General features: G+C 39.2%; 3 protein-coding genes and 1 long non-coding RNA gene across 4 annotated transcripts; 2 read left to right on the top strand and 2 right to left on the bottom strand.

The window, feature by feature from the left end:
• Positions 1-5,890: 5,890 nt before the first annotated feature.
• LOC104234278 (uncharacterized) lies at positions 5,891-9,083 on the bottom strand. Its single transcript, XR_712923.2, has 4 exons — positions 7,505-9,083; positions 7,291-7,419; positions 6,821-7,206; positions 5,891-6,755 (listed from the first exon to the last, which is right to left on the bottom strand). It is a non-coding gene; the product is annotated as an uncharacterized lncRNA (long non-coding RNA).
• A 14,873-nt stretch (positions 9,084-23,956) lies between these two features.
• LOC104234274 (calcium-transporting ATPase 9, plasma membrane-type) lies at positions 23,957-39,769 on the top strand. Its single transcript, XM_070171259.1, has 33 exons — positions 23,957-24,699; positions 25,102-25,218; positions 25,301-25,340; positions 26,216-26,331; positions 26,434-26,565; positions 26,649-26,738; positions 27,515-27,584; positions 28,593-28,663; positions 28,763-28,846; positions 28,929-29,006; positions 29,088-29,197; positions 29,884-29,905; positions 29,973-30,076; positions 30,160-30,268; positions 31,225-31,280; positions 31,381-31,423; positions 31,535-31,618; positions 31,726-31,863; positions 32,258-32,323; positions 32,405-32,506; positions 33,433-33,543; positions 33,743-33,910; positions 34,317-34,376; positions 34,810-34,974; positions 35,078-35,194; positions 36,150-36,248; positions 37,481-37,618; positions 37,857-37,957; positions 38,682-38,727; positions 38,851-38,985; positions 39,198-39,305; positions 39,396-39,487; positions 39,571-39,769. The coding sequence occupies exons 1-33, from the start codon at positions 24,541-24,543 to the stop codon at positions 39,674-39,676; spliced, it is 3,237 nt and encodes a 1,078-aa protein (XP_070027360.1). The 5' UTR covers positions 23,957-24,540; the 3' UTR covers positions 39,677-39,769.
• An 871-nt stretch (positions 39,770-40,640) lies between these two features.
• Positions 40,641-43,269, bottom strand: LOC104234273 (protein MANNAN SYNTHESIS-RELATED 1-like). The gene is made up of 6 exons (XM_009787811.2): positions 42,986-43,269; positions 42,347-42,446; positions 42,203-42,273; positions 42,013-42,098; positions 41,328-41,898; positions 40,641-41,218 (listed from the first exon to the last, which is right to left on the bottom strand). The coding sequence occupies exons 1-6, from the start codon at positions 43,088-43,090 to the stop codon at positions 40,940-40,942; spliced, it is 1,212 nt and encodes a 403-aa protein (XP_009786113.1). The 5' UTR covers positions 43,091-43,269; the 3' UTR covers positions 40,641-40,939.
• A 2,388-nt stretch (positions 43,270-45,657) lies between these two features.
• On the top strand, positions 45,658-46,569 carry LOC104234280 (uncharacterized). Its single transcript, XM_009787815.1, has 2 exons — positions 45,658-46,269; positions 46,312-46,569. Exons 1-2 carry the CDS (start codon positions 45,658-45,660, stop codon positions 46,567-46,569), a joined length of 870 nt encoding a protein of 289 aa, XP_009786117.1.
• The last annotated feature ends 25,520 nt before the right edge of the window (positions 46,570-72,089 follow it).

Consider the following 72,089-nt stretch of genomic DNA (forward strand, 5'->3'; position numbering starts at 1 on the left):
TATCGGTCTGCAGAGGTCGAGGTCATCTAGTATCTTTGATATGTCCGATGGCTGATATGATGGCGGATGCATCAATGTTGAAGTTATATTCTGACAATCGCGGTGCTTTATTAGGCCCGGTATCCCTGTCGAAACCACTCTTGCTCATGAGTCCCCGTAAACGTTGACCTCGATCATTTCTCCTCTCATTCCGTGCAGAGTTTTGCCCAGATCCGCTGCCTCTACGATCTCCATTATACGATTAATATCAATCTCTATTTAACCTTGGTTCTCGGTCGATATCCCTCTTGATCCTATCTACGGGTTTGATAGGATAAATGGACCCAGAAGGAGCCCCCAGTTGATCATCTTCGACCCTGATCTTTGACTGATACCGATTGTGCACTGTGTACGGTGAAATCGGGGGGGGGGGTCCAACTTCTCATTATCAAAGCACCTCAGAAGATCATCTCTAAGTCTCGAGAGGTTATGGTTGAGTCTCCTCCCTCGAGGCTCGTCGACACTCGGTCTTAGGATAATGTTGACCACGCTCACGGTAGAAACAGGATTTCCTAAGGCACGTGGCTAGGACTGACAGAGCCTAGAGAGCTACTCTAAGACCCGAGTCAGGGTGTCATCTAGCTGTCATATCTCCGTATCTAACTAATTAATGCTTGTTGTACTATGATGGGATTTCCCTCCTATATAAAGGGGATCCCTATCACTTTGTAAGGGTTAGTTGCTCCGGCTGCTCCATAAGAAATATAAAAGAACATTCTTTTTGCTCTCTCATACACTTTTTTGATATTATTGCTTTCATTTATTGTCTTCATATTTGTTCATCATTTATTGCCTATCATTGGCCGTAAAGAGCCTCCATTGATTCTATTATAACTGTTAGTCACATAGCAACTATCTTCGATAGCTCGTAATCGAGCTCCGGGATCGACCTCGAGGCCCCGAATAACTGACCTATTGGTTCGATTATGGCTCTCTCCTTAACTTTATTTCGTTTCTAGATCGCAGACGCTTAGCACCAACTGCTTAACAAACTAGCATAAAAATAGATTACATATTTTTAGAATCCCATAAACAAATTTAATTGTTATTACCATTTTCACGGTAAACAGTTTGGAGCCCACCATGTGGCTAAAAATAATAGTGATTATTTTCTTGCTAGTTTTGTCACTCAACGCAAGTTATCTTTCACGCTTTTTCTTGTCCAAGATCTTCGATTTCAGGTCAATATGTCTAACTTAGTAAATGGAGGCAAAAACAACAATCTCGATGACCACGGGGAGAACGGTGTAGATGTTTCGGGTGTTGGCATGCTACCACAAAACCCTGGGAATGTGCCTGAACCAATCCCCGTAGACGCGATCTCACGCGACGCCCAACGCATCGATATAAGCTCGCATAGCGACAGGCGCGTGCGTCAGGGAGATCCATAAGAAGCTCAGAAAACCCAGACTAGGGAAGAACGTGAGGTTAGCCTTCACGTTATTTTTGAAATGTTGCAGGCACAACAGCTACCTATTGCTCAGCTGCAAAGTCACTAGAAAACTCCTAGCACGGTAGCATCGGGGACAGCTCCCCCAGTTGAATAGGTACCGAAGAGATCAAGCAATAACGGGTCGATGACCAATACCGCCATCGTAAAAATGCTCGAGGACCTCACCAAGAAGATCGAGTCGGGCGAGAAGATGATAGAAGCCAATGATAAAAAAGGTCGAAACCTACAACTTCAGGGTCGACCAAATTCCGGGCGCACCCCAGGTCCTGAAAGGCGTGGACTCGAGGAAGTTCATACAAAGGCCGTTCCCAGAGGAAGCAGCCCCGAAACCCATCCCAAAGAAATTCAGAATGCCAGAACTCCCAAAGTACAATGGGACCTCGGACCCCAATGAACACGTTACTGCCTACACTTGTGCAGTGACGGGCAATAATATAAGGGATGACGAGATCGAGTCCGTCTTGCTAAAGAAGTTCGGGGAAACACTCTCGAAGGGGGCCATGAAGTGGTATCACAACCTAGCTCCTAACTTCATAGATTCATTTACCATGTTAGCAGACTTCTTCATAAAAGCACATGCCAGTGCCATCAAAGTTGCAACGAGGAAATCCGACGTGTTCAAAATCAAGCAGAGAGAGAACGAAATGCTGCGAAAATTTGTATCTCACTTCCAAATGGAACGGATGGAGCTACTACCAGTCTTCGACGACTGGGCAGTGCAGGCTTTCACTCAAGATCTGAACGAACAAAGCTCGGCGACTTCAAAATAGTTGAAACAGAATTTGATCGAATATCTCGCTGTGACCTGGTCGGACGTCCACAACCGATACCAGTCGAAGATTAGGGCCGAAGATGACCAGCTGGGAGCCCTCTCGAGCTTAGTATATCCAAGAAAGTTTTCGACGAAGGAACCAAAGCCGAACAAAGAAAGGTACCAGCCATACACCGAAGATAGGAGGAACGCCCCGAGGCGCAATCCACCTCGCAATGATCGAAGGATAGACCGAGGACAAGATCGAAGGATAGACCCATCAACAGAGCCAAATACGATAGGAACACGGGGCCAACGGGGTCACCTCACTTATTAGAATACAAATTCAACGTCAATGTATCAGACATTGTGTTCGACATCAGTAAAATCAGAGACGCCAGGTGGCCTAGGCCTGTACAATCGGACCCTTCACAAAGGAATCATAACTTAGTGTGCGAGTTTCACAACACGTACGGCCACTGAACTGAGGATTGCCACCAACTCCGAGAGGAGGTAGCTCGACTACTTAACAAAGGTCACCTCTGGGAATTCCTCAGCGACCGAGCCAAAAACTAGTTCCGAGAAAGAGAGGCGGGCAAAAAGAACGAAGCAAATGAGCCACAACATGTAATCCACATGATCTTAGGAGGCGTCGATGCCCTGCAGGAACCCGTAATGAGAATGAAAAAAATATCCAACACCAGAGAAAAGCGAACTCGGGGATATATTCCTGAGGATGCCCTCACGTTCAGCGAAGAGGACACCGAGACCTTGTCTCAACCTCACAATGATGCACTGGTAATCTCTTTCCTTGTAAATTCTTTTCAAATAAAATGTGTACTCGTGAATCCAGGTAGCTCGGCCTACATTATCAGGTCAAAGGTGATAGAGCAACTCGGACTCGTGCCCTCCACCCGAGTCCTCAACGAATTCAACATGGCAAGTGAAACAACAAAAGGATAAATCACCCTCCCAGTCACTGTGGCCGGCACGACCCAAAACGCCAAATTCCATGTCATCAAAGAAGACATTAGGTACAACGCCTTGTTCGGACGGCGGTGGATACACTGCTTGAGAGCAGTACCATCCACTCTTCATCAAATGATGAAATTTCCAACAAAGGATGGAATTAAAACAGTCTATGGGGAACAACATGCGGCAAGAGAAATGTTCGCAGTGCACGACGTGGCACCGGTATCAATACCTCCGCTCGCAAAAGAGCCAAAGGGTAATCAAGACACACCTTCGATTAAACCCGATCGAACAAAGTAAAGGACTGTACCGTGTCCTCATCTCGAGTAATTAGGACATATCGGTCCTCGAAACATCGTCGGCACATCCCACACTAAGGTATAACCATCTCCCTTTTTATTTCATATTTCAAACAAACCCTTATGCAGGCGCCCAATCGAAGCAGTCAGAGTGCTAAGCCAGCTCGAAGACCTTAAGGTTTTAAAGCATCTATTGCGCTCTTTTCCTTTGACCGAGTTTTTATCCCAAAAAGGGTTTTATCAGCGAGGTTTTTAACGAGGCAATATCTTCATGCTAAGGGAGACTCAACAAGTATTCGAGGCTTCTTTTGCAATCAACCTCGAACACTGGGGGGCATCCCCCCGGAAGGTCATCCGCTCAAGAAAGCGAAGAAATGCCAAATGGGGTCCCAATAGGAAAATAATGTACCAGGATAAACAGTCGAATGAACCGTGTCCGTATGCCGGGCCCCCGACGGCGAATACATGTACAATTGTACCAAATAATTGAAGAATATCTTTTATCAAAGTATCTCACACTCCAAAAGAAGCTCGGGCAAAAACGACTTCTCTGCCAGAAACATCCCGAAGACTCGGGGACTAACGTCAACAATTCAACGCCTGAATGACCTCCGAGTCGGGACTCATAAATCATAAACCCTCGGATGAGGCAACATGAAAATCAAAAAACATCTCCAATGCCAAAAGTACCCCGAATACTCGGGGACTGGCATCAAAATCTCAAAAAACGCACGACCTTAGGGTCGGAATCTCCAAAATCGTAAGCCCTCGACGAGGCAATGCAAATTCTGCAAATAATGGCTCCTAAGTCAAGAAATCACTCGATGACTCGGGGATTGCCGTCAAGCGTCATCTCCATCGACTTAGCAAAACCCGAGGCCGTAAGACCTCGAGCGGGCAGACTCGATCTCGTAAAACCTACATAAGGCAACAACTATATCTGTAAGACCTCAACGACATGAAAAACCTGTAAGACCTTAACGGCATGTAAAAACTGTAAGACCTAAACGGCATGCAAAAACTGTAAGACCTCAACGGCATGTAAAACCTGTAAGACCTCAGCGGCATGTAAAACCTGTAAGACCTCAACGGCATGAAGAACCTGTAAGACCTCAACGACATGTAAAAATTGTAAGACCTCAATAGCATGTAAAAATTGTAAGACCTCACTAAAGGCATAGACCTGATCCCAAAGTTCCAGCTATATATCGAACTTGTAAGACCCCTAAAAAGGCATACCCTCGATATAGATGCCAAAACTACTTCACTCGGGACTCAAAGGCTTCAGCCAAACACAAAAGACTCTAGTCATATGGTTGTACCAGCCGAACTAACGTGACTCGGGGATGCCCGACCGTCGCTACAAGACTTAAGAGCCATTGTCGCTAGCCCACACAGGCCTTCAATTACTCCGAATCTAATTCGAAAAGAACTGGTTAAATAGGCTACCCTCGGCATAGGCAAAAGAGCTTCGACCACGTTGGCTCCAGACCACAGGCTTTGAGCTACTCAGCCTCCGAGCCAAACATCCCGAGGTGCTCGAACATCGCCGCAAGTTACCCGAAATCGAGGTTCTTCCTGAACCGATGACGGGTCAGGAAAAATTTACTTCAAAAGCCCTTAACAAGAGGATAATAAAGCCTATATAAATGGTTGCATCAACCAAGCGCATAAGAGCCATTGTCGCCAGCCTAATGAGCCTTAGAACCACACACACAAAAGGTTGCACCGACCAAAAGAATAAGAGCCACTGTCACCAGCTTGAAATCTGAAAACTTGAGGGTTAAAATGAGCTCGATTCGTAACCCGATTCGGAGACCGGACCCAAAATAGTTAACTAAATATGCCTAAGAGCAAGGCATAAGAGCCATTGTCGCCAGCCCTCACTAAAAGGCCGCATCGGCCTACGACGTAAGAGCCATTGTAGCCAGCCCTCATTAAAAGGCCGCATCGGCCCACGACGTAAGAGCCATTATTGCTAGCCCTCACTAAAAGGCTGCATCGGCCCACACCATAAGAGCCATTATCGCCATCCCTCATTAAAAGGCCGCATCGGCCCATGGCATAAGAGTTATTGTTGCCAGCCCACATACACTAAAAGGTCGCATCGACCAAAAGCATAAGAGCCACTGTCGCCAGCCTAAATTTAGACCATTCGAAGGCCAAATAAGCTCGAGTTGATGCCCGACTCAAGGACTGCACCCAAAGTAGATAGCCTAAATATGCTTAAGAGCGAAAGTGCGTAAGAGCCTACGGGCCAGTCCAATGATCCCCAGGGCCATATCATGACTCTAAGGATTCCTACCAACTCGAAGACCAGTCCACATGGCCAAATTCAATATAGTAAGAGATACAAAAGAAATAAAGCTGCAAAGTTTTCTTTCATACACATGTGCGAAAAAGCACAATCTCCGTCTATAAACATGCTTTGAAAATGCTACATACAGATGGAAAAATCTATGCCCCCCCGGGGGATACAACCTGCTGGCCTCATCTTCGCTTTCTTCGGTATCGGGAAAAAGCAACCGAGCATCATGCTCGTCCGCCCTTGCTAGCACCAATTCTTCCGAGAGGGCGAAGCCACTAGAACAGATCTTTTCGAGGGTCTTTCTTCGAGATTTGCAGCGATCATATTCTTCAACCCTCCCTTCACGATTGAGGATCCTTCTCAGCTCAGCTTGAGCATCAAAAGCATCCTTTGAATAGATTGCCATCTCCTAGTTAGCCTTAGTCCGACTCATCGCAGCTTCTGCCCGAGCAACAACGATCTCAGCCCTGACCTTCGAAAGCTCGGACTCAAGCTTCGCAATTATGTCTGTCTGAACCGAAGCATTATCACGAGCTAAGTAAAGTTGAGCTTCAAAAGTAGGAACTTTAGCCAGAGCGTCCTTCCCCTCTAAAGCCTGAGCCTCTGCCCGAGCTCTCAACTCATCATATTCACGCCTGGACCGACCAACTTCATCTCGAAGGTGCTCCAGGCCTCCATCTTTTTCTCCAACTAAAATAAACTAAGCATTAGCCTCAGGAACCAAGAGGCGGGGTGCATGCTCACCCAGGACAGAAAATTACTTGCTCCTTCAGATGGTTCTCGTAATTCAAGCTCCGGCCCATCTCATACTGCAAGTGTACCGGCTCGACTTCCTTTTTCATCATAAAGGAGCCTAAGGGATCTCTCCTCATCTAGAGCTTTCCATAGCCCGGTTTCACAATGAAGTAGCCCGGACATAATCTTGTCGAACGCCTGCAAAAGAAAGCCCAATAAGGAAGGAAAGGCACGAAGCTCGAAAGACATATGCCAAAACTCACCATAAAGTAAAGCCGATGGGCTTCCTCAAAGGCCGAGCACACACCTACCAATCTAGTTCCTTCAGCCCTGAAAGAGTCGACTCTGGTCGAACCATGGTCGCTCGGTGTACCCGACCCCAGGTTTCTAGTATCTCCCAAAGTATTATCGACGAAAAACGAAGGCGACAACAATGGAGAAACCCTCTTTCTAGAACCAGGAACCGTGGACACGACAGGCTCAAACGATGCTTCCGCTCTGAAGCCACCGTCCCATTTTGCCTTATTTTGAGCACAATCACCCTATAAAAGCATCTCTCCCTTATTGCTGTCGTTCTTCAGCCCGGAAGTTGGCAACCCTTCCCCCTCTTCGGAGGAGCGCGACCTCACCTCGAACGGCTCTTAAATGCCTACAACAACAAACTCAATATGCATGAAGGGAAAATATCTCTCCAAATGAAGGAAGGGAGGGGAAAGTATAACACAACACTCACCATGATGTTTCACTTCCCATCTGCCCCGGGACGTAGCTCACCACTTGCGTTCGTCACAAGTCGAGTAGGTCACCAACTTTCGGACCCAATCTGGCAGATCAGGAACGTCATCCGGCGCCCATGAAATCGCTGCAGGAAAAGAAAAGAAGGCACAGTTATAAAACCAGGCTTTCGTCATAGACAGAACTGAGAAAGCATGAGATGCACCACTTACGAGTATAGTTCCATTCCTCAGGGAATGGCATGAGCTCCACGGGGTAATGTCAGCGATTCGCACCTGGACAAAGCGACCCATCCACCCCCGATCTCCGTCTTCCTTATCATCAACAACAAAGGGCGTGGTTGATCGGCATCGCAAGGTCAGCAGACCCTGATGATAGAAGGGCCGACACAAACTGATAAGATGACTAAGAGTAGAATCAAGCCTCGCCCTCTCCGCGAAAAATCTCATCATCAGCACTATTTGCCAAAATGATGGAAGGATCTGCGCCAAGGTGACCCGATACTCTAGGCAGAAGTCGAGCATAACCCAATAAAGGGGGCCCAGTATGAAAGGGTATGTGTACACATTCAAGAATCCATCAGCATGATTTGTGATGCCCTCACCCGGGGGGAGTGTCTGTAACACTACCTTTTCCCCCATCCGTAGTCTTTTCTCACTAACTAAAGATGTTCTTCTCCTATCGAAGAAGCAACTTTCAAGGCATACTCTCGTTGGTACTGAATGTCGGAGGCAGAGCTCTCCCCTCTCTGCCGGGCAAACCCTAATGTAGCAGTCATGATTACCTCAAAATTGGAGAACTAAAGCAGGAGTCTGTGCAAGTACATTAGTACTGAAATAACGAAAGGATTGATGCAGAAAGAGAAGGGCAACTGCTTGAAATAGTGGGATCTCCAAAAAATCAAAACATTCTTGTATATATATACTCATGGGATGGCAATGATCCATCTATCTCAAAACCAATTAAAAGCACCGTCGCCAGTCCCGAGGTGGTACCCGACCTCGAGGACCTTCATCAGGAAGAAGTTAGGCTCCAGAAAGTCGATGACACCTTCGCCAATGCCGAGGTGGTACCCAACCTCGAGGATCTCCATCAAAGGAAAGTTAAGCTCCAGGGAGCCGACAACATCGCCAGTCCCGAGGTGGTACCCGACCTTGAGGACCTCTATCAGGACAAGGCTAGGCTCCAAGAAGCCGATGACGCCTCCCCCAGCACCGAGGTGGTACCTGACCTCGAGGATCTCCATCAAAGGAAAGTTAAGCTCCAGGGAGCCAACAACATTGCCAGTCCCGAGGTGGTACCCGACCTCGAGGACCTCCATCAGGACAAGGCTAGGCTCCATGAACCTGATGGCGCCTTTGCCTGCACCGAGGTGGTACCCGACCTCGAGGATCTCCATCAAAGGGAAGGTTAGGCTCCAGGAAGCCAATGGCATCATTACGAGACCCCAGGTGGTACCCGAACTCGGGGTTTTTTTGTCAAAAGGAAAGCAGGCTCCAAGGAAATAAGCATTTAAACTCCACCCGTATGGGCTTGGCCCCAAGGTACCGTCTGAGATCGGGCAAACCCTCTTCCAAGATCTATCTACAGCGCCTTAAGGATATTTACCCTAAGCCTAAAGCGAGTTTCCAAGTGGTCCAAATTTGAATGAACCTCCGCTCAGGGACTGCCCTGGAGAGATCAAAGGCAGTACTCACTACTACAAAAAAGACCTTTAGCGGCAATACAAAACGGATTTAGCAGCAATAACAATAGCCGCTAAATCTTTTACCAGCCATTAGGGTTTTGCCGCTGATGTTGGGGTTGGCAAAGACTTTAGCGGCTTTTCTCGCAAAAGCTGGTAAAGGGCATGGTTTATTGCCGCTAAAAATTATTATCTTTAATGGCAATTGTTTGCGGCAAGTATAATGGCTATTAAATCCAATCCAAAACGGTCAACTATACCTCTTTAGCATCTATTTTTATAGCTGCTAAATTCAAACTAATTGCCGCTAAAGGTTCGCATCTCTAACGGCAATTGTTTGCCGCAATTATAGTGGCCACTAAATCCAATCCAAATGGCTAATTATACTTCTTTACCATCCATTCTTATAGCCGCTAACTTCAAAATAATTGCCGCTAAAAGTTCGCATCTCTAACGACAATTGTTTGTGGCAATTATAATGGCTACTAAATCCAATCCAAACGGCTAGTTATACTTTTTTACCATCCATTTTTATAGCCGCTAAATTCAAAATGGTTGTCACTAAAAGTTCACATCTTTAATGGCAATTATTCTATTGCAATTAAAAAGGCAATACTATCCCTTCTTTAACATCTTAGTTTGCCCTTTAGAGTCCATTTTAATAGCTAATATGTTTAACTAAATTGCCGCTAATAATCAATAGCTTTAAAAGCCATAAGCGATAATAGCAATAATTTGGCCACAATTAATAATATATAGTTACTACATTTGTATAGAATATGACCCAAATAATAAAATATATTAATATTAATTAAAAAAACATAATATATCTCATAAAATCTTAACAAACAAAAGAAAGTAGTAATCAAAAATATTAATATCACAGTAACTTAAAACATAAAAATATATTGTTTGGACTAAATAGCAATGTCATCATTGTAATAATCCAGAATGATGGTCTTCAAATGATTTCCGCAACTTTTCATCATTTTGAAATCTTCCAACCGCTAAATCATCGAACATCAGACTGTATGACCTGAAATTATAAAATAATTGTGTTAAAGGATAAAGTATATACATGAAGTGCTGAAATAAGAGACTAGTGTTATAGCTAACAGTGTAGATTTTATAGCTACCAGTGCATTTTCTTTTGCAGGAACAAATGAATTTCATTCTTTTTCACAGATTCCTAGTGCTGGAAGGAGATACTAAACCTCGACAAGTCAAACTCCTAATCTAAGGATTAGAATTGCTAAAAGAAGACCACAGATTGAGAATTCAGGATGAGGGCATTTACACGACATGTGGAGCACCACATGAAAGGAAGATCTTAACTCGAAAGCTAAATGTTCACTGCCAGATATCTCATCACTCCACTGAGATACTCAGATTCAGAAGGAGAAGAACCTAAGAACATTTGGGAAAATTTGGAAATCATATGAGCAAACCAATTGTGCAGTGTTCGAGCACTCTTAAACCATTCATCTAAGTCATGCAACTAAAACAACTATACAAGAACCAAATAAATGAGTCCCAAACTGTAGCTCAACAAACCAGTTTGCTAGAAACTTTAAACAATGCAGAATAGAACAGACTTATAGCTATTAACTTCCCGGAGTAGCCACAAAAGTGCAGAAAGTTTTATTGTCAAAGCAAGCAAGAAGCCAAAATTCCTTTATAGTTTTGGTCAGCCCAAAATGTGCAGAAATTTCAGCTTCAAGTTGTGGAAAATTGCTGTCAAATACTACTCAAATCTTGATCACAAACAGCTGAACATTAGGCTTTTCAGAAGCTGCAAAAACTGGGCAGAAACTTCCAACAGAAACAAAAATTGAATTCAGCAAACAGAGGCCCTATCTAGCTGACACTTTGTGATATTAATTCATATGAGCAAACCAGTTGTGCAGTGTCCGAGCACTCTTAAACTGTTCAGTTATGTAGTGTCAGTTTTAGAAGAGCTCGTATTTCTTCCTTGTCATTCTAAGGAAACAGTACTCTTCTTATAGTTCTAATATCTAAAAGGCTATCATGTTTCATCACCAGAATCAATTTAGTTTGTTTTCTTCCTGATGTCTCATTGTATAAATTACACTTCTGAAATATGAATTTTCTACTTATGGACTTCTTTTGGAATTTTTTTTCTAATGAAGTAAAGCTTGCACTTATGGGCTGAGGTATAGTAGTAATTCATAGGCTTCTTTTTATATGACACTATCTGACATGCTAAAGCAATTTCTTTTTCCAAATATGTCAACCAAATGGCTCTCTGCCCCAACCTATTTTCCCAGTAAATTACCAACAACCCCGGAAACTTCCACAACATACGGCAAACACGGTAGATAACTCACTATCATCTTTAAGAATGACATATCAACTTTTTGAGGAGTCATAGGAGCAAAGCTAGAAATAGAGTAGGTAGCTTTTGGGACGGAAATTAAACAAGACTGATTCACCAAAGAAGATGAAGAAGATCCTGCGAAGGTGGCCCTGGAAGTTGAAAAGCTTGTGCTATTTCTATTGAACATGAGAGGAAGTTGTTCTTCGGAAGGGATAATTGTATAACTTATATGTACTGTCTAATAGCTTACCTAATTTGTACTCTTAAGTGTTCACTGCTCGTTATATGGCAGCAAACAACTAAACAAATAAGAACGAAATCAAATTGTCAAACTCTTTACCCACGTGTATATCTTTTTAGTAAACTCTTCACCCAGTTTTGTCAATCTAAATCTACAGAATAAGTTGTGGCCTATTGAGTCAATAAATTAGAATGACCATTAATATTGTTCTTGTTCCAAGGGACAATACACGAAAATGCTTTAATCTAGCATGTTATCATGTCACTCATAGGATGTATAAAGTAATAAAATTAGGAAGGAGGAAAGAGAAGAAAATTGACAACAGAAGACATACTCTACAACACCCTTTCCCTAACTAAAAGTAGAAAACAAACTCACAATTACTACAACAAAATGCCTCTAGTAGAAAGTTGAAAAAGTAGTTCCAAACTGGTTCAAGAAAGCTGGTACAAGACTGGTGCACAGCTGGTAACCAAACTTAGTTCAAACACTTGGAGATTAATTGCCGAACTCAAAACAATCCACACTTTACTAAGATACTGTAGTGGTGCAAATTAAGAAATATCTGCTGAAGAACTAAATAGCCTGAACTCAACAACTACCTACTGAAGCATGAAACAGTCTAATGAGTAATAGAATTAGTTAGGGAATTGACTCCTCCACTGTTCTATGTACAAAATGCATGTGACATGAATTATAAGCCCAAATACAACAACAAATTAATAAAAATCGAAGGAGGAAAACTCAAACAATAGTGACGAAGGACAAAGATGAGTAGTACCATGAGAAGGTTGAGCATTTTCAGCAGCACTATGTATTCTTAATGTTTGTGGTACTCGTTCATGTCCACTATTGGCATCGGGAATCTAATAAATATTAACATGTTAGATAACAATACTTTTATATGATTATAATTTCATTTAAAATATCTAAAGTTTATGAAATGGAGTTACCTGTTCACCTAAGGTGCCATTGCTACTTTGAGGCATAGATGCATTAGGAGAATAATTGCGCATTAATTGTCTCATTTGGAGTAATTCTGATTGCATATTCTCCTGATTTTGTTTCATAATATTCATTTCTTCATTTCGTTTCTTCTTTAACTCGATCATCTGTTGTTGTAACCTTTGTATAACCTCATTAGAAGAATCATCTGCAGCAATATTTCCTAAGGAAGACCTACTACCCCACAGAACAGAAGGAGTTGGACCAAGTCCTAAACCACGAACATACTCACTTTTTTCATTTCCCAACACCTGGGAATCACACGCCTTCCCAAGCAACGCTACAAGGAGGTTGCTCAGTAGATCTCTCACTATTGCTCATCCTTTCATTTATCATTTCCTGACCATAGAATACACAATAAATCCATTTTGGAATTCATGAATAGGAAAAAATACATATTGTTTGACGTAGTCATCAAACCAAAAAAAAAAAAGAATAAATCTTACGATTGTCTTGACAGAATCATCATCCGGTGGCCTACCATCCTTACTTTTTTATGAGTTAATAGTACAATTTTTGCTCGTGTAGGCACTATCCCGTTTACAACCTAACACAATAAAAATGATATCATATATGCATAACAAGAAAAGCTTAAAATATTATAGTTTGTAGTTTTCACAGGTTCACCTGCTCATTCATCAAGGTGGCAATACTTTTTGATCCTCCTGTATGAGGCATCGTTTGCTTGGCCCTATTGTTTCTATTTGCTTGCATACGTCTCTGTCATTAAAATATTAAAATGATATCTTATAAATTTTAAACAAAAATTGAGCATACCTAAAATCAAAACGCTTTAAAAATGTGCAGACTAGGAGAATTTTCAAGATTGATACCTTAGCTTTATCAGAAAGCCAATAAGAGACAAGATCACTCCATTGATCCCTCGGTATACGACTTGGTCTATTTTTTAGTAAAGTGTCTTTAGTCTTATATTTTTGCGCATATTCACCCTTTAAATTGCACTTGTAATCTTTCCATTTCTTTCCTAGTGACTTTAAGACCCACGCTTCTCCACGTTTTGGGATAGAGAACTTCTTCTACAAAAATATAAGCCAATATTTAGAAGATAACATCATGTATAAAAGATTAAGGATGTTCACAAAATAATAATGATAATAATAATAATAATAATAATAATAATAATAATAATAATAATAAAAATAATAATAGCTATTCCATATCCTGGCAAAATCCACCAATTTCTTCTTTTCTTCGTTGTTAAAATTTCTCCAATTATCTATATGTAAAGGTGTTAGTTCTGGAGTTCTGGCAATAATTCCTAGAAAGCTAGCAAGCTTTCGATCCTCTTTCCCAATGGCTTGGTTACGATTATTAAATGGTACATCAATTATCTTCCCCAGTGGAAGTTTCCAAATATATTTCAATAGTAGGCCCACGAATTTTTTTGCTTCTGAATTACCTAGAATGAAAACGAGAACAGAACGTTAGATAGTACAATAGCTAGAACAACTATTTACTTTGCACATACTAGAAGAATTATTTACTTTTCACTTATGAGCAATTAAAATAATAACTTCTACAAAGTCGACAATACATAATAGAAAAGGTGGGAAATAAAAATAAAATGTAAAGCAAACTCTCAACTCAAAGAACAGTCGGTAACATAAACTTAAAAATGTCATATCAACATAATTAAGGAACTTCAAATTGGCAAGTGAAAGGCTTGCCATTTTACCAATACATAAGGTACAATATATATCTTCAAACTCCATCTGATCAAAATATCTCCACAACCCCAAAATAACAGGATAAAAAACACTTGCAAGAAAATATAAGGAATTAAAATGTAATTAAGATAGAGTTTAACAATCTTGAGTATTAATTAAGGGAAAGTAATTAAGAGCACTGGAACACGACTACTGTTAGGCCGCAATAGGAAGCTCAAGAAATCAAATTGAAAGATCTTTACAAGGTATTCTAATAGAATGCAAGGATGGATACTAAGAAGCTTGAAATTCAACAACATGACAATACAGGTGGGCAGATAATGCTATAATTTTTGGACAAGCAATACACGTGATCAGGTAATTAATCTCAGTATCCATAAACTGTGTAACACCTCCAAATGCATCATGTATCATTCCTCGCATATCGTCGCCCCTTAGAGTTGACTGGTTGCAGTTATTTTCTCCAGCATTGTTTGATCCCGTTAGAGACTCCCCATGACAAAACCAAGTATCATATGACGGTATAATACCATTAACCACAAGATGATCATATGATGTAGCCCGATTTACTTGATGGATAATCACACACTCCATACAAGGACATGCAATTTTTCTCCAGGTTGTTTTCCAGAAAAGGAATGATTTAAAAAATCCTCCACTCCATCCAAATATTCTATACTAACTCTATCACAATACATCCATCTTTTATTTCTAAGATTGTCCATGACGTTCAAGAATATTCCTTTCTTTTCTTTAATTACTGCAAGAGCTACATATTTGTTAGTAAAAAGGAGAAATTAATCAAAAAGGTAGTTCAAAATAAAATAACCATCCTGTTAGTAGGTAATTCCATAGCTCAAAGATATCATTTTAACAATTGAAACTATCAAACATAAATCTATTAAAACTATCTTTTTTAACAATTAAACTATTAAACAGTTAAACTATTTTAACAATTGATTCATAAATCTTTTAAGAATAGAATTATTAAAGTTATATTTTATAGAAGAACAATATATCATATATTTAAAATTTTCAAAACTTACTACTCATATTTGTTGAATATCCAGATATATACTCCATTTTTACCAATTTGTTTTTAGCTCTTTTGTTTATTGGGCGCCAATTTAACTAGTTCTAAAGCTAAATGGAATATAAGTTAGTTTATATATTAAAAGTATACAAAGCCTAATATAATTGCGATGAAATCATCCATCTAAAGTTTAAGTTAAAGACTACTTAAACTAAACATGACAAGAAAGAGATAGAGTAAATAAACTTGAAAAATTTAATAGATTATGCAAAGCCTAAAAGGGTGTGAACTTTTTTAACAATAAGACGATGATTGCAGTGATATGGGGCTACTACATAGGGGGCTCAATCGATATGAAATATTTTGTTATTTATAAACAGATCATAGTCATCATAGAATAAACATGTAATGAGAAAGAAATCTAGCCAAAGATAACTTGCCAATTTTCACTATATTGGTTCATAAATTTTTTAAAAATGAAATTATTAAACTTATAAATTATAGAAATTTTTAAGGCTGGACATTCTGATTATAACTAACAAGAAACTAATGGGTACTGACTGTCGAAGGATTCTATATATTGCTAACAACCCAAGTTGTTTCTTAACAAACGAATGAATTACTGTGGTTGACAGTCCTATTGGCTATTGAGCTTTTAGATGGTGAAAAGTAGCCTTAGAAAACATACAGAGGAACCAATTCACAAAATAATACCAGAACAGAGGAGGAAACAATTCAATCAATCGACTATCAATCTAACAGCAGTCAGATATCACAAACGACTTAGCAAAAACATAAAAAGCTATACTTTCACAAATTATTACTAAGTTGTTGTTCAACAGCCCTTGGCTTATCGCTCTTCTTCGTCGAACATGTTCCACGATACCAGAGACTAACATGGATATACAAGAGATGAATATGCCAATTCCTATTCTTTCTATAGGTCTAAGCCTTACTTGTCTTCCTTTTATTTTAGATGCCAATGGAATGAGCATGCGGTCATAGATAAGTATCCTAATTGTTGTAGTTCATTCATAGTATTTAAGGTCATATTATTACTAAAAGATTCACTCGCACATCGAGCTCCGAGCTAAAAAAATGCATATCGTTACCTTCAAATAGTCAAACAGAATGAGACTTTAAACCAAAATGTGGCGCCTAAAAGTAGGAACTTTCAGCTGAGACTAAAATAACAATAAAAAATAATACGCCATTAAATTTGGCAATGTTGGAGAATAATGGAAAAATGTAAGGGACAATCGTGTGAAGAATGGTGCACAGAAAAATCTAGTACAAGGTCAAACTGGTAAGGAAATTGTTCCAGTCGTTTCTAACAGTGTGCAACAGGTTCAAACTACTGAAAGTGTTCATCGAGCTATTGAAATTTCTGGAAGGGAGATTGTGCTAATTTCTGGGCATGTCCAACAAGATCAAGGTCACATAAGAAATGAAATAGTCATAGCTACTGGGCAATTGCAGCAAAATGATGTTAATACAAGGAAGGAGATTGCCCTTGCAGGTGTAGTTAATAATCAGCAAATCCAAACCTCTAACAAGTTTGCAATGTTAGAGGTTCAGGATGATGACGAGGAGAACAATAACCAATTGGTTATGGTAGAAGGAAGTGCTAAACCTAGTAGTCCTACTACTAATCTCAATGCAGGTGGGAGATTAAATCCTAAAGCATCTGTTTTTACCCCTAAATCTACTGGGGTTGGGAGTACATCAAGGAAAGAAAAAGCTGGAAATATTACTGGGAATGAGAGTGCAATAGTTGAGGGTGTACAAAAGGAGTCCACAACAGCATGGATTAATAGAGCTTTTGTAGGCAATCCTATTACAACCAATCAGTCCTGTCAAGAAATTCCTTCTCAGGCTACTGATATAGATGCAGCATTGAAGGTCCAATGTTAATGAAAGATTACAATTAAGTGGAGGGAAACTATGGAGTCAGCAAGTTGAAGAGGATCCAGAAGAAGGTGAACTATCGAGAACCATAAATTTACTACTTGTAAGATATTTTATGTTAAAGGTTGTCATTATATGAATTCGAATAAGTCGTCATTCCTAACCATGATGACAGAAAAGAAACAAAAATACTACAAGACAAGTTGCTTAGTCGACAGTGACAAAGTTCCAGTTTGGATTAATTTCTAGTCAGCCTTTCGAATACAAAATACCATTATGCACCTAACTGTAATATAAAAGACCAAAGCCTCTTAACTATTTTGCTTTCTACAATTGCTTCCTGAAGACTGAAGTGTAGAAAAAAATGCAACCAAAAAAGGAAATAGATAGGAAGAAGATCATATCCAAACGTATCGTCTTGTGCTTTACACTTATAATACTTTGTCACAGATGTTTGTTTTCTTTCATTAAATAAAGTGATTAAACGAGAGTTTGTTGGAAAAGGCAACACCAATTTAAACAATCAAGCATCATCAATCAATTGTAAATAAATCTATATAAAAAATCGAGCAAAAGGATCCACTGTAAAATAATCCATATAATCAATCGAGCAGCATCAACCATCAATCCATTGTAAATCAATCCAAATAAACAATCGAGCGGCATTAATCCACTGTAAATCGCTCAATCCATATAAAAATCGAGCAATATCAATCAACGATGTATTGCAAAACAATTGCAATCGACCAATTTAACAGAAGAAGAAGAGAAATTAATAGGGGAAGAAGAGAAGGTCACAGAAACGAGAGAACTTACATGGAAAATAATCGACGACGAGGTACTGAAAATTGACGCAGCAACAATCTAGGTTTTCCTATCATTCAATCCATATAAAATTGAGCACCATCAATCAAGAATGTATTGAGAAATGATTGCAAGAAACCAATTTAATAGGGGAAGAAGAGAAATTAACATGGGAAGAAGAGAAGGTCATAGGAACGAGAGAACTTACCTGGAAAAAAATCGACGACGAGGTACTGGAAATTGATGCAGCAGCAATTTAGGTTTTCCTATTCAATTGACGGTATCTGTTTCTATTAAAAGGAAATATGTTTTCCTAGTTCCTACAAGTTTCTGATTAGAGGGAACGATAATTCTCGTCCAAAAAATTTGGAGGGAACGATGTTTTTCTTTTTGTGGGAAAGGAAACGTTAAAATAATAAAAAATTAAATTCAATTAGTAATTTTTAGTGGCAATTGTATTTTTATTGCCGGTAAAATGATATCTTTTACTGGATAATGCTCATGTGCCGCTAATTTTTCAGCTTAAAGAATTTATTAGCAACAATTGCCTTATTGCCGCTAAATAATTGCCGCTAAAGGTCTTTTTTGTAGTAGTGACTTGTCCACAGGCCTCCGAGCAAATTTCTTCTCAAAGGTTACCACGGAGTTTAAATAGTAAATCATAGTTTCAAGGCCCAAAACGTTACTTTCATTCTACTCGAAGTCAAGGTCCCGACGACCCGAGTTCATCGGCCCGATCCAGGTTCGATCCAAGGGATCGCAAAAGGTTCCGTGCAAGGCCATACTAATCAACTGAAGGCTAGAAAGAATACTCACACCCGGGTTCGATATTGACAACAGCAGACAGAGTCATGCATTTAGAGTTTCCACAAATATAAAAGAATATACCAAGCATTGAAGACAAATTGGAGAAATATCTTTGTATTCATGAACATTCGATTACAAAAGCCTACGAGGGGTCCTTACACAGAAATAAAGAAGCGAGAGGGTACATATGTAGTGAAAGCCTAGGACCTAGTCTACTCTCAAAGGTTCATCTCCGGTAGCAGCATCTCTGAGCACCACCCCCTCCAGTATGCATCTCAACGGTGATACCTTCGACCGCCACCTCCTCTATCCCAGCTCAATCCCACGGAGCAATATCTCCAAGGGCGAAGATGAAGAAGAGGAAAGCGGGAAGGCAAAGAAGAGGAAGGTGATGTAGAAGAGGTAGGAAAAAGAGACACAGCCCGCCGAAGCCAAAGGTTGAAGATTCGGCGGGCCTCAACCCTACTCGCATGGTCGCTCAAAGTCCACCTTTCGGGACATCCTGTCGTGCGATCTTAACGGCCGGTGCGCTATTTTATCTCTTGGGAAAAGACCCGAGGGATAAATTGCAGCACCAAGCCAGGGTAGGAGAGTGAGTAACGGTGTATGGTCCGAACACTCTCTCGAGCAGCGATGTAGAGTCCAAATGTTCCCCCAAGTCGGAACAAGCCGACCCCCTTTATCTCGCCACCTCGATCTAATGACGACAGCAGTAATAGTTGTAGCAATAACAATAACAACAACGAGACAGTATAATCTCGCTCAACACAGCAAAGCCTAGGTAAAAGGCCATGGTATGACTGATAAGAACGCCGCTGTAAGACCTTAAGACCAGAGACCCCAAACATGGCTGGTGGAAATGGAGAAGGATAATGAGAATGATAAGAAAGGAATGGAAAGATGTTTAGAGGCACTTGGATAAAAAGATAACATGGAAAGGCCCCATTTATAGGGGTTGACAATGTGGCCAACAATGCCTTTGAAAGATGAATCAACAGGCATAATCAATGTGCCATTAGAAACTGGATCGACGACAATACGGTCACCTTGAAGAATGGGAATCAATAGCACATTAAATGATGCTGAAAAGACAAGACCATAGGATGTACTGGTTATCGTGAAGGTTTACATCGTAAGTGTGATATCATCCCCGTGACATCCCTGCGAGAAGTCCGAAGAGTCAGATGTCAAAATCATTTCTTATCGCTCCTATCTAAGAAATGCGGGGACTATCTGTGTATGGTGAAATCGGGGGGTCCAATTTCTCATTATCAAAGCACCTCAGAAGACCATCTCGAAGTCTCGAGGCTATAAAGTTATGATCGAGTCTCCTTTCTCTAGGCTCGTCGACACTCAATCTTAGGATAATATTGACCATGGTTACTGTAGAAATAGGGATTTCCCAAGGCACGTGGCTAGGACTAATAGAGCCTAGAGAGCTACTTTAAGACCCAAGTCAGGGTGTCATCTAGTTATCACATCTACGTATCTTTGTAATTAATGCTTATTGTACTATGATGGGATTTCGCTCCTATATAAAGGGGATCCCTATCAGTTTGTAAGGGTTAGTTGTTCCGGCTGCTCCATAAGAAATATAGAAGAACATTTTTTGCTCTCTCATACACTATCTTGATATTATTGCTTTCATTTATTGTCTTCATATTTATTCATCATTTATTGTCTATCATTGGCCGTAAAGAGCCTCCATTGATTCTATTATAATTGTTAGTCACATAGCAACTGTCTTTGATAGCTCGTAATCGAGCTCTGAGATCAACCTCGAGGCCCAGAATCGACAAGCCCGAGGCCCCGAATAACTAACCTATCGGTTTGATTATAGCTCTCTCCTTAACTTTATTTCGTTTCTAGATCTCATATGCTTAGCACCAACTGCTTAACAAACTAGCATAAAAGTAGATCACGTATTTTTAGAATCCCATCAACAAATTTAATTGTTATTACCATTTTGATGGTAAACGTGCACATCGGCCCAAGTGATAACTAGGTATTCGATCAAATTCTTCTTCAACTGTTGTGAAGCCACTGAACTTCGAATGTTGAGACCTTGAGTAAAAGCTTGGACAGCCCAATCATCAGTGACCAATGGCAAATCCATCTGTTCCATTTGGAATCGAGATACGAACTCCCTGAACATCTCGTTGCCCTTGTGCCTTACCTTGAAAAGGTCTGACTTCCTGGTTGAGACCTTGATGGCCCCGGTGTGTGCCTTTACAAAAGAATCTACAAGCATAGTAAACAAGTCAATAGAATTAGGCGGTAAATTATGATACCATATCATAACATCCTTCGATAGAATCTCTTCGAATTTCTTTAGCAAGACGGATTCAATCTCATCAACTTCCAAGTCATTTCCTTTGATAGCACACGTGTATGAGGTGACATATTCGTTTGGATTAGTCGTCACATTATACTTAGGAATCTCAGGCATATGAAACTTCTTGGGGATTAGCTTCGGAGATGCACTTGAGGGGAAAGGTTTTTGTATAAACTTTTTGGAATCTAGTCCTTTCAATATTGGTGGTGCCCCTGGGATTTGGTCGAACCTGGAGTTATAGGTTTCCACATTCTTGTCATTTTCCTAGATCTTCTTCTCCCCTGTCTCGATTTGCTTTGTTAATTCTTCAAGCATCTTTATGATAGCAAGATTGGATTCTGATTCCTTCTCATTCGATTTCCTCAAAGCCGATTCGACCCTGTGTATAACTTCCTGGGATGGCTCAAGTTTGACCTTGCTCGGTGTGTGGTTCTGATTTTGGAGCTGGGCTATTGCAGCCTGTTGGGCCTACAACATTTCGAAGATCACCCGCAGGCTGGTCCTGCTATCTTCACCGCCATGTGAGTTTTGAGTAGCTGATCTGGTACCCCCGCGAATGCTGCTTTCAGGATCGACAGCCAAATTTCCATTGATGGCTACATGCGAACTGGCATCGATCAGATCTACAGCTGAAATTCCATCGAGGCCAGCAGGGGGTACAACGTTTCCTAGTGCAATATTCTCATTTCCACCGTAGTGGCCAAGATCATTGTTAATGTTTTGAGGTTCTAACTGAGAGTTTGACATCTTTTAATCTTATAATCAAAGATACTTCAAAGAACAAGTATAAAATAGTGTGTGTTATGAATGTTTGTACCAGGCAATCACTATTGTCCTTAGCTCCACGATGGGTACCAAAATGCTTACCCTAAAAACGGATAACAATTGAATTTATATGTGGTTTTAAGGACACGTGATTTTACTTGGCACAAACTGAGAAAAAACATAAATTGATATTGAAATTGATTGTAAAGGAACAAATGCAAACCAAACGAATCAAATAGCCTTGACCCTAGAATTCGATCACTCTTGAACCAAGTGAAGATTTAGTTGATACAAGAACAAAGTAACAATATAATGAAAACTAGAGAAAGACAACATATTGCTTTATGTAATGTGAATGTGATACCTTTATAAATGATCAACTCCCCTTTATATAGTAGGGGAGTCCTACCCTTGGTACAATTCTGAATACAGTAAGAAATCTCATGATTAGCTAATTAATCGACCTCTTCTTGATACGTGTCGAGATCTCTGCCGTGATCCTCGCCCGATCGCGAATATCTCGGCTTCCTATTATTTGGCTCGGCAGGCTTCCCTCGATCTTTCTCAATCTCTATCCCGCTCGGTCTCGATCTTGGCTGATCTCGATCTCGATCAGTCCCTGAGTCACGAGCTTGGCAATCTAACTCCGTGTCATGATCTGATATGACATAGGGTCAAACCTTGGCTTTCCATGCCCTGGTCTTGGTTAATCATACAAAAAGGGCAAACCCGATTTTAACCGTATACAAGAACAAAGTGTATGTAAAACATATGTTAACCAGTGAAAATTAATCCCTACATTTATGATTTCCAGTATTTTTTTTCCTTTTGGGTTGTATGTTAGCAAATGAAGTTATATCTTGCCAGGTGAAGAAGTTATGACAACACCACAGAGTGAAGTTGACCAGCTACACTACATGAAATAAAGTTTTCAGTGACAACATTACATGGCGGTCTCTTAAGTCGCTACGAAAGGTAATTTGTCTATTATTAGCTTTTGTAGCGACCAACATCTCCACAAAAAGTAAATAAATGCGCCACAAATAGATTTAACGTAGGTCGCCACAACTACCTACACCTACATAACTTTTTACAGTGGTCGTTAGGGGTGCCAATGGTTCTGTTCGACCGGTTATTTTATAAAATTTGTACCATATCAATTTTTTGATTATTCTATTATGTATAACCAAAATTAGACTTTTCGAAACCGTCTCAGTCATATCAGTTTCTCTTCAGTATCGGTATGGTTGAGTTAATTTTCGATTTTTTTTAAATGTCATGTAAAAGTCACCAGTAGAACTAGAATGCAATAACATATATTCTTTTATATGACTTAGCAAAACTCTCTAGATATTTTTACTGTTTAAAGGGTGATAAATTAAAAAAACATAAAAGAGGGCTAGAGTATACATCCATCAACTATTTTACAGCAACGTAAAAGAAACCAAACAAAGATAAAGAAAATATAAATCATATGAGTGGAAAGATATTAACCAAGCTGAGACTCAAGAATAAAGTCTATAGAAGATTAAATATTAAAAAAGATAAATCTAAATTATATGAAAGGAAACATATTCAATACATTGTAGTTTGCTAGTCATAATCACTAAAATACTTTGTGTATTGCAAATGAAGATGCTGGAAATAACTTAGCGTAAGTAGAATTAGCATAATAGGTTTTAGGAATTAATATTTTGAGATAAATTACTCGTTGACTTGTAACCGTTTTCATAATTCCAAAGTCCAAAGAAAAATTTAATACTTTATTATTTTAAATTAACTATATAAATATATTTTTTAAATGTAAAATTTATTCGATACGGTTCGGTATTTTTTTAATTTATTTTTATAAAATAAAAAATTTGCCCTAATTATTGGTACGGTTATAAATTTATATAAAAACCTACGACTTTTTTTAAAAAAACTAAAAAATCGATTCGGTGCGCTACGGTTCGGTCGGTTTAGTCCATTTTTAAAAATCCATGGAAACTCCCATGCCACTCTAACCAGCGACCTGTAGGAACTTTTAACGGCGACTAAATTGGTCGCCCTCAAAAATACGGACACCTACTCCTTTTGTGGCGACTAAAGATCGCCCGTCAAAACAGCGAGCAATAGTTTCTTTTAGTGGCGACGAAATAGTCGCAATGTAACTTAAAACGACATTTGAAACGGACGAACTTTGTTCTAAAGTGTGAGTCATGGGAGTTGCATGGGTGGACACTGACCAATGAAGGTTGGAGCAAAAACTCTATCAAATTTAGTAAAGTCCTAACGGCAATGCGCGTTTTTTGAGCAAAACCCCAAATCAATATTGGTGGAGGAGAAGCGGTTTGCCGATATCATGAAGAACCCACGGAAACCCTTCAACGGCATATCGCGTTTTTGGGCAAAATCCAAATCAAGGTTCCGTTCCTGGTTTACCGATATAATTGCTCCACCTCTCCCTCCATTCATCCAACATTATATTACAGGATACATACCCATTTTTGGCTTAGTATTTTTTGCTTCCTGCCATTCCTTCGATTTACTATTTTTGTATATGCTGCTTTCTCTGCATTCCGATTCTCTTATCAATTTGTCTTAGCACGGAGTGGTGGCTTCGTTGAAGAGGCGCTGCCATCTCTGTAATTGTTGGCGATGACGATTGGTCCAAGTGATACTATGCAACTCAACAATCACACAGACCTGGAGGCTGGCTCCTCTCATCTCAATGCCGACGGAGCAGACGACTTCTCTGATCCTTTCGACATTGCCAACACCAAGAATGCGTCTTTTCAGGCTCTTAAACGCTGGAGGGTTCGTCTTTCTAGTGCCTATTCCCTTTTCACTAATATTTATATTCCTGCTATGTCCATGTCAATAAACTTCTTTGATGATCCTATTAAATGTTCAGCTTCTTGGTTGACTATATTGAGGTTCTACCCTGTCTCTTTGGTCTTCTGTAGGGTGTGGTTTCTATTCTTAATGATTAAATTCTGAGTATACCTATGCTAATGAACTCTTAGGAGCCTTACAAATAGCTTTTTGCTCAGTAATTTTCATGGTGACTAAGGTGTTCTTTTGTGTCAGAATTTGCGACATACGTTTTAAGAAAGTAATCTGTGTTCACACGTTATCTCATTCTTCTTGTCTAGAACTTAAGAAATAATATATCAACCTCGTCCTTTATCTTTCTGATTAACCTTTGATCACTGACAGGAAGCGGCACTTGTGCTTAATGCTTCACGCCGGTTTAGGTATACTCTCGACTTGAGAAAAGCTGAAGAGAAAGAACAAAGAAGAAGGATGATCAGAGCACACGCTCAAGTCATAAGAGTAATGATGAAATCCATATATTTCTACTGTGTCCTGTTGATTGCTTCATGAATATCTGACTATCGTTTGTTTGCTTTTGTAGGCTGCACTACTTTTTAAGCTTGCTGGACAAAGAGCTATTGGTATATACTCTGCAAATCCTTTCTACTAATGCTTTATCTTGAATGTCTATGAGAGTAGTGGCTTCCCTTGCATAACACTGGTAAAAATAAGTAGTCACTGGCATTTGGTTCATTGAAGGTTTTTAATGGAGATTGGAGTTTAGATTTCCAGAAATGCATCCATGACATGAGAAAATATGAACAAGAAGAATATTGATTGATTAATCTATCAGCAACCTTAGTTGCTTTATTTCTTAACTCATTGCTCGGGAACTCTCTGCTCCCTCTCTCTCTCTCTCTCTCTCTCTCTCTCTTTATATATATATATATATATATCTCACCCCTCATCTTATTTTTCTTCTATCTATCCACAGAAAATGAAGTGAAATGATCAATCTATTGGGATCATCTACTTGTAATTTTTTTTCCTAGGTGAATATTCTGTCACATTTGACCTGCTTGGTGCACATGTGAAGTTAGTGCTGTCATTTTGTCTCATGGTTACAAGATTTGTCTATGAAAGGATCTATCTTATTGGCACAGAGTTTGCACTCTGTTTTCCCTACTCTTGACCGTTAATTATAAATTCTTGCATAGCCACATTCTATTGCAGCTATCATTCACTCTTCTCTTGGTGAAGTAAAGAAGAAACAAATGAAAATTTTGCTCCTGTAGATTCTATTGTTTCTCACCTTTGTCCTTTGAAGCACATACATAGACAGATGAAGTGCTTGCAAAAGTTTCAAGATCTTAAACATCAAATGTATTTAAGGCCTATAGTTAACTTCAAGCCTCTGTCTTTAACTGTTGGTAGCTTAGATAGTAACTTTCCGTATCAGCAACTAACCTTAAAATCTGCCATTTGCTTTGGTTTTGGTATTTGTATTTTTTGCTAGTGTTGGGTACTGAAGTTTCTCCGCCAGCTCCCACTGGTGACTATGGAATTTCACTTGAACAGCTAGCTTCAGTGACTAGGGATCACAATCTTTCTGCATTGCAACAATATGGAGGAGTAAGTTAACTTCAGTAAGTCATAGTGTATCTAATATAAAACCATGCTATTAGAAGGGGTTCATCTCTATAGGCGTACTGATATTGATGTTGACATCTTCAGGTCAAAGGTTTATCAGAGATGTTAAAAACAGATCTGGATTCAGGGATTGCGGATGATGATGTTGAATTGTCAAAAAGAAAAAATATGTTTGGGCCAAATACGTATCCCATGAAAAAGGGTCGTAGTTTCTTGGTATTAATTCTATCTGAATTAATCTTATTGAATTGATTTCTGTAAGGAGAAGTGAGATGTAACCATTATCTTTTTTTTTCTAGCGGTTCCTTTGGGAGGCTTGGCAAGATCTGACCCTCATCATCTTAATTGTAGCTGCTGTACTATCGCTGGCACTTGGAATACACACAAAGGTATTTTGCTCTTTACATTGCAAGTTTCAGTCATTGCCAAAATAGGTTCATCTTCTGATGTTAAAAGCTCCACATTCTATTTGTTTTTTTTCCCTACCCTTTATCTGTTTTAGGGAAATTCCAAATATCTGAAAATTTCATACTTGTCTCACTTAATTTGTATGTTTATAGGCATTCTTCTACTGCATAACACTCCGGTAGTACTTCTCCATTTCAATCATCGGATTTTAATCCCGTGAGAAAAATCTTCATCTATCATTCAATACTCTTGAAAAGACGAGCCTAGATATCTAAATTGTTTGCATTTTGGCACTGCAATCCCATCTAGTCTCACCCAACTTCGCTCTTCTCATGCTGTCTAAACATACATTGCATGTACTCGGTCTTACTTTTATCCTAAAATCCTTACTCTCTAAGGTGCTTCTCCATAGCGCAAGCTTTTGGTTGGCACCTTCGCCAGTTTCGTCAATTAGCACAATATCATCAACTTGGGAGTAATTCTTTCATAGGGCAAAAATCACGTGCTTACAAATATCATACACCATGGGACCCCATCATGTATTGCATTGGTTAGCTCATCCATAACTAGGGCAAATAAGTAGGGGCTCAATGCAAAACCCTAGTATTAAACCTACTGTTAGGGGAATCAGAACACAAACAAGTATAGAATAGAAAATTAATGGATGGTCATCAGTTGACTTAGGAAATCAGAAGATTTTGTTATTGCATTTAGTGATGATTGTTACTCATAGTTTTATACATGATTATTTATACAGGGCCTGAAAGAAGGATGGTATGATGGTGGAAGCATAGCTTTTGCTGTTCTTCTTGTTATTCTTGTAACAGGTAATTCCTTTGATTATTATTGTCCACTTCTTTTTATCCAAGTGAATGGATTTTATAAGTTATTAAATTCCACTTGTTATTTTTATAACAGGGAATTCCTTTGGTTCTTGTTTGTCTACTCCTTTTTATCCAAGTGAATGGATTTTATAGAAGTCATTAAATTCTACAGTGGCTTGGCTGCTTTTTCTTTTGTCAATCTCAGTTTACTGAGTTTATATCAGCTATTGGCACAAATTGAAGAATAGCCATTACCATTCAAGAAAACCATGAAACCCTACAGAATCAGAAAAAAAGATATTAACCTTTCATAATTTCGCTTAAACTGATAAAAGTCCTAGATGCAGCTTAATTTTCTACTGTAAACTTCTTCTCTTTTATTCACGTGTATTCGTGTTGCAGATTTTGGATCATATTTAGTTGATATTTTGGTTGCTAAAAGAACAATTCTTTCTTCGGATTAGCTACTGGTAGCTTTAATTCTCCACAGAACAAGTTGCATTCTTTAATGTATTTTCCTTCCTATCAAATAAATTGATTGTTCTCTTTCTCTTGATTATGAAAAAGGTGCTCTTGATGTTCTTCAAGAGCTATATACGCTTCTTCGCTGATTTGTTTTAAGTTTAATTATGTTTACTTGTACTTCTTTTTCTTTGAAGCGGTCTTCTTCCTTTCTTTCCTGCTAAAACAAAGATGTTAGCTCTTGCTATTCTGAGTTTTAGTTTCTGGGGTGAGATGTATTCCTGCGAGTATTGCAATGGAACAATTCAATGAGTTGGAATCTTGCTAGTGGGTCATCGTAATGTAGCGTTCTTTCCTTTTTGCTTTGATGGAGAGATCAATTTCTGTGGTTCTCCTCGATGCATGTTTCTTTCAACTGATTAACTTGTATAGACAATTAGAGTGGTTTCGCTAGTTCCTATCTTGTTTTTCTGATTTGTTTGTATATTTCGGGATTGCGGTGTAGTTCAGTGATCGATTGATTGATTTGTTTTGTAAATTGTCATTTAGCAACAAGTGACTGCAGACAGTCCCTGCGATTTCAAAACTTAAATGAAGAAAAGCGAAATATCCAAGTAGAGGTAATTGTAGTATTGGAATCAAAGCCTCATTACAGTTATAGTTATTAAAATTCTTGTCTTCTAGAAGATAAACAAACTACTTGAAAACGATTTCTAAAGGTTATAAGAGACAGCAGGAGGGAGAAAATTTCGATATATGAAATTGTTGTTGGTGATGTTGTTCCTCTCAGCATAGGTGATCAGGTAAATGTGGAAGTATAGGTTTTTTGGACCTCTTCTCTAGTCAATTTATGATCAAAGAGCTAAAGCTTTTGTATTCTTCCAGGTTCCTGCAGATGGAGTCTTGATTTCTGGTCATTCGCTGGCAATTGACGAGTCTAGCATGACAGGCGAAAGCAAGATTGTAAGCTGGTTAGACCTTTTTGCAATTGTATGTGTTAGCTTATCGATCCAAATAATCTTAAATATCATATCATTTTTAAAGGTAAACAAAAATCAGAAGGCGCCTTGCTTGATGGCTGGTTGCAAGGTAGCAGATGGTGCTGGAACCATGCTTGTAAGATCATCTTATTTCCTTCTTTGTTTTCTTTTTCTGTTCTTCCCCCATCCATTTGAGGATTTAGGATTTTCCTATCAGACTAAGCATAGAAATCCAATCACTAGGATTATTAACTAATAAGGATTGTGAGTATTGAAAAAAAGTTCTGAATCTGGGGGAACACTTCACTATATATTAATATGTTGGAACCCCCTTTATATTATTTAAAATAATATAATTTTTAATAAAGGGCGGCTTCTCCTATGTCGTGTCAAATTCGCATCGAAAAAAGAGATTTGTCCTCTCCTATAAAGAAATAAAAAAATAATTGTTTCGTAAAATCTCGTCTAATACTAATATCTAATCACTAACAAATCTAAAATTTAATAAAAAAATAAGTAATAAATTAAGGTTCTATTTCAACACGGAACAAAGGGGACAATATACAGGATGGGTAGAAAGAGGTGTGATACTTGGCTTGATTCAGGGAAACTACAAACTACAGGATAGAAAAGAATATACCAATCCTAAGGATCCGTAGGATTAATTGTGGATCCAAGACAACAATAGAAAGATTTGAGTCTTAGATTTTGATTTAGTTTTCTAGATTTTGTATTTCAAATCTTGTATATCTAGGTAAGTATATACTTAGTCAAAATATATGCAATAGAATCTTTGTTGTATTCGGCTCAATCCTTTTAGTAAAAGATTGGGCCGAGTTTAATTGCAATTCAATTAAGAGAACGAAGGATAATTACTTGCAGGTTATAGTCAAAATGTGCTGCTCATCACTATCAACTTCTTTACTTGTTATATCCAGTCTATGTTTAGCTTCCAATGACAATATGGCAGGTGCGCTTGAATGGGGTTGCCACCTTTATTGGCATTGTTGGCCTGGCTGTTGCACTCTTTGTGCTCATTGTTCTTTTGTGCAGGTAAAGGTATTGCTTTCACTCGAAGCCTTTCTGTAGTGTTTGCATGCTAAATATTGCATTTGACTTTAAATATTATGTCCCAGGTTCTTCACTGGAAATACGAAAAATCCAGATGGGACTACGCAGTTTGTTCATGGAAAGACCAGTGTTAGTAAATCAATTGATGGAGTTGTACATATCATCACTGCAGCTGTAAGCTCTTGCTGATCAATGTTTTTAAGTTTTATCTTACAGGCTTGCCCTTTAGTCTTTGTTTCGGTCATGAACTGTAATGTTACAACAACAACAACAACAACAACAACAACAACAACAACAACCCAGTATAATCCCACTTAGTGGGGTCTGGGGAGGGTAGTGTGTACGCAGACCTTACCCCTACCCTGGGGTAGAGAGGCTGTTTCCAAATAGACCCTCGGCATCCTTCCCTCCAAGAACTCCCCACCTTGCTCTTGGGGTGACTCGAACTCACAACCTCTTGGTTGGAAGTGGAGGTTGCTTACCATCGAACTGTAACGTTGTGGAAACCTTTTGTTTCACTACTCTTAGGTACTGTCATTCAGAAACCTTTTGTTAATATAGCACAAATGTGGATAAGTGTCATGTCCAATGAGGATTACTGACATGGGAGAATTTAAATCTAATAAGATGCTGTCTATGTTAGATTGAACAGATAGTGCTCTACTTTTCATTAACTCTAACAATCTAAATCTTACTTAAAACATGTTTATAACCTATCAATGAATGTAGAAGTGGCGTGCTGTGTGTCACATATCAATCAACCAACTATGCCTGAATCCTGAAGGACCCGAACTAATTGGGGTCGTCGGCTATATGAGTTCTCTATATCCACTTTTTGTGTATGACATATTGTTAGAAATTAACAATGCTTATAAATTGTATTCTTGTCATTTGATAGACTTTTTGTCCTTTCTCCTACCTTCTCTAAATGAGGGCCTCGGTTTTAAAGTTTTGAATGGCTTATCTTGTTATTATTCGATTTTGGCTTTGCCTCTAATAATAAATGGTTTGATCCTTTGTATAAATTATTTGTCCATGTATTGTTGTTCTTGGAAGACAATTCAGTTTCTCACAGATTCAGAACCTACTAATTCTTATGTTGTCTCACTAATGCAACAAGTTCTTCTCAGGTCACAATTGTGGTTGTTGCTGTCCCTGAAGGTCTTCCTTTAGCTGTTACATTGACGTAAGTATCAAATAAAGGCTTCTTACTCAACAGGTTTTACTTAATCTTCCGGTGCCTTATAATTCTCTTAAATCATTGCCTGTTCTAAATCTTGTGACAGTTTAGCATACTCAATGAAGAAAATGATGGCTGACAAGGCTTTGGTACATACATTGTTACTCCTTTTGCATATCTGTTGATTGTTTAGTTAAATATATCAGAATGTTGATATTATTGTAATCGTGCTTGAAATAGTTACTGTAATTAATGTGCAGGTGCGCAGACTTTCAGCATGTGAAACTATGGGATCTGCTACAACTATTTGCAGTGATAAAACTGGAACACTAACTCTGAATCAGGTGGCTTTGCAGTTTCATGCTTTTGATCTTCAGACTGACACCTTCAACTACATCTCTACTCTCATTCACAGATTTTTTGGCGACTAATATGCTTTCTCTTAGTACAGATGACAGTGGTTGAAGCCTATATTGGGGAAAAGAAGCTCGATCCACCTGAAGATGGTTCACAGTTACACTCAGCTGTTTCCTCTCTTCTGGACGAGGGCATAACTCAGAATACTTCCGGCAGTGTCTTTGCTTCCAAGGTACTCTGTCTGTTTTTCCTCGTCTCTCTAAATTATCTCTTACATATGTACCATGTATTTTGATGGCTCTAGGGTGGCAGGCATTCATGAAAAAGTTTGAGATGAGAAGTCTTAACAGTCTTCTTAGATGACATTTACTCAAAATGCTCTTGAATGTTAGTCCTCATAGATCAGCTGTCCTGAAAAAAAACATGTATTGTCTTTCTCCTTGCATATTTACAGCAGTATTTGGATCAGCTGTTTTACACCACTTCATCTTTCCACCTTCACCGCAGCCAATTCATATAATTTTAATTCGTTATCTGATCTGCAGAAATGATTTCTTGTTTACTTTGGCATGCATGTCTAACTACCCTTGTCTCATTGTTTTTGATTCGGTTTCCCCTCTTTGTAGGATGGCAAGGGAATAGAGGTTTCAGGATCTCCCACTGAAAAGGCCATTCTTACATGGGGTGTTAAGGTAGTATTAGCAGATTGTCCTTCTATTTAATTCTGTAAATCAACAAAATCTGTTTGTTCAACTACTGCACATCTTATGCAGATGGGAATGAAGTTCGAAGTTGTCAGATCACAATCCATAATTCTTCATGTCTCTCCTTTTAATTCTACAAAGAAGAGAGGAGGTGTCGCAGTTAGAGAGCGGGTAATTAACTTATCTGATATTCAAGTTCTTGCAGCTTCATAATCCTGTTAGCTTTGTTAAGGTTTCTTTAATTTTAAATAGATGGAGATAACTTATGTCCATTTAGTGAGGCTTTATTTCTCTACATAATGTAATGGGAGAACTTAGCATTTTGGTGATACTTTTTTCATATACAGGTTAATAATTGAAACCTAAAGACCTTGTGAGGCTTCATGTATTATGTTAAAATCAACTCATCGTCTAGAAGTAAGTGTTTGAGTGATGATCTACAATAACAAGTTATCTCTTTTGAGTCGTCATAAACAACAACAACAACATACCCGGTATTATCCCACACCGTGGGGTCTGGGGAGGGTAGTGTGTACGCAGACCTTACCCCTACCGTGTGAAGATAGAGAGGCTATTTCCAATAGACCCTCGGCTCAGGAAAGCATAAGCACCACATCTTCTGAGTCGTCATAGGCTAAGTTAATTTATTTATGTCTTAAATCAAAAAGATTGTGTTGAAAGGTCCTCCGGCATTAAGAACCAAAAGATCCCTAGAAATGGTATATATATGCCTGGTGCTAGTGATTCTTTGGGACTAACCTTAGTGATTCCACTGAAAATATTGTCTCTTTTTATTTGAATGATTATCCTGTGAAAAATAAGCAATGTTAGTTTTTGGACTATGACATTGGTACATAAGCGTACATGAAATAAGGGCTTCATAGGATGAGAGCTGGAAGATGCTGTGGCCTCTTTGGATTTTCAAGATCATGCATTCTTTCTTGTTTTTTTATTGGCTCGCATGATAGTTTCTTATGCTAATGCACTTTGTGATTTCCTCCAATCTATATATATATGGTGTGGATGAACTATTTAAATTATCTGCTCATTTATGATTTTGAATTGTATATTTAACTTTTCTGTTTCTTCCTTTGCAGAGTGGCTCTCAAGTTCATATGCATTGGAAGGGTGCAGCTGAAATTATACTGGCATCATGTACCCAATACCTTGACTCAAATGGCTGCTTGCAATCCATTGAGAAAGAGAAGGTTAGAAGAAGTTAAGATTAGTTACTAAGAGATAACATTACTAACTTTGACAAAATTGAGTCTTGTGAACACTTCTGCTGACTTTATTCTCTCCCAAATTTTGGTATTGAAAAACATAAGCAAAATTAGGATTCAGAAAAGGACGCTTTAGTGCAGGCTTCCTCCTTTCATCACTTTTTAATAAATATGTTGGCTGCAGGATCTTTTCAAAGAAGCAATTGAAGATATGGCAGCAAAGAGTTTGAGGTGTGTTGCCATGGCATACCGAACTTGTAACATAGATGAGGTTCCAAGTGATGAAGAACAGCTGGCACGTTGGGTTCTACCAGAAGATGGCCTTATTTTGCTTGCTATATTTGGTATAAAGGTACATGTTCCGTAAAGTTGTGTAGTTGGGATGTATGTAGTGTCTTGAATATTGTTCTACTCATGTCCTCCTTTCTTGGTAATATTTAATAAATCCAAAACCATATCCTTCAGTTACTTTTTTAATCTTATGTCTGCGGCACAACATGTACTCCCTCCATCCTACTTTTCTTTGACCTGGCTCGACTGTCATGGGGTTTGAGAGAAAATGGTTTGAATTTAGTTATTCTGTTTGACAGGTATATGTTAATAGTAATTGGAAGTTATCATAAGATTCAATGATGCCACATCCTATTTAAAATAATATAAATTTGTGCAGTATACGACATGGTACATATTTATGTAGTATTTAATTTTAAGAGTTGTATTGCAAGTTCTCATTTATCTTTCTTTGCCTTTCTACATAGGATCCTTGTCGGCCAGGTGTCAAAGATGCAGTAAGACAGTGCAGAGATTCTGGTGTTAAGGTAATCTTAATATCTCTCAAATTTTGGCTGCATATTGATGTAATAATAGCCAACAAGGTGGTACAATGGACCATATAATCATATGCTAGAACTTTGTCAGAATGAAATTTTTTACTTTGGTCCAAGGTGATTTCTTTTAATTAATTGAACCTATTTTCAAACATGTTGGACCAGTCAATTATACTAATTTTCGATGTTTATTCTATCAAAATCTATCTTCCTCTTTACAGGAATTTTTTTTTGTGAAATTATAGGTCTTGAATGGAATCAAATATTTCAATTATTTGTCACCTTGTATGATGCTATTAGCTCAGTATTTAAATTGTCATGGTCCTGTACGCACAGTTAGCCACATGATTGTAACTTACAATTTGAGGTATCTGGAATGCGTTCGTTCTTATAAGAAACAATTTTACAATTTGAGAACCTTTAGGTGCGCATGGTAACTGGAGATAATATTCAAACAGCTAGAGCAATTGCCTTGGAGTGTGGAATTTTAACTTCAAATGCAGAAGTCACTGAATTTGAAGTTATTGAGGGGAAGACCTTCCGTGAGTTGTCTGAAAAGGAGCGAGAACAAGTTGCGAAAAGAATGTCGGTATGTTATCCATGAACTGGGATAATAACTGACATATTTTTTATCTATTTGTATCTCCAGTTTTATGTTGGCACATCGATAAAAGTAGAAAGCTGGTTTTTAGGTTATGGGAAGGTCATCTCCAAATGACAAGCTTTTGCTTGTGCAAACACTACGTAAACTAGGGGAGATCGTTGCTGTTACTGGAGATGGAACTAACGATGCTCCTGCACTGCATGAGGTCCAATGACTTTCTTATTGCTTTCTGTTTGTTCAATTGTTTTGTTATTTTTTCCTTTTTTGTGTCGTCAGTAGCTGATCCTATGTACTTTCACAAAAAATGGGTTGATCCTTGATAATATCTTTTAAAGAAGCAATCTTTTCTCTTTAGAAGTATTATCAAGGGATAATCATATGATGAAGATGATCTTTTCTCCTTCATCTTCCCTTTTCTCTGTTCCTAATATTCTTCTCTTGCTTCTCTCTCAAAGGCGTGATATCCCTTAAAAAATGTTTCCTTTTTTATTCCTTTTAACATTAGAGAGCAAAAATCCTTTCTGATTTGTAAGTGGTTATTAGTTTTAGCAATCGGCACCTAGGTATTGGTGGTGGCCTGGGCACTGAGAACGGGCACCTAAGGGCCCTTGCATTGTTTTGTGCACCTCCAGTAAAATGATTTGGTTTTTCTAGGTATTGGTTTGTCTTTCTCGATTCGGTGGATCTTAGCCGAAATATCATGTTTGACTTGCACAATGACTAGGTTAAGAGTTGTAAACCTAGTTTTTGATTTCACGAATAGATTATAAAAGTAGTTTGACGAAATGTGTCAAACCATGTAACTATTTGGGGTTAAGTATATGAGTTACAGTTTCCTATGACAGTATTTTGGGTCTGACTAGAAAATATGGATATTCAATCACAGTGGATGTAGTACAATTTGTTTGTAGCTGGTAATGTCTCCAATGGGAGACCACTGTGTTGTGTGCTTCAATAGCCATTTGATAGACCTCAAATAAAATGATTCTCCTGGGTAAGTAAATGTATCATGACTTGATGCTCAGGGCTTAAGGATATTGCCAAGGCTCAGGTGCTGTATTTAGTCTGGAATAAGCAGCTTTTTGTAACTAATTATATTATTCTCTTAGATATATCAGAATTTCTGATATATGCTAATTTCATTGTGTTTCAATATTTAGGCCGACATAGGCCTTTCCATGGGCATCCAAGGAACAGAAGTCGCAAAAGAAAGCTCTGACATCATTATCTTGGATGATAATTTTGCTTCAGTGGTGAAGGTGAGTTGGAGAATCTATTTCGGTGTTTGTAGAAAATGTTAGATTGCTTTCTAGAGATTAATTGTCTGTGATTATAAGACTCGACTATGTACAATGTCAGGAATGCTTATTAAGTCTTTTCACCGTTAAATACAACACATTTATATAAACTTCAGAATTCTGATGAGAACATCTGTTGGCCTATGGAGGTGGGTTTTGAGGTCAAAAACTCATTAAAGCTCATAGATATGTATTCATGTTCTGTTTTTTATTCAATCTTGGAAGGTAATTTTGCTAAACTGTGAAAGTAAATTGGACTAACTTATAATGCCTATAGAAGTGTAAAATCTTATTCTGCATCTGTTATGTAAATGCTGGATCCTTAGCCAGTAAGTATTAGAATAGTCTGAACTTTCATTAAGCCTCAATCACAGACGATGTGCTTATTAAGCCTTTTCACTGTTAAATCATATTTATCGGAACTTCAGAATTCTGATGAGAACATTTATTTGGACCATAAAGGTGAGGTCGAAAGCACATGAAAACTCAGATGTGTATTCATATTCTATATTTTTTATTATGATCTTGGAAGGTAATTTTGCTGAATTTTTGAAGATGACTTTGACTAACTTTATAACGCTGAATTTTTTAAAATGACTTTGACTAACTTTAAAACTCAGAAGGTAATTTTGCTGAATTTTTGAAGATGACTTTGACTAACTTTATAATGCTTCTAGAAAATGTGGCTACTTATTCTGAGATCATAAATTATTCCGCATCAACCATGTAATGTTGGGAATTCTTAACCAGAAGGTATTAGAATATGGTCTGACTTTCATTAATTTTGCAAAAATGTGTAACATGGGCTCATCAAAGTTTTAAAGTCAACATGAAAATCGAAGTTCCACCGAGATTTTGCTAGATGATGTAGTGACAAAGAGGGGGCGAGAAGGCAGGAAAGAGGAGTCAGAAAATAAAAACAAGCAGTTCAAGCTTCTTTTTGTCTTGTTATTGCATCCCTTTTCCTTTGCATCGTCAAATTTCCTAGTGGATATTCTTCTTCTTTAACTGACATGTCATCTGTTGAGCCATGTTTATTTGATAAACATGGAGAAAGCAGCCAAACGCTGAGGAAGAAGATGATGTGTCGTGTTAAGTCTGTGTTGTATCAGCTGGTTTTAGTTTGTCAGTGGCTTAGTGTACTAGCATAGATGAAAAGCCATGGTCCTTGACTTAAATTTATCTCAATGTAGGTTGTACGCTGGGGCCGTTCTGTTTATGCAAATATTCAGAAATTCATTCAATTCCAGCTCACTGTTAATGTCGCAGCTCTTGTAATCAATGTTGTGGCAGCAGTTTCTTCCGGTGATGTTCCTCTAAACACAGTGCAGGTCCTCTCTCTCTCTCTCTCTCTCTCTCTCTCTCTCTCTCTCTCTCTCTCTATACACAGATACAGGAACACGTGTAGAATTTATAATTACTGATTACATAGGTATAAATATGTAATATGTATATGTATAGTGTATATGTGTGCTGTGTTTTCATTCAGCGAGTAATTAGGAATTATAATATTGTAGACTGCATGATATATCCTTCTGCGTTTGCTCAAGGATACTTTTTTGTTTGCAGCTTCTTTGGGTCAATCTAATTATGGATACTCTGGGAGCACTGGCTTTGGCTACTGAACCACCAACTGACCATCTTATGCATAGACCTCCTGTTGGTCGAAGGTCGGTGGGAACTCCATGGGAATTTAATATATTATCTCCTCACATTCATAATATTTTTTATAATTTCGAGTTGTCGCAAAATGAATTATGCCACAGAGCCTGCTAGATTGAGTTTTAAAATGGTGCATGATATTGATCAGTACATCTATTAATATTTCTGGGAATGTAAGCTTGAAGAATGTTTTTTTCTTCTCCTTTTTCCATTAACTTTTTATGTGTAGTAGATAATGACTCACTGTATTCTATAGTATTGAGAAGAAATTAATGTAACGCTAGATGCATCTTTTTCCATTTCTCATGATGTGTTCTTCGAAGTCTTTCATTGGCATCTTCCGTAGTACGATGGTTCAACTAATTTTGAGGGACATTCCTGGTGTTCTTATGCATCACCATTTTGTCCACTTATTTTCCAAAAGGGAATCAAGATGTAGATTTTACTATGAATTGGTTTGGTTAGCTTCTCTGTTGTTTGTTTAATGGCAGAACTCCTCACTTACAGGAATAAGATTCATCATAGGACAGATTTCTTTATCTAAATGAAACTCGCTTGCACCTTCTGTATGTCTCCCAATAGTTCTGATGGTTTTTAGTTCACGGCTGTGTATATGATTCTTATGGGGAAAAAAAAAACCAGACGCAGAGTGTTGGTTTTCTTATTTTACTGTGTTGCAATAATTTATTCAGGCTATTTACATGCTCTGATACTATCATTTGTGAAACTTAGGGAACCTCTGGTAACAAATATCATGTGGAGGAACTTGTTTATTCAGGTCTGGCCTTACTAATATAAGACATCATTGTTTCATTTTATCTTGTTATTTTCACCTTAAAGAAGAAACTTTAATAGCACCCTTTTTTTTAATTAAAAAAATTATTATTTTTCTTTTCTGCAGGCTCTCTACCAAGTTGGAATCCTTCTTGTTCTCAATTTCCAGGGCAAGAGTATTCTTAGCTTAGAGCATGATGACCCAAAACATGCTAATATGGTGAAGAATACCTTAATTTTCAACACATTTGTTTTCTGCCAAGTAAGTTTTTCCTTCCTGCAAAGCAGAAGAAGGGTGTGTCTGAGATGTCATTAAAATTTTATTCTCTTATCTGATGAAAAAGGAAATGTGTGTATGCTGTGTATTTCTTTAAAAATGGTTATCCCCTCTGTCGATAATTTTCTTTCTTCACTTGTCTTATTCAAGGCTAGATTACACATCAAGCCTCAGACATCTAACTAGTTCAAATACAGATATTCAATGAGTTTAATGCTCGAAAGCCAGATGAAATTAATGTCTTTACTGGTGTGACCAAAAACCCCCTCTTTACTGGGGTTGTGGGAACTACTTTCATACTTCAGGTGAGAGATCATCAACTACGCAGATAAAGGTTTCTGATTAGAATTCTTTCATTTTGTTGTCACTGACTATCATATTCCTCCATACAACAGATCATTATCATTGAGTTCCTTGGAAAATTTACATCAACAGTTAGACTCAGTTGGAAACTATGGTTGGTTTCACTTGCCATTGGTATTATCAGGTAGCGTACAACAGGGTTTTGTGGTTTTTGTTGGTTTGACTAGATTATCTCACACATCTCAACATCTTTGTTTATTGTCACAGCTGGCCTCTTGCAGCTGCGGGAAAATTGATCCCAGTTCCGAAGACCCCCTTGGCTAAGGTCTTCATCAAGTCGTATCAGCAATGCATTGCAGCTCGTAATCCATAAATGAATTCTTTTGGCTCAGCTGTTGCATGCAGATCTACTGTCCTACTAGATTGTGTATATGTATAGTACAGATGAGTAGTAATTGATAGTTGCTGAATAGGAAGAAAAAAGAACCCAAAAAACATTAAGATAGACATTATAAACCAATCCTAGAGTATGTTGTTTATAGTACATGACAGATATGTATACTGTCCACTAGGTTGTAGAATAGTTAATACAATGTAGGATTTTAGTATTTGATAATTATGAATAGGAAGAAAAGAGAACCCAAAAAAAGATTGAGATAGGCATTACAAAGCACCCCGGAAGTATGTTGCTTATAGTACATCATAACTATGTATTTTTTTTATATACAGAACAGGAGTAAGTATTAAGTATAAATCTTGTTTATAGCAATTTGTATGGCAGATATGTCCGTAAAAAGCAACCTGAAGGTATGTTGTATATATCTATTTCACAGAACAGGAGTTAAGCAGTAAGTTAAACTCTTGTTTATAGTAATTTGTGGAAATGTGTATTTATGGCAGATGTATATTTTTTCACAGAACAGGTGTATAATTTGTAAGTCGTGGTATATCTGTTGCATTGTTCATTTACCTGCGCCTGCTTTATGGATCTGAGCCTTCGGCAAAAGCATTTCGATTCGTTAATATTCCTAGTTGTCAACGTGTCATGGTTAAAACGTCTTATTATATTTGATCATTTGCCAGTATTTATATTAATCAAGTGCACGTTGTATTACAGGTGTGTTGCACTACTGGTTTCATGTTTTGTACTTTGCTTTAACATTATAAACAAAAGATTTTCATAGAAACGCATAGCATTTATGGATAAAACAAAGGGTTTGTTTTCCTCAGGAAGAGGAGCTAAATCCATCGGTGACAAATTTGAAATACGTGCCTCATCTCTGTTTCTCTCTTCATCAAACGTGCAAATTGTTAGTTAAAAGTTGACAGCAGCATAATGAAACTCGAAATGCCCAAGATTTTCCATTCAAAATCACTATACTCGTATGAAAATAGCATATGTCCAACAAATGATAAACTTAAACACAATTTGGTTGAGGGTGAAAGGGAGGTGCTTGATCTCTTCCACCAAGACCTCTACAAATGAACCCCAAAAAGATCTATCTAAATATTGATCACTACAAATTTTAGAAGCAAACCTGTGTCTTCTGTAAACAAAACTCGAAAGAACAGCAGGACAAGAGAGCCCATCTTAATAGTAGTATCATAAGGGTCATTGACCATTCTTCACAACGAGCTAGCAGAAGCATGAGTACGCAAAGTGGTTCCTTTTTGAGACGTAATGAGATATGTAGTCTGTTAAAGAAGCAGAGGAACCAGAAATATCAGCAGGAACAAGTATCTGAGTCTTCCCAGAGGCGATTCTCTTGCCGGCCACATTGGCATAAAAGAGCCCTGAGATGGCTGGTACAAATACATCACTCTGAGAACACATGTGAAAGTCTATAACTTTCTCCAGTTCTGAATTCTCTGTGTCAAGAAATCTTGCTTTTTTGTCTATGGGCATTATGCTTTCCTGCAGGTGCATTTTGAAGCAAGTCAAGCGTCGAAACAAAGACTAAACAACAAACATACGTGTATATACTAAACACAAATCTGGCTCACATGAACTGAAGAAACTGTACCTTGGTGTATGTTCTAGGAAAGAGATCCTTTAATGCATCAAGGCTGCTATCCCATCTTGATTGAGTCAGATATATAGTTGTATCTTTGTTGAAACCAAGTTTTCTCAAAAACATAGCTATTTCCTGTGGACCAAAGCAACTCTTTGATCTAGAACCACTGTTCCCTTGACAGCTCTTTTTCTCCAATATATCAACCCTTAGATCCACGGCAATAAACTGTCCATTTGACTTCCTACTCAAAGTTCTTAAGCGCTCCACCATAGATTCAACTACTCCATTAACTTGAGGCTGAAGCTCTAAAGTTCCAAACATTCCCAAACATGCAATTGCATCAATGTTGCTATTGTCTTTCAATTTTTTCATGTTTACTGAAGGAAAATAAGTGGCTAGTCTTATGCTCCCCTTTGATCTGAAAATCGGCTCAATGTTATCAGCAATGTATTCTTCAGTAACCCTACTAGGAACCTTCACAACTGCTAGGTTCCTTTTGGATGGCTGGGATTTTGTTACTTTTACCACTCCATTTAGGCTTTTCACAAAGTGCTCAACATCGTAGACCTCTTCAAAGTTCCTGAAAGTCACAAAATTATGAGTGAACTACTACAGAAAAGTTCTTTTCCAGTTAGAACTGTACATTACATGACCTACACAAGAAGATGGAGCAGAGACCACTTTAAATACTGACCTTTTATCACCAGGTTCACTTCCCCTGATGTCTGGGAGTACAAGATTTGCTCGCAGATATCTTGCTATTACCACTGCATCAGCAATCTGCAAAATTGCCACAGAGAGAATACACAATTAAATTCAGTCTCACTCATCCTGTAAAGATACCTTCTGCTCAATTATTTTTGAAGGGGTGAGGGGTAAGATACCTGAGAGACGTGATATTCAGGACCATTAGTGAGCGAGAAGGTAACAAATCCTTGTGATTCGTCAGCTTCCTCTGTTAGAACACAACCATTTAAGAAAAATATGCTCATCTAAAGTAAGAGAGAGTGAAGTATTAAATCTCTCACCAATAAGTGATATAGGCCTACAAGGTTTTAGAGAAGGCCCATCTCCATCGATAACCAGGCTTTGCTTTCTGGTACTATGAATTGATGTGTCAGAATCCACCTTGGTAAAGATAAATTGCAAAATTAAATCAGAATTGATCAAATTTGTAAATTCTATTAGTAAAGTGAAAAAAAAAGATGACTGAATCAAATAACTACTAGTGGTAGCATCTATCCACCTTTGTGGAGTGCTCTTCACGTAATTTAACTGGATCTCTAAATACAAAGTGATAACCAAGATGCAAATATTTGAAAAAAAATAAAATAAGTATAAGCCAGAAAATTGGTGGGATCTTTCGAGAAACTGGGAAGAGTATTGTAGGTAATGGCTGCCAAAGCTTTACACAAGTTTACATTTGAAGATGCTGAATCTAAATTGGAATCATAAACAGAGGCAGAGCTAGGATTTGAAACTTATGGATTCGCGATTTTAGCTCTTTTAAATTACTGGGTTATAAATTAATAATCTGTACATATTCCACGAATTTCACGAGACAAATATAGAGTCTGCACAAAAATTATTGAGTTCGGCCGAACCTTAAACAGAGCATGTGTTGAAGATATACGAATCAATATTAAGGAAAATGAAGATAGTCTTACAGGAAGCTGGGAATCAAAGTGGTCGCGCTTGATCATGTCGCCGAGCATAACGAACATAGTGATAGTAAGAACTCCAGCCAAAACCTGTCTCGGATCCACTCCCATCTTTGATCTTTCTGCACCACCAACTCTACTCAGCTCTAGTGTGCAGTGTGGTGCCGGACTATGACCAAACACTATTTATTATTACTCCCAATAATAAATGATGGGATTATTATAATATATATAGAGAGAGATGGGAACAAGCAAAGAGCAGAAGCTGGACTGACTGTAGTAATACACACACTACAACGTTACCAATTACTACAGTATATTATATTTTTCTTCGTACATGGGGTGGGGGGGGAGGGTTAGGGCCCAGGGGGAGTTAGGGGGAGAAGTGTGTGTGTTAATGTGTGTGCGTTGGAGTAAGTTAAAAGTGTGTCGGAGAGGGCGACTGGTTCTCCTCCTATCCCACCGACACTTCTCCTCTCTTTCACCTAATAATAATAAACAACCCCCCCCCCCCCCTTTATCTCTCAAAAAATCATATGTTATTTACTCAAAACAGATTTGCTGCCCCTTTCCCTTGAGCAAGGTAATTGTGACCTATGTTGTTCGGACTCTTCGAAAATATCGTCGAATGCGTATTGGATTCTCTAAAAGTAGTGTATTTTTGAAGAATCCGTTATAGGTGCGATAATATTTTGGGAAATTCACGCAATATAAATTGTGACAACTTTTAATGCCCCAAAATCTTAATATAGTGTTTTCTTTACATTTTAACCTTGGATAAGCATAAAAAGCATTTAGATTGATAATAGTAACAACGTCTTTCTTCTGGCAAAATCATACTAATTGTTTCAAACTTGTCCTTAAGAGTCAAAGTCGGATTGATCATATTACCAATGAGTTCAACTGAATTCAATATTTTTAATAAATATGTGTGTGTTAAAAATCAAATGTGTCACGTATGATTGGGTTTATGAGTGAATCACAAGAAAAGAGGGATGCTGAAAGCCAGGTTGTATTGGACAAGTGACCCACTGGCCTTCACTTCACCCTCGTGACTTACCTGACTCAACTTGGCACGTGCCTTTCTTTCCTTTGTCTATTATCTCCAATTTTATAGTACTACTACTGCATATGGCTAGTATCGAAAAGATTAACAAGTACCATCAAAGTATGTGGTGCTCAAATGTGGCTGCTCTTCTCTAGAGATTTCGAGTTCGAATTCTGGGTATGAAAAAATTCTTGGTAGGGTGCGCTTTTCTCCGAATGGGGCCCTACGCGACGCGAATCCGGATATAGTCGGGCTCCAATGCCGGCACCGGACACTGAGTGGGAAACCACAAAAAAGATTAATAAGTATGACAAACTATTAAACCTATGATGAAGGAAAAAGGATGATTCTACCACAAAAAAGATTAATAAGTATGACAAACTATTAAACCTATGATGAAGGAAAAAGGATGATTCTTTTGGATCTAATAATTAGTTTAATCTACTCTCCATCAATTATTGCTTTAATTCAGTGCCCGAATGTCTAATAAAATTTTTATGGTTCTAACAAAACTTTAATGAAGCGGATAGAAAAACTTCATGTTTAAATAAAAATTGAGTAATTAAAGGTATTAGTAATAATTAGCAGCCAATAAAAAGAGAGTCAAACAATTGGCCAATTTTCTGGTATTATTAATATAAGAAAGGAGACCAGAGCGGGGATACTGCCGTAATTAAAGGCAAGATAGCAAAGTAAATTGGAAAACCCACCCACTAATGACGACTGAAGTGGATCCCTTGCCCCATTCTTTATTCAAATCAACAGCGCCAATATTTTTAGTATTAAACACTCTCCTAAATCTGGTGACACTTTATAGGTACATAAAATAATCATATATATCGGTGACGTGATAGTATTTTTTTTTTTTTGTGCATATGTAACTTACTTTTTTTTCATTTATACAGAAAAAAGTTATACACTTCCCAATTTACTACTGTATATCTCAATTTTGAACTTTTCTTGAGACGGAAAATATTTGGTTAATTTGAGATAACGTAGAATGAAAAATAGCACGATAGATTTCGGAGGAAGTGAAGTGAAATACTTACTATAAATAGAAGGAACTTATTATTCCTAACGCTTCCATAGTAAGACATTTCCTAGTATTAATTGTCGACAAAAGATTCAGTCCCTAATGAATACGAGTAATATGATGATTTGGTCGTCCAAATTTATAACTTAATCTTGATGATATTTTTGTCCACCAAAACGGTGAGTCATAGGTTGTGGCAAAATCATCACGATGTTCAAGATTCAATATTTGATGTTCGAGATTTTATATACTCCTCTTCACTTTTACTTGTCACGTCACGTTTTGACTTTTCACGCTCCTTAAATAATGATTGACATGATAACTTTATCACAATAACACTATCATTTGATACTCAGTAATTGAACCCAAATTCCTATACGTATTTATAATAGCCACTATAAAGTTCCAAGTACATTTAATTTTTATAGATATCAACATTTTATACATCCATCTGACCATCTCTTTAGTTTAAAAGCCTGATTTTTTTTTAGCCAAATGATTGAGTAAATTTAGAAGCCAAACCATTCAGAAAATCCTTCACCAAATTTTTTGGAGGCAAACATTATTTTAATAGTTTCCTCTCAATAAAAGTTGAACATGGGCAGGAAATCAAAAACTGGCAGGGGAGAGCAAAAAGGGCAAGGCACGGTCGCAAATGGTGGGAAGCAAATTGTACCGCAATCAGCAGATGCGAAGAAAACACGGAACATCAATGTACTTCAAGGAATCGCACCACTAGAATTGTCACAAGCAGGTATAGATCACACACCAATTCGTCGTAATTTGATCAGTAGAGATGAGAATTGTCTGGCGCAAAGTAGTGGGAAAAGCTCTTGGGCAGATATGGTAGAAGAAGAGGTGGCGGAGGAAGCAGGGTTGGGAAAATCACAAAATTCTATGAATTCATGGAGTAAAGTAATAGGGCCAATACCTACGACTGAGGGATTCGACTTATGCAGGGAGGAAGTGATTGGTCAAAATGTCAAAATTACAATTGATGATATTAAGGATGAAGTTGAGTATTGTAGTTCAGCAGTGATTTGCTATGTGTTGGGATCTAACCCTCCATTGTCAGTAATGGATGGGTATTTTCGGATAATTTGGGGAAACATGGGAATTGACAAAGTGACACTCGTCAACAAAGGGGTGTTCCTTGTGCGATTTCAGACTGAAGAAAGTGAGATCAAAACTGTCGAAGAAGGAGTCCAGGTGTTTGATTAAAAACCAATTATTATTAAACCATGGAAACAGGACATTGGCATGAAGAAGGAGACCATTAATAGAATTCCTATATGGATTAAGCTCATGGGATTGGATATCAAGTATTGGGGAAAGAGTTCTCTCACAAAAATTGCAGGCATGGCGGGAAAGCCATTGAAAGCAAATAGAGCTACAACACAAAAGGAGCAACTTACCTTTGCTAGAATACTTATTGAGATGTCGATTAACCAGCAATATCCATCAAGAATCATGTTTGAAAATGAATATGAAAAAATTATAGAGCAATGAGTGGTTTATGAGTGAAGCCAGTGCTTTATGCCACATGTAAAACCTTTGAGCATGAGCAACAGGAATGTCGGAATTACATGAGGAGATGGAGTCAAGGAACAACAAGGCCAAAGTAAAGAACATAATGATCAACAAAAGGAAGACAAGGGTGGGCAGGAAAGACCTAAGAGCACTACTAGTATTGTCGATAATGAAGGAGGAAAGACAAAGGAAGTCATGCAAGAGACACAACAGAAGAAGAATGGACCTGAGGCAGGGAATAATCATGCTACAATTGCTAGAGGAACTGGTAAGAATAGTAAGACTACAACACCAAGAGAGGTGACTCTAAAACTTGGGAACTGTTATGCAGCACTAGCACAAAGAAATAAGGAGAAAACAAAGTTTGATGAGAATATAGCAAGCTCATCTAACCCTGGAGATAAGCAAGCTATAGTGGGGACCTAACCATGGGAAGGGTAGGGGAAACCCCCATCCTAATGGATAGTATTGGCTTGGAATGTCAGGGGGCTAAATAAGCTAGCAAAGTAGAAAGAAGTAAATTTATTTCTGCATAATGTAAATGCTGGATTATTTGGGCTCCTGGAAACAAAGATTAAGAAGACAAAGGCACAACAAGCATATCTTAATCTTTGTAATGGTTGGTCTTTTAGCACAAATTTGCTAAAACGTCTGGGAGGTCGTATATGGATGCTATGGAAACCTCAAATATATGAGGTTAATCTGCTCAAAGTTATTGCACAATTAATGCACTGTGAAGTAAAGCACAGAGGTACTGGAGAGCAGATGTATATTACGATTGTCTATGGTTTCAATGATCAAGCTCTTATGAGAGAATTATGGGAGGATATAAGTAAATTGTATAATCAGATACATGGACTATGGGGAGTAATAGGGATTTCAATTGTGTCCTATATAGAGAGGAGAGGATTTGAAGGCCAGTCACTATGGCAGAAAAAAGAGTTTAGGAATTGTGTATAGGCTTGTGACCTACACAACGTAAAATCCACATGATCCTATTTCACATGGAATAATAAACAAGAAGGGGATGACAAAGTCATGATCAAGATAGATAGAGTATTAGTAAATAATGAATGGCTATCTCAACTTCCTGCTTCCACAGTTCATTACATGGAGGAGGAGTTATATGATTATAGCCTGCTATTATTAGTTGGGAAAGAGGAGGAAACAGAATGAAGAAACAATTCAAGTACTTTAATATGTGGAGTTTGGCACCAGACTTTATGACAAAAGTGGAGGAAAGCTGGCAGTTGGAGATTAAAGGGACTAAGCAGTATCAACTAGTGGAAAAATTGAATAGGTTGAAAAGAGTTTTAATAAATATTAACAAGAGCAGGTTTAGTGAGGTAGAGAAGAAAGCAGACCAGGCAAATGAGGAACTTATAACATGACAAGCTAGAATTCAGGCAAACCCATTGGATTATGAACTGCATAAACAGGAGAGAAAATTAGCACAGGAGTGTAGTAACTGGGAAGAAGCTATAAGTCAATTTCTGATGCAAAAAAGTAAAATGCAATGGGCAATACAAGGTGACCAAAATACCAGGTTCTTTCATAGGCCAGGAGGAACACAAATAAGATTTTTTTAGTTAGGGATGTAAATGGAGATAACATAACAGAGGTGGAGAGGGTTGCAAAAGCATTCACTGATTACTATACTACTTTATTGGGTACAAGCAGAAGGGGTATAGATCATGTTTGTAGTAGTCTAGTAAAAAGAGGATATTGTTGATACTTAATTTTTTCCTCACTTTTAACTATATATACATATACTTTCAAAATGGTGCATATACATCATCATTTTGATTTATGAGCATACACAAGCATTTTTACAATTTTTCATAATTTTTTAAAGGCTTTAGATCAATTTATTCCTGTATTTTATTATTTAAATATCCAATAATTACCTTCCAAATTATTTTTATGATGATTTAATAATCTAAACTTATCATTTGTACCAATGTGAGGTCTTAAATATTTTCAGTGCATTTCTTATAATCACATTTGTATTTTTAGGTCTAAATTACACATTTTACAATTATAGCCCATATGCATGTATGATTACATTATTTATGCAAAAAATAACTTTTATAATATTAAGTAACTATTTTTAATCATTTTCATGCATGAATAATAATTTTGTTATTTATTTATTACTTTTATAAATTATTTATTTGATTAAAATGGGGTATTTAAAATCTAGCCTAAATTCTACCTATTTTCGGACTAACCCCCAGTCCAAACACCTAATACACTAGCCCAAAACACCTCAGCCCAATCAACCAAATAACCCCAACCCAATCAACTAAACCTACCCGACCCAAAAACCCTTTTAAATCATAGCCGTTGAGCTCTGAGATCAACGACCCATATTATTCCTACCCTTTTAATTATACCCAGACCCCTAACCCTAATTCATTCCCTCCAAACCTTCCGCCTCTCTATACTTTCCCCTCTGAAGAACCCTAACCCACCACCTCTCCTAACCTCTCTAAATCCGGCACTAAAATGGAATCAATCGTTGATTCACTTGTCTTATTGATCTCCTCTCACTACTGGTTACTCGTCTGTGGTGTTACCTAGTTGCTTGCCTAACACGGAAAGAAAATCTCATCAAAATCGAACCAAATCGGTTCAAATCCGTGATTTCTTTGATTATTATGTCTATGTTCATCAGGTATCCTTTGTAAGTACGAATATTTTCTATATCTGTTGATGATTCTTACGTATCATAAATTAAGATTTTCAGACCTCTTTTAATCGAACTAAATCGGGTTCGATTCTCTGATTTTTAGTGATATTCCGTCTATGTTCCTCATGTTCTGTGTGTTGTTTGATTTTATTCAGCCGATTTTACACTTTCCCTAAAATTAAGGTTTGAGACTTTTCCCTTTCCCTTGCTAATTCTGATTGCATGTAATGAATCTTTCCTTTATCGTGTTTGATTGATGATTTTCCTTATTTGGATGTTAATTTTTACCACTATATGAACCCTTTCCCCCATTCCCTTTGGATAGACTTTCTAGAACTCGATAGCTTCACTAAATCTAAAGCTTTACTCTGATTTGCATTATATATTCTGATTTTGGCCGGCTGAAAGATAAAGCCATTTAGTTCTGGGATCTTGCTACTCAGAATATTGTGGGCTTTTATTATTTTGTGCATTTTCGCTTATTTGGTGAGTCACTTGACTTCTGCAATCTCATTCTTATATGTCTATGATCTGTATGTGTTCTTACTTCTGAATTTATGGTTCAATATGCTTCTGAGTTATGTTAGGTGTTGTTCTATCAACTTTACATATTTTAGTCTCTTTTACACTTAATTGCTCCTAATGCTACCAGTTCTAAAGTTATTTATTCTTAGCCTAGTTAATCTGGACTATCTTGAGGTTTGTTCAATTAGTATGTTAAACTCTTGAATGCTCATGAACATGTTTACTCACTTGTCCTGAATTCCTGCAGTGGATGCCTCACATTTGTGTTAGCATGTGTTAAGACCTTCATTGTTAGTCATAATTTACCTCCCTGCTATTGTGTCATTCAACATGATCATTCGACCCCATACCCCCTCCCCTCTAGTGTTTGCTTGTGATTTGGAACAGTTGTCTCATCAGGTTTGAATCAGTACTATGAGACATTAGGCTAAACCTTTGATACAAACTGGATTATCTTTTGTTAATTAGACAACTATAACGATGTTTGAATGCCTATGCTTGCTACTTGACATGATTCTACTTTCTATTCTGAGTAATAGTCTGTATATGTGTCTTAATTTGTGATTGTGATTGTAATCTCACCCCTTTGCTAACATGATATCCTACTCTTTTTATGATTATTTGACTCATTACAATGCTGTCTTATTTCCTTGGTAATAACACTAGGTTGTGTACTGCGCATAATTCAACCATGTTTTAACATGCCTTGTGTCACACCTCCTTTTTCCGCCCCCGCGAGGGGTGAAGGAGTTTTTTCCAATTAAAGGACAATCGAAATAGGATTTGTTTGTTTATTTCAAAGTCGCCACTTGGGAGATTTAGGGTGTCCCAAGTCACCAATTTAATCCCGAATCGAGGAAAAGAATGACTCTTATTACAGTCTGCGTACCAGAAATCCGGATAAGGAATTCTGTTAACCCGGGAGAAAGTGTTAGGCATTCCCAAGTTCAGTGGTTCTAGCACGGTCGCTCAACTGTCATATTCGGCTTGATTATCTGATTTAATACATATTGAACCTATGTGCGAATTTTAACTTTTAACCGCTTTTTCCATTATTATTATTTTATTTTTGTTTATCAAGAATTTCAACCTCGTGGAAACACATCTCGAACCACGTCACATCAATGCACCCGTGGTTGTTGGCATATTTCAACTCTGTTGAGATTTGGATTTGGGTCACATAAATGTGCACCCGAGTTTTATGAAGTTAACATTATTAAATACATGCCTAAAGAGACTATCATATCATTATCTTGGGTAGGGCCGTGAAATTTTCTAAACGGCCCGTCCCAGAATCTAAGCAATTTTAAAGCAAATATTTACTGAGGGCCCCGCAATTTTGTGTTTTTATTCGGCGAGGCTCATCTCATTCTTATTTTTAAAAGGGATTTGAAACGTCATGGACATGCATCTCGAACCACATCACAATCAATGTACCCGTGATTAGAGACATATTTCGACTCCGTTGAGATTTGGATTTGGGTCACATAAATGTGCACCCGAGTTTAAGAATGTAATTTAATTAAATCGCATCTAAAGAGTCTAACGCATTTTTATCTTTGGGTAAGGCAGTGAAATTCACTAAACAATCCGTCCCAAATTCTAAGTATTTATTACGATCAATTATTGAGGGCCCCGAAATTTGCATTTTTTATTGGGCGAGGCTTGTCTCATTATTTTTAAAAAGATAATCTCAGAATGACTACATTCTTTTATTCTTCGTTTTCTCTAAAATAAATGAAGAAAAGGTCCTATTTTATTTACATACTTATGAGTTATTAAGTTTCGAACGTGATTTGTTGAAAGAGGGACGTGATACGGGCAATCCGTTTGGCAGTTATGGGCCCAGGCCCAGGGCACACTGTATGGACTGGACCTGGACCATTCCTTTTCCAATAAGGGCCTGTTAATTCATTCGACTCAGGCCCAACATTTATAAGGCTGAAATGGAAACCGGTGTTATTTTATTCTAACGGTATTGTTGCAATTTATAACGAGGCAGCCTACTAAATAAAGTGAGATTAACTAGCAATGGATAGTTCAGAACTTAACATGCGTTGGAAGATATGCTAACCATAAACACAGCTAAAATTCAAGATATTGCTTACTACACTATCACCCTTTTTATCTAACAACATACATACACAGTACGACATTAAGTTGCCATACATGACGTCTATTTATACATGATGACTACTTTCATTATCCTAATAGAAGATATGAACTATTATACACAACTTAATGTTCAATATACAGACTATGTATGATTAAAAAAAACAACTTCAACTCTTCCTTTTTTTTGTATTCATGTTTCAACTTTCCTCTTACATTGACAGTGTATCAGTGGTGTACCTGGTATTGAGAAAAGCAAGAGAAGAAAAGGAGTGATCAGTGGAAGCAGTAGCATACACACAGCAACAACAGCAACAGAAAAGCAGCAACACAAAGACAGCAATCAGCAGCAACAACCCAGCAGTCAGATTTTTGAAACCCAACAAACCTAGCAGGAACAAATCCAATAATAACCAGTAGAAAAAAAACATCAACAGATTTGAGCCAAAACAGAGGTTCAGTGATCTTTAAGACAAACCCAAAATACCCAGCTGAAACAGTGTTGTACCAGCAGGGAAAACCAGGAAAAGTGAGCTGAAAACCCAGCAGTATCCCCAACAAATGCAGGCTAAGCAAAGGAGGGAAACAGATGCAGAAAAGCAGACTTCTAACTGTTGTGTTCAGAAATCCAGCCCTCTTTTAACTCTCTATTAAACTGAAATTAGGCTAGCCTATTCAAGGCTTGAAAGTCCAGCCTTGTTTTTGCTTTTCTTTCTATCTCTCAACACTCAAGGCTGTCCAACTCTCAACTTAACTGTCCAGCCCTTAAACTTGACCTTCGAACTCCTTAATTTCTGATTTTTCCTCACCTCTTAAACTCTGATCTCTAACTTTAATTTCTAATTTTTCTAACCCCTTAATTTCTGATTTTTTCTCTAACTGGTCTCTTAGGATCCGAAAAACCAACCCTTTTAACTCTAAAATCAGTCTATTTATAAGCCAGAAATGGCAAGCCCCCAGGCTGCCTTGGTCCCTTCAGCTTTTTCCTGCCCATACCCCTTTAATCCCCCATGCTTAAATGCCTTTCCTTGATCCCTACTATATTGTTCCCCATGCTTGTCCTATTTGTTTAAATCAAGAGTCATGAGTGTATTATAATACTCATTTAATTCCCATGCTTTGTTGTTTTGTTCCCCATTGTCATTAAAATAAGCTTAATGAGTGACCCCTAGGCAGACCCCAGCCTTAACAGCCTGTTAATATGTTACTAAACTCCAAAAATTACCCATTAACCCTTGCATATTACTGTACTACCCTAACCCTTAACAGTCAATATATAAGCCCCCGTGAATTTAGCTAATAATCACTAACTACTTAGCTAATCAGCTTAAACTCAATACTGATTTTAGGTTGGTCTGTCAGATTTTCTATAGCTATATTTAGTTCCTAAACTAAGTTCAACTCAAAAAATCAGATCACACACAGGGGTGCTGATCAAATGGCTAGAGTTGGTCATATTGGGAGCCAATCCTGACTAACTCACAACCAAACAATACCAAAAACAACAGCCCACAGGCTAAGCTCGAAGCAGTGATGAATAATAAACAGACTTCTATGGAAATCATAAGGTTACTGCCTGAATGAGTAGTCTAATTCATAGACAGCATTGAACATATTCCAAAGGTTCATTATGTGCTAGCATACAGATTTAGATGAGCTATTGTCCAGGCAAACATATATGGTTAACGAGCTACTGTCATGTTTTCCTCTAATCTCAAACAAATTAATTGACGACACTTATTTAAACGACTATACAAACTATAATATACAGCAGGCAATCAAATAAAACACCAAAACAAACTAAACATTATCTCAGGGTTCACAGAATTGACAGAAAATCAGAAACAAACCAAACCAAACATGAAAGACAGATAGAATCTATAGGAGAACAAAAGAAAAGGGAAAATTACCTCAGGGATTTGAAATTAAAACTGACTCAAGCTTGAACTCGGACTCGACCATTTTTGGGGTCGAATGGACTTTAATCGAAGTGTTCTCAACTAAGAACACCTCGGTTAAAGTCTATTAGACCCCGATCCTTTTGTTGATTTGGACAGACCCTATAAATTTGAGTTCTAGGGTTCTTGGGGCTCGAATTAGGGCTCGAGCCTTTCTGGTTAGATTCGAACGGAACCAAGGTCATTCAGGGGGTGAGGAAGGTCAGGAGGTGTTGTGGTGTGAGTTTGGGGTCGGTGGGTGTAGATCTGGTTTTTGCTCGAATCTTCGATTAAAGATTCGAGAAGCTGCAGGGTGATTCGAGGTAAACGGTTGGTGGATTCGTGTTCAGGGTGGTTGGGTGCATCAGGGGTGTTGTTTTGGTAGCCATCGGAGTCTGGGTGGCCGGGTTTATGGTGGGGGAATCCTAAGGCGGCTAGGGTTTGAGAGGGGGGCTCTGGGGACAAAGGTGAACAGTGTGTGAGGGGGGGTTTGGTTTGGGGCGTGGGGTGACGGATTGGCTTTATATATGGGGTGGGTGGTTTAATCCTGGCCGCTGGATCAATCAAGATCGATGGCCAGGATTAGGGGAGCTTATTAATACGATGTCGTTTGGTTAAGTAGGGGATCGGTTTAAGACGGGAGCGGGTCGGGTCGTGAGGGAAGCCAGGGACCGGTGGATCAATGTAGAAGAACGGCTCAGATCAACTCACCCAAAACGGCGTCATATTAACTTAGCAGGGGCTGCATTGGACCGTTTGATTGCAACAAATCAACGGCTCAGATTGAGGTGCCAAAACGACATCGTTTTGGCGCATCTGAAGGGTCAGGCGAATGGACTGGATCAATGCAATGGATTGGGCCTGATTTTCAATTGAATTTTTTGGCCCAAATCCGGTATTTTCCTTCCTTATAATTAGACAAAAATTCCCAAAAAACAAAATTAAAGTACACAAATATTAATTAATACCTAACAACAATTATCACATGAATTAAAACATTTAATAAAATTACCATGACAACAAATAGAATAACAATGCATATTTTGTGATTTTCGCTTTTAAAACCAAATTATGGTTAATTAATTCGTAAATGTACCATTTTCCCTAAATGCATGCAACATGTATTTTTTTGTATTTTTTAACTATAGCAAGGCGAGCATTTACGGACAAAACAATTATCAAAAATGTTACACAAATCCTCAAAATTGTACCCGAAGGTAACCTGTTTTATTTCTTTTCCGATTTCTTTTGGAGTAGTTTCCGTGAAGCAAAAATCACGTGCTCACAGCTGCCCCTCTTTGGCCGAAAACACAAAGAGTTTTCGTGCAAAGATAAAGTGAGCGGATACGAGCGATTTTTGCCCGTTGGAATACTCTGTGTGAAGCATTTTTTGGAAAAAGATTTAACCGAACCTTTGCTTCAAAGGTTTTCTACATATCCCTGGCTAGAAGGGAATCAGGTTAATGTAGTTCGGGAAGTTTTGGTAGCTGGGACTACCATGGAACTGTGATTTGGCTGTTACTGCTGTTGTATGTTGTTACCATTGCTTTACCGATCTCCTTGTTCCACCGTGTTTAAAGAAAAATCAAGAAGCTAGGCTAGACTACGGATCATGAGATCTCATCTATCTTCAACTTATTCTTGTTGCCTTGCTTTCTTGTCGGCTTGCGTTTCTTCCGGTGCTTTTCTTCCGAGAACTTGGGGATGAGAATACCAGTTTTCATCATTTTGCTCGGTCCGCTGGGGATATAGCTTCCTTCATTAAGCTTTTCGGTGGTTCCTTTGGGCATACGACTTTCTTCATCAGATTTGTTATGCTGGGCATAATTTAAGGTTCACAGGTCGCTTCTTTCAAGACGCGTCTTTTCTTCCTTTTGACTCATGCGCTTGAATTTGTGCTGGGACCTCTTGTTGCAACCTTCTGCTTTCCAGTGCTGGGGATTTTTCTTGTTTCCTGCTGGGATTCCTATTGTAACCTTCTGTCTTCCGGTGGGTTACTGATTTCAAGATCTGCAGTATGAGATAATTTCAAGATCTGCAGTATAAGACTGAAAAGTATTCCTCTCGTTATATAGGTGGGCGCCTGAGACATGAAATGTAAAGACTGAAAAGTATTCCTCTCGTTATACAGGTGGGCGCCTATTTAACTAAAACATAAAAGTATTCCTCTAATTATACAGGTGGGCGCCTATTTAACTAAGACATAAAAATATTCCTCTCATTATACAGGTGGGCGCCTATTTAACTAAAACATGAAAATATTCCTCTCATTATGCAGGTGGGCACCTATTTAACTAAAACATGAAAATATTCCTCTCATTATACAGGTGGGCGCCTATTTAACTAAGACATAAAAGTATTCCTCTCATTATACAGGTGGGAGCCTATTTAACTAAGACATAAAATATTCCTCTCATTATACAGGTGGGCGCCTATTTATCTAAGACATGAAAATATTCCTCTCATTATACAGGTGGGCGCCTATTTAACTAAAGCATAAAAATATTCCTCTCATTATATAGGTGAGCGCCTATTTAACTAAAACATGAAAATATTTCTCTCATTATGCAGGTGGGCGCCTAATTAACTAAAACATGAAAATAGTCCTCTCATTATACAGGTGGGCGCCTATTTAACTAAAGCAAAAAAATATTCCTCTCATTATACAGGTGGGCGCCTATTTAACTAAAGCATAAAAGTATTCCTCTCATTATACAGGTGGGTGCCTATTTAACTAAAGCATGAAAATATTCCTCTCATTATGCAGGTGGGCGCCTATTTAACTAAAGCATAAAAATATTCCTCTCATTATACAGGTGGGCGCCTATTTAACTAAAGCATAAAAGTATTCCTCTCATTATACAGGTGGGCGCATATTTAACTAAAGCATAAAAGTATTCCTCTCATTATACAGGTGGGCGCCTATTTAACTAAAGCATAAAAATATTCCTTTCATTATACAGGTGGGCGCCTATTTAACTAAAGCATAAAAATATTCCTCTCATTATACAGGTGGGCGCCTATTTAACTAAAACATAAAAGTATCTCTCTCATTATACAGGCGGGCGCCTATTTAACTAAAGCATAAAAGTATTCCTCTCATTATACAGGCGGGCGCCTATTTAACTAAAGCATAAAAATATTCCTCTCATTATACAGGCGGACGCCTATTTAACTAAAGCATAAAAATTTAACTAAAGCATAAAAATATTCCTCTCATTATACAGGTGGGCGCCTATTTAACTAAGTCATAAAATATTCCTCTCATTATACAGGTGGGCGCCTATTTAACTAAAGCATAAAAATATTTGAATTTGTCTCCTCGTTCCTCCGAGAAAATTTTGACAATGGCAGAAAATTTTCTGCCCCGGTTTTGGTGACCTTCCTTGCGGCGTGTCTTTCTGCCATCATCAACCTTTATTTTCCTGTAGAATCAAAGAAAATTTTGTTAGTTTTAACATGGTGAGTGGCCGTGCCACTCCTGCTGGGGGATGATTTTCCCTTCCCTTTCCCTTGCTCTGTGCTCCCAAAACTGGTTGGGGATAAAGTTGCCTGCTGAGGATGACATGTTTGCTGGGGATGGTATTTTTGCTGGGGATGGTTTTCCATTTATCCCTTCCCCGCTCTTTTGTTTTACAACATGTTGTGGGAGTCCCCTTCAACTTCAAAACTACTCCCTTAAACGTTTATTTTCTCCCAGCCCTGCAGGGCATAACATGTTATCACTTGGGGATAACGTTGTTGAGGATAGGATGGTTAGGGTTATCTTGCTGCGGATTAATTCTCTCTTCTTCCTTCTCCCTTTCTGTGGTGTCTGACCACCTTGGACCTTGGTCCGTGATTTATTGCAGTTCTTGCTGGGGATCTTCTTGGAACTTGGTCCACAAGTCCTTCAACCGTCGTTTTTTTCATGTTCCCCTTATCTTTCTAGGCCAGTTTGTCATTTGGTTTTGCAACGAACGCCTTTTGTCCTATTGCCTTGGCTTTGGCATGTGCCCTTCGCATTTTGCTTTGTACCATTTTGGCCCCTGGTAGTAAACTCTGAAAGGTCCTTCTTAAAACAAATTTCCGGAAAAGTCTTTTTAGACAAAGAAATGAAAAAGATAGAAAAAGAGAAAAATCTTTCTGAACAAATGCTGGGGGAGAAGAAAAGGAAAGAACTTATCTGGATGGTATGACTGGTCCCTACGATCATGTCGTGCATTACGGATTACCCAACCCAGTTTATTTGTATCAATCAATCTTCCTGACGGCCTTACTTGCTGGGGATGAATAGGTGCCCACCTCATCGCAAATGCGGATCCTTTTTGCCAATCTATCTTGTCGCCTTATAGTGCCCTTCGAGGGGTTTTCACTAATAAAACTCTCTCTTTTCTCTCAGCTCCCATCGCCTTATGGTGCCTGTGAAGGTTTTCACCGATAAGACTCTCTCATTTTATTTCTCAGTGGGGGATTGGAGTGCTGCCGATATGACTCTCTCTTTCGGAAATTTTTTTCGACTATCAATTCATTTCAAGTTTATGACCCTCTTCTTTGCTGGGATCCAGTGTATTATTCTCGGCTTTCATTTGCCTGACTTGGCACCTCTCGGATATTGATCGGGAGGTCTTTTTTGGACATCGTTGTTGGTTTTGTGTGGGTTTAAAGAAAGGCTATCAAAAATTCAAAAATAACTTCGACGGGTGAAACACTACAACTCTTGGAATCCACCCTTTTTTGAAACTTCAAAAACATAATTCCTGCCCCAGTTTTCTTGCTTGGGGATTTTTATATTTACACTATTGTGGAGCTATGCACTTTATACACTCTATGCACACTATGGTGCACTATGACCGAGTCGTGAGGCACCTACGTATCCTCTTTGAGGAATCAGGTCAAACGTAGTTCCTACGGTTCCTCTATTTTCTTATGACCTTTATCTTGTTTTTATTTCTCTTTTATTTTCACTTTTATTTTTTTTCTTATATATATTTTTTCCCATAGTGATTCCAAAAGAGGGGTATGAAAGAATAGATAAGGCTCGAAGGGGGGAAGCAAAGGTTAAAAGTGTTTGGATAGAAGAAAGAACTGCCTCCGTCATTTCATTATCCAATAATACCAAGTACAAACAAACGAACCAATAACTATCATAATCAAAGAAATTACGCATAATATATTTTGACTGCATCAGAATTGATAGCCATATCGACGCATCTTCCTTCGACATCGGTTAGACATAAAGTGCCGTTGGATAACACTCTAGTCACAACATAAGGCCCTTGCCAATTTGGGGCAAATTTGCCTTTTGCTTCGATCTGATGTGGGAGGATCCGTTTCAATACTTGCTGCCCTACTTCAAATTTTTTGGGGCGCACCTTCTTATTGTATGCTCTTGCCATTCTCTTATGATACAACTGGCCATGACACACTGCTGCCAATCTTTTTTCATCTATTAAGCTCAACTGCTCCAGTCGAGCTTTGACCCATTCATCGTCGTCAATCCCGGCTTCAGCGACAATTCAAAGGGATGGAATTTCGACCTCTGCTGGTATTACTGCTTCAGTTCCGTATACCAACAAATAAGGAGTTGCACCTATGGAAGTCCGGACTGTAGTGCGATAACCCAACAAGGCAAAGGGTAATTTCTCATGCCATTGTCTAGATCCTTCTACCATCTTCCTCAGTATCTTCTTGATGTTCTTATTGGTTGCTTCAACTGCTTCATTCGCCTTGGGACGATATGAGGTGGAATTGCGGTGTGTAATCTTAAACTTGGCATACCTCTCTCATCAAATTGCTGTTAAAATTTGCACCATTATCTGTGATGATCACTTTTGGGACCCCAAATCAGCAGATGATATGGGAGTGAACAAAATCCACCACTGCCTTCTTGGTTACCGACTTGAAAGTTTTAGCTTCAACCCACTTGGTGAAGTAGTCGATGGTCACCAGAATGAACCTATGGTCGTTGGCTGTTGCCGGCTCGATAGGCCCAATGACATCCATTCCCCATGCGACAAATGGCCAGGGCGCTGACATTGTATGCAACTCTGCCAGCGAAGAATGGATCAGATCTCCGTGTATCTGACATTGATGGCACTTTCTCACGAAATTGATGCAATCATGCTCCATAGTAAGCCAATAGTACCCTGCTCGAAGAATCTTCTTTGCCAATACATATCCGCTCATATGTGGCCCGCAGACTCCAACATGCACCTCTGCCATAACTGTCGTGGCTTGACCGGCGTCTATACATCTTAGCAATCCCAAGTCTGGGGTTCTTCTGTACAACACTCCTCCACTGAGGAAGAAACTATTTGACAAACGCCGAAGGGCACTTTTTTGGTCTCCAGTGGCCTGCACCGGATATATCCCCATTTTGAGGTACTCCTTAATGTCATAAAACCATGGCTCGCCATCTACTTCCTCCTCTACCGCGTTGCAATAAGTGCTGATCACGAACCTAAATGTGCAACGGGTCAACATACATTTTGTCGGGGTGATGTAACATTGATGCTTAGGTGGCCAATGCATCGACAACCTCATTGTGGACTCTCGGGATATGTCTGAATTCCACTGATCGAAATCGCTTGCTCAGATCGTGCAAACATTGTCGATATGGTATGAGTTTCAAATCCCGTGTTTCCCACTCACCCTGAATCTGATGCACCAGGAGGTCCAAGTCTCCCAAGACCAAAACGTCCTGGACATCCATGTCTGCAGCTAGTCGCAGACCCAAAATGCATGCTTCATACTCGGTCATGTTGTTGGTACAATAGAAGTGTAGCTGAGCTGTGACAAGATAGTGACGTCCTGTTTCAGAAATGAGTACTGATCCTATTCCAACCCTTTTCGCGTTTGCGGCTCCATCAAAGAAAAGCTTCCAACCTGGTTTCTCGGGTAATTCCAGCTCACCTGTATGCATTACTTCCTCATCTGGAAAATACGTCATCAAAGGCTCGTATTCTTCATCAACGGGATTCTCAGCCAAGTGATCGGCCATCGCTTGGGCTTTCATGGTCGTCCTCGTCACATAGATGATATCAAACTCTGTGAGCAAAATTTTCCATTTTGCTAACCTCCCTGTAGGCATAGGTTTCTGGAAAATGTACTTTAATGGATCCAAACAGGATATGAGATAAGTAGTATACGAGGATAGGTAGTGCTTCAACTTCTGAGCCACCCAAGTTAGGGCGCAACATGTCTTCTCGAGTTGCGTGTATTTGACCTCATATGTTGTAAACTTCTTGCTAAGATAATAAATGGCCTGCTCCTTCCTTCCTGTAATGTCTTGTTGCCTCAACACGCAGCCAAACGAATTCTCCAAGACCATCAGATAAAGAATTAATGGTCTCCCCGGCTCAGGTGGAACCAACACAGGTGGATTGGATAGATACCCTTTGATCTGGTCGAAAGCCTTTTGACACTCCGCTGTCCAGTCTACCGCATCATCTTTCTTCAACAGCCGAAATATGGGTTCACAAGTCGCCGTGAGTTTAGCGATGAACCTGCTGATATAATTTAGTCTTCCCAATAGACTCATTACCTCCGTTTTGTTCTTTGGCAGTGGCAAATCTTGAATGGATTTGATCTTGGATGGATCCAATTCAATACCCCGTCGACTGACGATGAATCCTAACAGCTTTCCTGATGGAACCCCGAAGGCGCATTTGGCCGGGTTGAGCTTAATATCATACCTTCGAAGTCTTTGAAAGAAACTCCTTAGGTCTACTACAAAGTCTTCCTGATGCCAAGACTTTATGATCACATCATTTACGTACACTTCGATTTCTTTGTGTATCATGTCGTGAAACACAGTATTCATTGCTCGCATGTATGTTGCCCAAGCATTCTTCAATCCGAATGGCATTACCCGGTAGCAGTAAGTTCCTCATGGTGTAATGAAAGCCATCTTTTCCGCATCTTCTTCGTCCATTAAGATCTGATGATATCCTGCATAGCAGTCCACAAAGGATCCGATCTCGCGCCTAGTGCAATTATCGATCAGGATATGGATGTTGAGCAATGGAAAATTATCCTTAGGACTTGCTTTGTTGAGATTGCGGTAGTCGACACATACCCTGATTTTTCCATCCTTCTTCGGCATTGGTACCACATTGGCCAACCAATCGGGATATCGAGTGACCCGAATAACTTTTGCCTGCAACTGCTTGGTCACTTCTTCTTTGATATTTACACTCATATCCGTCTTAAACTTCCTCAGTTTTTGCTTGACCGGAGGTTATGCCGGGTCAGTTGGCAATTTGTGGACCACTAGATCGGTGCTTAATCCCGTCATATCATCATATGACCATGCAAAAACATCCTTGAATTCAATGAGGGTTTTGATTAATTCCTCCCTGAAGTTTGGCTCAATGTGGATGCTGATTTTGGTTTCTCTGACATTATCTGCATCCCCTAGATTTACAGCCTCGGTGTCATTCAGATTAGGCTTGGATTTCTCTTCAAATTGGCACAGTTCTCGGTTTATTTCTTCGAAGGCTTCATCCTCGTCATATTCAGACTCATCGTCATAACAGATCTCTTGTGTAATTAAGGCGGAGTCAGATTGATTTATTAGACTAGGTTGAAGATCCGTTGTGCATGCCATGTCAATGGAACCAGTAAAAAGAGAACTGTTCAGAAAGAGAAAAGAACAAAACAAAATTAAAATGAGACAAGAAAAGAGAATTTTATTAAAAATGCGGGATAACAGGGTTCACACTTTTACAAGACAAAATGAGATTTGGATTACACCCTGGAATAATCCGAAAAACAAGAAAGCAAAAATCAAAGCCTACTACCAGGACTCCCCCCGAGTAGGAAGAGGAGTAACCGTCCAATTGTTGGTTTTGGCCTCAGGCCCCACAAACTGTATGTCTGCTCCGCTGGAACCCTCTCCAACTTCTACCATATTGACATCAGCGAACAGTCTTTCGAAGCTCTGATTCAAATCCCCGTCCATCCCAATCAATGGCCCGAGAATTTTCGGGACCGGTGACCCCTTGGCAATTGCTCTAATAAAGGATCTTGAGAGATGCGGAACAGGTTTGGGAAGAAACCAAACTCTCTTCTTCATTTTCCGCGCTTGCTTTACATCTGCCGCAGTGGGTTTGAACCCTAATCCAAAGGTCTCTAGATTCTTGGGCAAGGAGACAGGTTGAACAATCCCCTGAAGCTCAGCCCCCAGGCATTTTCCTGGCACAAACCCATTACCCAGCATCTCGGAAATCATCATGACAGTTGCGGAAGCTACCCTGGGGTGTGAAATGCTTTCACCCTCGGGAATCTTGTCTGCTAACACTGTATCGAAAATCTGATAAACCCAGGGACCTTTGTCATCATTGGTTTCTATGAAGGGCACAATGGCGCCTCCCATGGTGCACGCAGTGTCCTCCCTATGCAGCACGACATTTTGTCTGTCCCATTCAAACTTGACCATTTGATGCAAGGTGGATGGCACTGCTTTAGCCGCGTGGATCCATGGTCATCCCAACAGAAGGTTATAAGATACCGCGGCATCTCATACCTAGAACTCCATGGTAAACTGGACCGGACCGATGGTCAACTCAAGTATAATATCCCCCACGGTGGCTGTTCCACTTCCGTCAAACCCTCGAACGCAAATGATGTTCTTGTGGATTCTACCATGGTCAATTTTCAGCGGGTTCAGGGTGGATAACGGACAAATATTGGCACTCTAGCCGTTATCCACCAACGCCCGAGTAATTGCCGAATCTTCACATTTGACAGTCAAGTAAAGAGCTTTATTATGTTCCGTGCCTTCCACTGGCAGGTCATCATCAGAGAACGTTACCCTATTTAGCTCGAAAATTTTGTTGGCAATCGTTTCAAGGTGGTTTACTGAAATTTCATTGGGCACATGAGCTTCATTCAGTATCTTCATCAGGGCCCGGCGATGTTCATCCGAATGGATCAGTAATGACAACAACGAGATCTGGGCCGGTGTTTTCTTCAACTGTTCGACCACGGAATAATCATGCACTTTCATCTTTTTCAAGAATTCCTCATCTTCTTCTTATGACACGGGTTTCTTTGTTGTGGCTGGGTTGGATCTTCACAACTCCACTGGAGCAAAACACCATCCCGATCGAGTCAGTCCGTGCGCCTCACAACTATCCTCCTCCACTTGCTTTCCCTTGTACATTACCATTGCCTTTTCATACTTCCAAGGCACGGCCATGCTATCAATCACTGGTAATTGGACTACCGGCTTTATGGTGACCAGTTCCCTGTAGACCCTTTTCAATATAACTACGGGTGTGGCTGATGTCCCTGATACTACCAATTTGGCTGGCTCTGGTTTCTTTGTTGCGGTGGGCGGATTCTTCCCCAATATCACCACTGGCTTGACATCTTCCCCCTTCAACTGTACCCATGGTTTCCCACCGGTCGATTCTTCTTTCGGAGCGGCCTGGATCATCATCACCGTCTGTGAGGACATCCTCGGTTCTCCTCCCCTATACACCAACTCGATCATGTGAGCTTCGTGGTGTACTGGCAATGGGTTATGGTTGATGTTGGGTGCCTCCGGCGCCTGGACCTTGATCTTGTTAGTATCAATAAGATCTTGTATTGCCTGCCTCAACCTTCAACATTTTTCGGTATCATGCCCTAGCATTCCTAAGCAGTACTCGCAGCTTATCGATCGGTCCAAATTTTGGGGTGGGGGGTTTGGCTCTCTAGGCTCGACAGGACTCACCAAACCTAGTCGCCTCAATTTGTGGAACACGGCGGTATAGGTCTCTCCCAACTCAGTAAAAGCTCTATGTCTCTGTAGCCTGTCATTTCTAGTAGCTTGACTTCCTCGAAAGCCTGCTCCTGGAGGGTTCCTGTATGCTCTTGGTGGAGGATAGGCATTATGTAGTGGAGGGTAGGTGCTTTGTGGTAGGGAATATGTGTTTTGGGGAGCCGGCACGCGCCATTGCGGGCGAACCGGAGGCTGAGTGTATGTTTGGGCTTGGTGCACGGAGAAGTGTCGTTCTTGAGGTGGATAGTAGTGTTGTGGCGGGATGTATGGGTAATTTGGCCTGTGGGGTCTGGGTTGGTTGTAGTATGGTTTGTCGGACCTTGACCAACTGCCTGCCTCAACCGTGGTGACTTCTTCTTTCTTCTTCCTTCCCAGCGCACTTCCCGTGCCGCTCTGAATAGCCTGGGTCGTTGCCTTGAGCGCTGAGTAATTCAGGATTTTATTAGACCTCAGCCCCTCCTCTATCATGACCCCTATCTTTACTACTTCATTGAAGGATTTCCCAACCGTCGTCACCAAGTGACCAAAGTAAGTTGGATCCAGCGTTTGCAGGAAGTAGTCCACCATTTCTCCCTCTATCATGGGAGGATCAACCCTGGTTGCCTGTTCTCTCCAGCGGAAACCAAACTCACGAAAGCTTTCCCCAGGCTTCTTTTCGGTCCTCAACAATGTGAGACGGTCAGGGACTATCTCGAGATTGTATTGAAAGTGACCCGCGAAAGATTGCGCTAGATCATCCCAAGTGTACCATCTGCTGGGATCTTGACTAGTATACCACTCCAATGCCGTTCCACTCAAGCTTTGACCAAAATAAGCTATCAGTAGCTCATCTTTGCCGCCTGCGCCTCTCATTTTGCTGCAAAAACCCCATAAATGTGTCATAGGATCACCATGCCCTTCATATAAGTCAAACTTAGGCATCTTGAAACCAGCTGGGAGTTGGACGTCCGGGAAAGGGCATAGATCCTTATAGGCCATGCTGACCTGGTTGCCCAATCCATGCAGGCTCCTGAAGGATTGCTTCAGGCTCTTGAACTTCCTCATTACCTCATCCTGCTCTAGCACCTTAACCGGTTTTTCAATCTCTGTCGGGACCTCCAAGTGCGAATTATGGGTATGGGGTTCTGGTGCATTGAATGTGGGTTCAGGGGGATGGTACTGCGCATCGTGAGCTTGAAACAACGGCTCACTGGTTGATCTTTGCAGTGTGGCAGGTGTGGGTCCCATAAAAGTGGGCACATTTGGTGTTGGGAGATGTTGATGGGGTGGTGGAGCTTGGGAATCATAGGGGCTTCTCTCCTGATAATAGCGGTCATTCGGGAGGCTTGTTGAAGGGCCAGAGTGGGGGTAGTCCGGCATATGCCCTAGTGGTTCAGGGCTCTTTTGTACTCTGGCCAAGGCTAACTGCATTGCGTTCATCTCCAATCCCATCCTCTCTATCTTCTCCATTGCCTCTTTCAGCAACTGGCTTACCGACCTTTCTTCCTCGACACTATTTTCTGAAGTAGTCATGATTGTCGGTACCGGTCCCTTGGATCTGGTTTGATAAGGGTGTGTTTAGAGAATGCTTTAACAACTAACTGTCTGGTATTGGGAAAACAACAAACTTGTTAGTATTTAGAGTTTTAACAGATTTGATAATAGCACATTGGGGATGCAATGCTCCTAAGCAGTTAACCATTTCTAACATATTTTGCTTCAAATGCATGCGTCATCCCGGCTCGCTTTGTTTATGCCTTTAGAGTGTTTTGGGAAACCCCCATTTTTTACTCCATTGTTCCTTTCTTTTCTTTTCTTTTTTCTTTTCTTTTTTTTCTTTCTTTCATTTTAATGGCGATCGAATCTTACGTGGATTGCCTACGTATCACGTCCCCGTGTGAATCAGACCGAGCATAGTTCTGCCACAAAGTAAAGATGCAAAATTCTTTTTGGAATCATTCAATTCATCACCAAAATTTGCTATTACAAACTACTTATTTTAAACAAAGAACAACAATAGTGCAGATTCCAAAATTCTTAACCTGACTTGATAAAAACAACATATGGGAAGATAACGGACCCATAAAGTCCAACAAACAAGACTCGAACTAGGGATACAGTAGGGATTTCAACTTAGGTGCTCGCGAGGCATCGTTCGGCCTTTCCGCGGGCTTTGGTGTGAGACCTTTTTGTAAGCTTTTCAACTTATTCATGATCCGGTGAACATAGCCCATGACGGAGGCGAGCATGGTATCACGAGGCATCTGCTCACATACCAAGCATCTCCTGTAAATGTAGTGCCCAATCTCATCAATCCTATCTCGGATGTTGTCCCTTTCCCTGAATAATTGCTTTATTCGCCGGTTCTTCAGTCCCAGTGCTTGAGCATTGTTGGCGAGTCGATCCTGGAACCTTTCCATTTGTTTTTCCATTCTGGTCATCATATCATAACAACGCCTTCTGTCAGCTTGGGCATCTCGGGCTTGTTTGAAGATCCGCTCCTGAAGAGTGGAGTTCGTTTTCCTTAATAGCCCGATGCTCATTTCAGAATCCTGTATGACTTGTTATAGATGCTTCCTTCGGGCCATTGTACCTTTTGCCCATATAACCCTCATTCTTGCTACGTAAGCTTCAGATCTCTCCCAGTCCTCTCGGCTTTTGCTGACCTGACTCCTTAGCTCTGCTATCAACCTCTCATTGGATCGATTTTTCTGTTGGTCACCGGTATTCTTTCTGTCTTGGCGGATTCGGGCTCTCAGGGCCTTGTTTTCTTGAGTCAACTTGCTTTTCTCCCCTGTATCAGCATCAATTTGCAAGCTGTTTTGATATTTAAGCCCCTCAATTTGTTGTTTTAGTTTGCTAATCTCGACCCGATATTCTTTCTCTTTGGCTAACCAACCCCATTGTGCTTGCGACGATTCTGCAAAGTCTTGGACGTAAGCTCTCTTAGTTGGTCTCTGGTGCTCAAGCTCTCTCATGTACCATGTGAGGTATTTTGGCGACACTTCGCCCTTGGCCCGATCTTGCACACAAGTATCTATTTTCAGGGTTTGACATTCATTCCAGATTCTCCGAACGACTGCTTCAGGGAACTGCCCCCCAGGCCCGATTTCGACCACCTGGCTACTGAGATCCTCTTCCTTTGGGACTATTTGACATCGCCCCAACTGCCTCAATACTCTGTATGGCGCATAGGGCTGGATACTTTGGAGACCCATCAACAACAAATGAGATTTGATGGCTGACATGTGTATGATCTCGTCTATGGGTAGCCACCCAAATGCCCACTCTATCTGGTTTGATGAGACGGAACACAGCAGAGTGACCCATTCGGCGACCCCTTCTGGCAGGCTGAACCCGTCGACCCTGGTGGAAAACTCTTCTATACAAGTCTTTTGTGATGACCCATATTTCAGAAACTGAGGGCGATGACACAGGTGCTCTATCATCCACATTTGCAGTAGTATATTGCATCCCTCAAAGAAACCTTCTCCGATTTTGCAAACAGTGAGAGTGCAGAAGATGTCTGCTATTATCATCGGTGCCAGAGTGCTGTTGTCTTTTTGAGCAAAGTGCTGACGACCCCAGCGATTTGTATGTTAATTTTCTCATCCTTTATAGGGAATACCAGAAAACCCAGAAAGGCTACCATAAAAGCAATACACCTATGTCTTTCCCATTTCAACCGGCTTTCCCCGCTGCAGATCTTACTCTCGGGATTGTTGAACCCTCCCAGATGACCGTACCTGTCGTACAGGAATGCCAAACTACAAAACCCTTCTGATAACTCAGGGTTGTGTACAGTTCTGCGGATCTTCACGGTGTCTAGGAATTTGTGTACGGTCACGACCCTTGGTGCAATAAGATACTGTTCTCTCATAGGGATTTTAGAACACCCGATGTATCCTGCCAGTTCCTCTAGCGTTGGTGTGAGCTCAAAGTCTGAGAAATGAAATACATTGTGTGCTGGGTCCCAAAATGGGATTAAAGACCTTATAATGTCCCCTCGCGGATCAATGTCCAGTAACCCAACCAAGTTTCCCAAGCATGTCTTGACTGTATCCCGCCCTGATTCTTCCAAGTCATTCCACCACATGCGTAAGCCCAAAGGGACTCTGTTTATAATGACCCCAGATGAACTCTTACTCGTGCTCATTCTACACATTTATTAAGGTGATTTAGACAAAAGCAAAATTTTTATTTTGACTCCAAATTATTTTTCCCGTTTTCCTTAATTTTGAGAAAGAAAAGACTGATTTTCCAAATACGGCCTTTCAGCTCTTCAGGGATGAAGATTTTAAGGCTGTGGGGTTTTAACCGGCCGAACAGGTAAGAAAAATGGCCAAAGGCAGCTGTTTGTGCAAAGATAGCCTTCCGGCGTCCCCTTTTGGAACATTCGGCTATTTTCGCAAAAATGGCATCACTTGACTTTTTCATGAAAGCAGCAATGTTTTGTCATTTTTTTTTATTTGTTTCTTGCAAAAATAGGAAGTTGGACCCGATAAGGGTTGCCTACATATCTCACATCCGGTGAGAATCAAACCGACATAGTTCGGGTAAGAAAAATTAATTAAAATCACGAATCCAATTTTCTTTCTTCAAAAATTGAAATTCTGGCAGAGTTCGCACATTATTTGGACATGGTTTTTCCCCCTTTTTTTTAAAAAAAAAAAACCGAGCAGCTCTTATTATTTTTCAAATTTCCCGTTTTTCCCCACCGGTCAACATGCAAATTCGAAGCAAATTAAATGTGCCAATAAACAAGATGCAGCAGGATGGTCTTTTTGTTCCAGGTTGCTTTTCCTAGACGGGCCCAACCCCTGTGTTGAGCCCCCTAAGTCAAATGCAACGTGATGCAAATAAACGTTTCCTACTAGGGATCCGGCATGAAGTCGTGTTTTACTAAGTTTCAAACTAGGTTTTGTTCTAGACCTGGCTTACCCGAGCGGACAACTCGAGTCGAGGAGGGGGCTACGTACCGGGGACCCGCAGGATCGCCCGGCTTTGTAACTTATCCGAGCCTCTTTCTACTTGGGCATGACACTAACAGAACAGGGGGTCTCAAACCAGTGAGCCGCATCCCCGAAGGTAAGAAGAAAAGGGTTTCAACACAGTTTATATATATACAGTCAAATAATATCAAAGCGGTAACACACATCATTTTGCACATGAAGCACATATCACATAAAATATCAGATAATAAACAAAGCCAAATAGAACAATTATTCTAAGATCGAATTTCTAACCCTGAACCAGTGGTTCTGGGTTATATTATTTCCCAGCAGAGTCGTTAGAGCTGTCACACCTCCTTTTTCCGCCCCCGCGAGTGGTGAAGGAGTTTTTTCCAATTAAAGGACAATCGAAACGGGATTTATTTGTTTATTTCAGAGTCGCCAATTGGGAGATTTAGGGTGTCCCAAGTCACCAATTTAATCCCGAATCGAGGAAAAGAATGACTCTTATTACAGTCTGCGTACCAGAAATCCGGATAAGGAATTCTGTTAACCCGGGAGAAGGTGTTAGGCATTCCCAAGTTCAGTGGTTCTAGCACGGTCGCTCAACTGTCATATTCGGCTTGATTATCTGATTTAATACATATTGAACCTATGTGCGAATTTTAACTTTTAACCGCTTTTTCCATTATTATTATTTTATTTTTTTTATCAAGAATTGCAACCTCGTGGAAACACATCGCGAACCACGTCACATCAATGCACCCGTGGTTGTTGGCATATTTCAACTCTGTTGAGATTTGGATTTGGGTCACATAAATGTGCACCCGCGTTTTATGAAGTTAACATTATTAAATACGCGCCTAAAGCGACTAGCGTATCATTATCTTGGGTAGGGCCGTGAAATTTGCTAAACAGCCCGTCCCAGAATCTAAGCAATTTTAAAGCAAATATTTACTGAGGGCCCCGTAATTTTGTGTTTTTATTCGGCGAGGCTCATCTCATTCTTATTTTTAAAAGGGATTTGCAACGTCATGGACATGCATCTCGAACCACGTCACAATCAATGTACCCGTGATTAGAGACACATTTCGACTCCGTTGAGATTTGGATTTGGGTCACATAAATGTGCACCCGAGTTTAAGAATGTAATTTAATTAAATCGCATCTAAAGAGTCTAACGCGTTATTATCTTTGGGGAAGGCAGTGAAATTCACTAAACAATCCGTCCCAAATTCTAAGTATTTATTACGACCAATTATTAAGGGCCCCGCAATTTGCATTTTTTATTGGGCGAGGCTTGTCTCATTATTTTTAAAAGGATAATCTCAGAATGACTACATTCTTTTATTCTTCGTTTTCTCTAAAATAAATGAAGAAAAGGTCCTATTTTATTTACATACTTATGAGTTATTAAGTTTCGAACGTGATTTGTTGAAAGAGGGAAGTGATACGGGCAATCCGTTTGGCAGTTATGGGCCTAGGCCCAACGCACACTGTATGGACTGGACCTGGACCATTCCTTTTCCGATAAGGGCCTGTTAATTCATTCGACTCAGGCCCAACATTTATAAGGCTGAAATGGAAACCGGTGTTATTTTATTCTAACGGTATTGTTGCAATTTATAACAAGGCAGCCAACTAAATGAAGTGAGATTAACTAGCAATGGATAGTTCAGAACTTAACATGCGTTGGAAGATATGCTAACCATAAACACAGCTAAAATTCAAGATATTTCTTACTACACTATCACCCTTTTTATCTAACAGCATACATACACAGTACGACATTAAGTTGCCATACATGACGTCTATTTATACATGATGACTATTTTCATTATCCTAATAGAATATATGAACTATTATACACAACTTAATGTTCAATATACAGACTATGTATGATTAAAAAAAACAACTCCAACTCTTCCTTTTTTTTTTGTATTCATGTTTCAACTTTCCTCTTACATTGACAGTGTATCAGTGGTGTACCTGGTATTGAGAAAAGCAAGAGAAGAAAAGGAGTGATCAGTGGAAGCAGTAGCATACACACAGCAACAACAGCAACAGAAAAGCAGCAACACAAAGACAGCAATCAGCAGCAACAACCAAGCAGTCAGATTTTTGAAACCCAACAAACCAGCAGGAACAAACCCAATAATAACCAGTAGAAAAAAACATCAACAGATTTGAGCCAAAACAGAGGTTCAGTGATCTTTCAGACAAACCCAAAATACCCAGCTGAAACAGTGTTGTACCAGCAGGGAAAACCAGGAAAAGTGAGCTGAAAACCCAGCAGTGTCCCCAACAAATGCAGGCTAAGCAAAGGAGGGAAACAGATGCAGAAAAGCAGACTTCTGACTGTTGTGTTCAGAAATCCAGCCCTCTTTTAACTCTCTATTAAACTGAAATTAGGCTAGCCTATTTAAGGCTTGAAAGTCCAGCCTTGTTTTGGCTTTTCTTTCTATCTCTCAACACTCAAGGCTGTCCAACTCTCAACTTAACTGTCCAGCCCTTAAACTTGACCTTCCAACTCCTTAATTTCTGATTTTTCC

This window comes from Nicotiana sylvestris, chromosome 3 (genome assembly GCF_000393655.2).
Source record: "Nicotiana sylvestris chromosome 3, ASM39365v2, whole genome shotgun sequence".
Lineage (NCBI taxonomy): Eukaryota > Viridiplantae > Streptophyta > Magnoliopsida > Solanales > Solanaceae > Nicotiana > Nicotiana sylvestris.

Coding starts and splice junctions, on each gene's coding strand:
- LOC104234280 (XM_009787815.1), top strand. CDS start 45,658: ATGGGCAGGAAATCAAAAACTGGCAGGGGAGAGCAAAAAGGGCAAGGC. Junction 46,270..46,311: donor CTGTCGAAGAAGGAGTCCAG/GTGTTTGATTAA, acceptor CCATGGAAACAG/GACATTGGCATGAAGAAGGA.
- LOC104234274 (XM_070171259.1), top strand. CDS start 24,541: ATGACGATTGGTCCAAGTGATACTATGCAACTCAACAATCACACAGAC. Junction 33,911..34,316: donor TTGCTATATTTGGTATAAAG/GTACATGTTCCG, acceptor CTTTCTACATAG/GATCCTTGTCGGCCAGGTGT. Junction 34,975..35,077: donor AAGTTGCGAAAAGAATGTCG/GTATGTTATCCA, acceptor GCTGGTTTTTAG/GTTATGGGAAGGTCATCTCC.
- LOC104234273 (XM_009787811.2), bottom strand. CDS start 43,090: ATGGGAGTGGATCCGAGACAGGTTTTGGCTGGAGTTCTTACTATCACT. Junction 42,274..42,346: donor TAGGCCTATATCACTTATTG/GTGAGAGATTTA, acceptor GTGTTCTAACAG/AGGAAGCTGACGAATCACAA. Junction 42,099..42,202: donor CTGAATATCACGTCTCTCAG/GTATCTTACCCC, acceptor GCAATTTTGCAG/ATTGCTGATGCAGTGGTAAT.